Source organism: Drosophila navojoa, chromosome 3, assembly GCF_054131105.1.
Source record: "Drosophila navojoa isolate 15081-1374.11 chromosome 3, UAZ_NAV_1.0, whole genome shotgun sequence".
Classification (NCBI taxonomy): domain Eukaryota; kingdom Metazoa; phylum Arthropoda; class Insecta; order Diptera; family Drosophilidae; genus Drosophila; species Drosophila navojoa.
The window spans coordinates 17,212,500-17,284,588 of record NC_142891.1 but is presented as its reverse complement, the minus strand read 5'-3'; the positions used below and the strand labels follow the sequence as shown (position 1 = coordinate 17,284,588).

The following is a 72,089-nucleotide window of genomic DNA, read 5'->3' as shown; positions in this document are numbered from 1 at the left end:
AAAATGGAGGGAGAGATAGCAAGAGACAAGAGGCACAAATATGCGCATGAGTTGAAGGACAAACAGCAAGAGCGAGCCAACATAAGTTAGAACTTCGAAAGGCTTCAACAAACTCCAATTCTTTGTCACCTGCAGCACATGCGCCCAGCAAGTCACTGTGGCCAACTGGAAAGTAAGAGTATATAAACAGTTGCATAAACAGATTACAGATTTGGTATTTTTCTCTTTTTATTTTGGCGCCTGGGCAGCAGCAGCTACCCACGCGTTACGGGGGCCACTCAGCGGCGTTGTGAGCGGCGGCTGTGGCGTTGCGGCGTTGCCACATCGTCGCAATCGCAGCGTGGGCGACTGTTGGGTTACAAATGATTTCGCCAAAATATTCAACGTATGCATATTTTTTATAATTTTCACAAATTGATAAACCAAATTGCAAGTGATTTTTCATAGTTGTCGCACAGCGAATTGTGGCCTTTCCTTCGCCGAGGCAGTGACTCACCCAGGCGCTGCATAATTATGATGCCAGATAATGTGATATTAAATAATTTAGCTGCGCCAAAAGTCTCTTTTCAGTTTATTTGCCACTCGGTGGCAATCTCTGACAGCTGCACATAGACACTTCGCCCAGGCGACAACCACAATAATCAAAACCGAAAAAAGACACAAAAAAAAGCAAACAAAAAGCAAAAGTTGGTTTCAAACACTTGAGCAACGCCTCCCACCCCGTTTGTCTATTTGGTTGGTCTTTCAGCTTTTGTCGCACTGATTTGCAATTGCAAGCGCGAGGGGGCGCAGGTTGTCCACCATCTGCCCCAATGGGCATATGCTCATGTGGGACCGGACTCGGTAAGTGCATAATGCGGTCCATTGTCTGCTTCGGACCTACTTTTTACGAGCGGCTTTGTTTGCGCTTTGAGAATTATTATGTCATAAATTAATAGGCGCAATGTTTACTACCATTTGGGCCCTCTACCCTCTCCGCTGCGGGCGCCGACACAAAGCTCACATTTGGCCTAGTGAAAAATGCGATGCTGGCGCTGCATTAGCCTAATGGCTGCTGATTTCGCTCGCGAATGTGTGTTAGATCTGCCAGATATACCCGAAATTATGTGCCTAGGATAATGTAGCAGGCAGAGTGATATACTTGCAAATGCTACCCCAGTTGCCTAAACTGCAAAGTTTTTCAGCGATATTGCATAGACTATTGGATTGATTTGATCAGACATCACGACTGTCCTGTATTTTATTTAAATAAGTTGCGTAATTTCTATTGGATTTAATATTTATCTGGAAAGATAAATTGATTAAAGAATATTATATATATGCATATATATATTTTACATGGACTTCACATGTCAAAGGGGCATCTCAGTATGCACTTTCATAGAAGTCTGCCCTAGAAATATTTTGTGTAAATACTTAGCCACATTCATTATTGAAATTCGCTTCACCCAGTGCTTCAATTAGTTTTGAGCTAGATGTATGTATATAGCGCCGCTATTGTTGATTCTACTACAGTTGTTGTGCCTGCTGTCGCAATGTGCGGATGCAAAATGCTGTCCCAGGAATGAATTAATTTCTTGAATTCCACCCGCTAGCCTTCATTGCTCTGCGCAGGTCTGCGAATGCCGCTGCACTGCTGCGGCAAACGCTCATGCAATGTTTACAACAGCCTAAAGGAGGCCCTAAGCAAATTTTTTTTTTGATTGATCAAGATTCTTACAACAAATACTTTCTACTTGTCCACAATCTTTTGATTTTTCAACACGATTTTCAAATATTTTTAAGGTTATTATTATTATCCAATCTTATTATTATTACTTTTATTCTTGTGTTATTTATTTTTATTAATATTCATATTATTATTATTAATATATTATTATTTATTTTTTGCAATTTCCTTGTTATGCTTCTACACTTTATTAGAATATTGTTCTTCGTTCTTTGCTTTGCAGCAATCGATTCGTTCACTCACTTTGATACGCTTCATTTCATTTATTATATATTTAATTATATTTGCTTTACAGTTGCCGTCAAGTGTCAGTGCTAACTTGTTAGGTCGTCTGGCATTATGAGCATGTTCTCGACGCATCTGTTATTATTCCTCATGCCACTTTCTTTGCTACTGTGGCACACCGAGGCGATCTGCTGCAAAAGAGTACTAATCACTTTTGATATACCAAATCCGTATTCGATGAAATGCGAGGATATCTACCCGGCCTCCTCGAACGAGTACGGCAAAGACCAAGCATGCAAGGCATATATGTGTGGAGGTCTACATGTTCCGAAACCGTGCTGCAGCATGGGTAAATGCAATTATTTCTGCTGCCAGTGCGATCAACCCTGTTGGGAACCGAATAGCTTTATATACACAGATTTTATGAAACGACGATTTCCATTAGCAGCCGGGAACGATTAACAGTAGACAGTAGACATGTACACTACCACAATAGGTTGCCTAATACATATAACTACATTCAACTGTGTTCTTACTCATTGAATAAAATGCAAATAAAGTAAGTAAATGAAAGTGATCTCTTAAGAAATTCCAGCTGACTCTCTCAATCTCATTTCTCAATCTAGCTTAATATTCGCTTATTAATTTATAAGCTTCCCTTGGATAGCCCGTCGTGTTTTATTTTGTATATATATATATATATTTTAACATAGCCAACAAGTCGTATCGAATGCCTCATCTAATACCTAGCCGGAGTACACATTGCTTTGCATGTTGTGTTTCGCTGTGGCAAGTATTTGCCTCAAAGCGCGCATGTTTGTTGCACATTTTATATAACATACATATATACATTGAAATATAAATATGTATATATGTATATACTTTTTTTTGCATAGACTCTAAACACGCCCCGTAGCACCAGACAGACAGATCGCATGCACCTACTCCGCTTGCCCCTTTCCATCTGCCAAACTGGGCCGCTTAGTCTGTGCAGCTGTCTGGGCCAAGAGTGTTTGCCTGCTGCCGCATGACTCATTGGGGTCTCTGTGCTGCTTACATACATATATGATTTTATTAGTTGCATGAATATTTCGTCTTGGTTCTTAACTATGTTTGCGCTGCTTTCGACTGCAACTGCGACTGCGACTGCGACTGCGAGTGCAACTACAGCAAAACGCCGCTGGTTGTTGGCCAGCCTGTCGCCGTCAGAGTGTGTGTTTTGTCAATTAAGCAGCAAATTGCTGAACAAATTCAAAAATCGCGTTTTACACACATTTTTCGAGAAAATCAAATCAAATTGTGTTCGTTATGAATGTGTATGTGTGTGTGTGTGTGTGTACATTGCTCATGTGCATTCATAGCGACTAAAGGTGGCCCACTCTCTAATCAGAGCCACGCCATCGTCAAGCCAAATGACCATTATTAGCGGTAAATAAGCCAACCTACCCGGTGGCACCAGCCTCCAACCAAACACACACACAACAACAGTAAGTACTCGCAATAAAAGATCATGTTAACACTCTGCTAACAGCAGCAGCAACAACAATAATAATAATAATAAGAGAGTAGTACAGAAGCATGAAAAAGTAGAGTTCTTGCATTGAATTTTATATACACTTTGATATATGAATATTGAATATAAATCTAGCTAATGATTATTTCACATATTTGTCATATGAAACTCCATATAGCTTCTCTGCAGAATACTTGCCAAGCCTGTAGCATTCGCCATATCCAAGGTAATATAGCCGCTGTTAGTGTATTAACACTGAATGGCAATGGTAAAGTCAAAGCCAATACGGCCATGAAACTTACATCTGATAAATGATATAGGAGCTCGCATTGCCAGCCAGGCAAACGCAGCGCAAAATATTGTCATAGAAGTATACAGAAAGGAGGAGGGAAAGAGGGCGAGAGTCAGGGAGAGAGTGAGAGGGGATGCAGCTCGTTTGGGGGCAAAGCTGCCAAAGAGCTGGCCACTTAGAGGATCGTTCTATTGTTCTGCCGTTAGAAGGACCAGGTGAGCAGCGAGCTTATGGACTTATCTAGCTGGGCCTCCTTAAGCCCGGCAGCCAATTAGGCGACATTTCTGGCACCATCTGCCGGGGCAATTATGAAAATGGCAATTTTTATTGCAGCCAAAGCGCGCCTGGAATCTGAACTTGAACGGTAACGTTTGTTGCTGTTGTTGTTGTTGTAGTGTTGTTGCTGTCGACCGCATCGGGGGCGATCCGCAGCTCACATAGCAGAATCCTTATTATTTACGCTAATTGGCAGCCAGGTGCATAACTGAGAGATTTCGACTTACTCGTACGAAATTAATTTCGCATGCCGCTGCACGTTCCAGACCCGAGCAGAAATCTACTAATGGTCATGTATCAAACCGTGATTCACTTTGACCTCCAAGCTACCGAGTCAGCAGATGCTGCAGTCTCTTTGTCCCGTGCCCGTACCCGTGCCCGTGTGTGTCATGCTCCAAATTTACATAAATCTGTATCCGAATTTCGCCAGCCAAACGAATATGGATGCAATCCATGTCCAGGTGAGGAGTGAGCCAGGTTTCTGGTTCAACCATCCAGCGTTGTTCAAATCTTGGCCTTCTGCGCCTGCCGGCTCTGAACGAGTAATGCGGAAGAATCCATGGACTGCATTTCGAATGGGTTTTGCTATTCGATTTATTAAAATGAATTAATTTGAAAATTTCAGCTAACTTTCTTGGCCAATGTGAGGCATTTTAATGATGTCGCCCAGCTCCATAGCGTATGGGCATAAATTGCATTTGCATTCACTTAACCTTTCTGCTCTGCCCACAGAGCAAACAGAGCTAAATCAAGCAGCATAACTTTGGAATAGAATAAGCTGACAATGATTGCTGGAGTATATATAGTCTTTATATTCTATATATACCTTTGCAATTGAGGAATTACTGATGATATTGATATTGAACTGAGAAAGGATGGGATAGTTATTTGGGCAACTGGATGACTCCATCTGCGTATGATGTCTATTGAGATAAAGCAGTTGTGGCATTGTGAATATTGGACAGATTCAGCTTCAACTATATTCTTGCTGGCTACCGAAATATATCTAAAGAGATAAATCCATCCAAATGATAACTAATATTGGTAAATTTTTAATAACTGTCAGTCTTTAGCACAATGCCAAGCATTCGGTGATATTATTGAGCCAATCCCCAATGAATCTAGGACATTAACCTCATTCATATCGTCTTAAGAGCATTCGCTTAATTAGCTGCACTAACATTGAGCCAATTGGTCCATATTCAGCTAACAGCCTTCTAATCTCACTCATACACACATATAAATGTAGCCCCGATCGTCTGGCCACTCCCATGGCTAATCAACACACACACAAATCATAATCCCCCCTACTAATTTTCGGCGAACACCTGATGCAATTTGCCAATAGCAACGGTCCAGAGCGAAGAAAAACAAAACTAAAGCCCCGAAAATCACATATAAAAGGAAACAACATATTCGACAGAGCAACAATCACAATTGCTTAGCAATTTCACACTTTCAATCGATACAACAACCGATTGCAACCGGCGGGCAATCGATTTTATTTTTGTCTTATTTTCTGGTTTTTTGCTTTTATAGCTCACAGAGCTTTTAGTTTTGGTGGTGCAGCACTACCCACTGTGCAATTAACACTTCAGCGTCTAGTTGAGTGCGACTAAAATTATATACACGTCGGAACGGTGCGGAGCGTAACGATTTTTTATTTCTAATTAATAAATTCGCAAAAACTCAGTCAATCCCCATGCCGAAATAGAGAGAGAAAAAAAATCCAAAAATTTAAATATAAAATTTTATTACTCCGACACGGCAATGCACTTTGAATTTGCTGGCCCAGTCATAAATACCTATGTGGTCGATACATAACTACATACGTGCCACATATTTCTATTTCACCTGCAGTCCGAAACTGTTTATGAGTCCACTTTTTTAATACCCTGCGCTTAATTAGATTTGCTTTGAGGGTATATCATAAAGCTCTATGGCTTTGCCCAATAATTGGGAGGTTGAGCGATTTTTTGGCATTTGCATAGCTTGAAAAATTTGAATAAACATTTTTATAGTGTTTCTTTCTTAATACACAAAACTAATAAAAATGAAAACTTTTTATGTAATAAAACAAAAAAAAAAAAATTTTTTTTTTAAATATAAACGAACTAAAATCAAAAAAAAAAATATATAGATCGTGAAAAAAATACAATTAAATTAAAAGAGTAATTATTTTATTATATTTATTTATTTTATTTTTTTTTAATTTAATTCAAATTACAGGGTATCTATTTTGTATAAATAGTGCTTGACTCTTTATCGCTCAATGTTTGGGTGCATTATTAATAATCACATTTTGGCCATAAATGTCGCCATGGATTGCTGGCCAATTGCCAGCCATTTGCCAATTGGCAGTTGACAATAATTCAATGCATGCGTTTAATGGCATTTCATTGGGCCTGTCGGCAATGGCAACGGCAGCGGCAACTCGCCTCTAATTGATTTTCAATTAATTTATGCCTGCTCGAGCGGCAGCTCGTGACACCTTTGTTTAGCTCTCTGTGTATAATTAAAAGTGCAACTGGCAAATATCGCAGTAATGATTTATAAGGCGCGATAATAAATCGACACAAAATAGAGTAACTAACTATGGATAGTTTGACAAATATTTAATACGCTGGCAGGCAAACTAATTGATTAAGTCTATAAAAAATCTAGATGGACTTGGACTGGCTAAAAAATATTAAGGCTTAATACGTGATTCAGTTAGCTATTCAGTCTAAAATATATAAATATTATAATTTTGCTAAAAATTATATCTAAAATTATAATAATAATATCTCTCTCTAATACGTAAGAAAGCATATGACTTGCAGACTCGACTTTAATTAACATAACTAAGCTTGCTCTTCAGTTGATTCCATCGGTATTCATAGCTTTAATTATCTTAAGTCTCCGCAAATGCTTTTGGCAACAGGCTATCGAAATTGAATAATGTGAACATGCTCGCAGCTCCCCCACTTGCAGGCCCCCAAGCTCCCAGTGGAGCTCTGCAGCAGGCATCGATTATGGCATTGGGTAACCAGGCAATGTTTTTGACCATTGTGTATATCCTTCTACATTTTTTGTTGCTTTGGTTTTGTTTTTTTCTAGCTCGCCCCTTGGCGCTGTTTCCAGAATCATGCAGCCATTGTCAGAGGCTGTTGCTCCTCTCACTTTGGCATATTAGTTTCAATTCATTTTAGTGTCCGCTTGTCCGATTTGTGGCTTTGTTTGCGCGTTGTAGTTTTCTTTTTTTTTTTTCTCTTTTTTTCTTGGCTTCGAAGTGTTGCGCTCAATTGACAGTCCAACTGACAGAGCCGCCTGCAGGCCGCCAGTGCAGGACTTTTATGGTCGTCTGGCCGCCTGAGTGGGGCACAGTCTTATAAATTATAACTGCCTGCAACTTGGAACGCAGACTGACTGCAACTGCAGCGGCTGCCAACTGTGGCAGTGTGTGAGCTACTCGAGTGTGTGTGAGTGTGTGTGTGTGTGTCTGTGGCGCACTTGCCGTTGCCATTTGAAAATGAAAAGTGAGCTGCACTTGGACTGCGGCTGCATATATACATAAATGGCTTTCCTATATGGCCAGCTTATTACCTAATTTCATTTGGCCCCGACAATGCTTGAATCTCTGGCATTTTAAGTGCCTGCGCTTTTGACATTTCAAAGAGCGTTAGGGTTAGAGGATGTTGTTGTTGTTGCTGTTGTTGTTAAACGAGAAAGTTGCTCATCGATTGAGATGTTGTAAGCAGCTATAGCACAAGTGCAGCACTTGTACATTTGAGGCAATCAAATTTTAAATGAAGATGTATAATGAAATGACATTCTTGAAGTAATTAATGTAGGAAAACAAGTCAATTTATGAAAAAATAATAATAATGTTTATAGTTAGTATATATTCAATTTTTAGCGTTTTTTAGAGATGTTTAAAACCGTTAAAAAATGTGAAAAATCATTGATTTCTCTATCTCTTTCTCTATCAGATCTAAACATTATTTAAGAAGTAAACATTGAACGGAGACTTTATATCAAATCAAATTTGCAGTTTCAGCTGATCCAATTGAAACTTTTATTAATCCATATATAATGGGCTTAGAGCAAAGGTTATGGGGTGTTGTTGCCTTACCGTTTGATCGTGGAGAAAGTTATCTGAAAAAGAAATGAACTGAATAGAAAAGAAAAAAGTGCTTGAAGTTGTGATCCATTAATCACACAATCAGCAAAGGGTCTGGCCGCAGAAAGTGTTTTATTTGTTTATTTAGATTTTTTTTGTTTTTTTTTTTTTCGGCGCATTTGCACGAGACGGTCGAAAATGCAATGCAATAAATTTAGTTTAATTTCTCATAAATTTGAGCTTTGCATATTTTGTTGGCCAGACAAAAGACAATAGGTTTCCTGCCTGCATTGGCTTTGGCTTTGGCTTTGGCTTTGGCTTTGGCAATGCGCGACTTAGGCGACTGGGCCAACACCCGCGCACATTTCCATGCAAATGAGCTGGAGCCTGGATGGAGCCCTGTCTGGTCCATGGTGGGTGCCGCTAAGCACCATGTGACGCCAGCTACGGCTGGCCGCTCTTTGCACATGCCGCTAACTACAAATACATGTGCATAGAGGGAAAGATATACATGCGTATGTATGTATGGGTGTATGACACTTTTTGACTGGTCAACTGGCCGCAGACTCGCGACAAGATGTCCATCAACGCCTGCGTGTCTAACGAAGGCCCAAGATCTCGGCCGACATCACTTCAAAGCCTTTGGCGCCACCAGGACACACGGATGCAGCAGGCGACGAGACGAGGCAACTTTATGGCTGACACCAATCAACTTTAGCGTCGCGCCAACTGACGTCTAATGCCTTTGTTTATGCGACGGCCCATGTCAGGCCGGAGTCCACTCAGATTGCCCTTTTGCCAGCTGCGCACCCACGTGGCCGGCGTGGCGTGGCTTGGTCAGCGCTCTGCATTTCATTTATTTTAATGATTTGCTGTCTGCCTAAATGCATCAAGTGCTGACGTCATCCGATACGCCCGACTCTGGCCACCAGTCCCCCAGACGCCCACTACAATTTGCTCTAATGCGGCTCATCAACTGCCATTGACAATCAAAAAATGCCACCTTTAAGTGGCCCTCATCGTTGGCAGCCCTATTCAGCTTTTGCCTTCGCCTTTGCCTTTTTCTCTCTCAAATCTTTGACAAATCTGCACAGTGCAGTTTTATTAGTTGCCAGTTGCCATTTTTGGCGGTTGTCCTGACACGTGTCTCTAAGACGCAGCGGAAATGAGCGGCATTTGTTGAAGTCCGCCTGGCAAGGGGGTCGCCTCACGAAATTGGCAAATATTTGCTGAAAGCTATACACACAGCGAAATTACTAAGGTTTCTTGAGAAGTTGAATACATCTTGTATGGACTTGTATATGTTGTATATACGTATGCAATAAAATTAAAAATTTTTATATACACATTTTTATATATATTAACGAATTTGATTAGATTAAGTGGGAGGATATTGATAATCTTTTGTGTTATTTTAATATATATATATATTTTTTTTAAATAATAAAAACTACATAATGTATACATATTCAAATAAAAATAATATGGTAATTAGAGCCTATAGTTTTTAAGAGTTAATAATCAAATAGTAATAATAATAATCATGATATAAAGTCATGAAAGTCTAAGCGTCTTAGGGAAAGTTTCTTAAACTGAATTTAACAAATATATGACTTCGCCCTACTATTTGTACTTGTATACTCTTCGTAGCCAAACACATATTCTCACCATCTTTATCCCAAGAAAAAGCAACTTTCAGTGTATGCCGTGACATCGCTGCATCCCCGAGGGAGGCATCAAAAAGCAAAACCGAAATCTCGAACTCAACTTGAGCAATCGCATCAGCAAAATCCGAATCTGATAAACATACAAAAACCTCAAACGAGTTGGAAGGGAGGAGGCGAGCGAGCATTGTCTGCAGGGACGAAACAAATATTAATTTATATTATTTGCAATGCTGCAGCATGCCGCAAAGTGTGATTGTGACAGGTAGAGGAAGACTGCCAAAATCCTGGCGTGGCACGTGACCGACCCACAGCAAATATGCATAAAAATTGAAGATGCCAGCCGCCAGGCGAATTGATAGTGCAGCACCAGGCGGTGGTTGGGGAAGGGTGAGCTGTTTGGGTGGTTGTGGCATGGAAAAGCATATGCTCAGCTTCACAGCGAACAGTTCCCACACACACACACACACACTTGCACACACACTGAGCACTGAGCACTTACCAGTTGGGCAACCAGTAGGCCGCAGGCTATTGACGATCGACCTAAAAATTCTATTGTAAAACTCAAGTGGTCCAAGGCACGCCACTCAGATAATAATAATAAGTGCCAGGACGTGGACCAGAGCCCAGGATAATGCGTGTATTGAGAAATTAAAGATACTCACGCAGACACAGGCGGCTGGCAGCCCGCCCAACCCCTCTGTGGCTGAGTCGACGGCCACCCCTCTGTGCAGACATTACCAGCCAAATTGATGGCCAGCAGACGCTCGCTGTCTGCCACAGACTACAAATGTATCTTTTTCTCGGCCTAGTCAAACCGCCGACAGGCACTTCAGGTCTTCGGATTCACAAAAGTTTCCCACGACCCAAAACAGTGTTGCTTATGTCCCGCACTGTAACAACATAACGCCAAGGCGGTGAGGCGGCGAGGCAGCCGGAGGGTGGCAGGAAGCATATTGCGCTCCGTTTTAATTGCCGCCCCTGTTGCAGCAGCGGCTTAGCAGCCGGATCATCCCTTGTTGCCCTATGCGCTCAGCTTCTGGTTTAGCTGGTGCCACTGCCTCTACCTCTTCCTCCACCTCTGCCTCTACCTCTGCTGTCAGCTTCATTATTTGCTATTTTAGCAATTTGATGGTAAACTTTGACCACGGCTGAATGAGCCGGCGACTGCCGTTGATAGGTTCAGTATTTGCCAGCTACTCACAGGGCGCTGCCGGTGTTTTCCCTCCACTCTGCCCGCCCTTAGTGTGCAAACAATAACCCGCACCAGTTGTTACAGTCGCATTGCCACTTTGAACGCTTTTTGTGCGTGGGAAGGGTATCCTTTAATTTGGCATGCCCGGGCCATTGTTAATTTGCTATGGACCAGCTCTATCTATCATAAATGATCACCTTGACCCCCGCCCACACCGCCAGGCGAGAGTCTGGCTCTGCCAGCTGACGCGCGTGTTAGGTGATTATTCTAAAATGTTTCTTAGAGCATGCTTGAGTTATTTAATGTCTACATTGTAATCTATTAAGTATTTGAACCCAATGGTTCTTATGGCAACAACTGGTATTCCAAGGAGTTCTTCACGGAATGCAATTTATTTGTAGTGGAAAATTGGTAAAATGGGAAAGTTTAATATGTATGTATATATGTGTGCAGAGGGGATTATTTAAATCAACTTTTAATTAACATAATTCTGAAGTGATTTGTCTATCTGCTTTTATGTAATAATAAATTCCCAAAACGGCTTCAATTTTTTGTTTAATTTATAGATATAATTATTATACAATATCTAAATATTATTTACATTAAAAATCTAAAATTTATAGTTAATTCTGATGCAGTTTTAGCAAATCATTGTGCATACACAGCATACATAGCATACACAGCATACACAGCATACACAGCATGCACAGCACTTAGCGCATCCCAAAGTCTATTGACTAATTAGTACGATTCTTCAAATTAAATATAACAGAAAAGATTCCTCGACTGCTGTCGAACTCTTTGCAGAACAGTCAACATACACACACACATACTTACACACTCACACTTACATCTAAATACTAAGAAAAGAAGCTCATCGTCACAGTTTGCCAATTGCTAGAAAATAAAACGTTGGCATTGTTATGGCATTGAGTTTATAGTGTGTGCTTTGTTGTTATGAGCACCTATCGCCTTCATTCCCCAACCTCCCCGCGCACCCACCCGCAGCGTAAGTAACAAGCGTTGTAAAGCAAACATTTGTTAACAAAACATTGATCATTGTTCAACATGTAAATTCACTAATTTGGCAACGAAAAACCGCCAGCTATAAATGGTAACAGCCGCGAGACTGGGGACTGGGGACTGGAGACTCCTACCCTCACGACGGAGCCATAACAATTTTTTTCTTCGTTGTTTTTTTTTTCTTTTTGCATACAGCAACGAAATGAATACGTGTTGTTATTGTTGTTGCCTGCACATTTTCCTTAACAAATAAAATAAAAATTTGCATAAAAATCAAGTAAATAAAATACGCATTGCTCTGGCCACAGTCTCGCGTCTAGAATCAGAACAGAGCTCAGCAAAATCAGCGAGAGCTGCGAACTTATTAAAGTTGTTGGCGGCTGCTGGAGGCTGCTGTAGGCAGCACTTGACAAGGATCAAGGTTGTTGCATCGGTACTTGCAACCAGCAGCGAGCAGCGAGCAACGAGCACAGAGTAACTTGCCTGGGTAGGGCAAGTTCTTGGCCGTTGCGTAAAACTATGCTTCACATACCCTGCATGCCTTGAAAGTGCGTGCAAAGGGGGATAGCCCGATCGAATTCATTGAGTACATTTTTAAAATATATTTAAAGAAATGGCAAACGAATAATGTACATATTAAGTGTTTAGTTTTTCATGTACTAACCTATGCCCTGTATCGATTATTTAGCTTAAGGATTGGAAATCGGATATACATAGCTTTTAAGTACTTTAAAATATTCTAAAAATATTTTTTTGTTTTTAATTATACAGTAAAAAATAGTATCCATTGGCCTTTTTTTCAACTTTTAATTACCTTAAAGTATTCTAAAAATATTTTGTTTATTTTTTTAATAAAACAGTTCGTTTTTTACAAGTTAAGATACTAGGCGAGAAATTTTCCTTTAAATTTCGTCGATACTTCTTTTAACTTGAGTTCCTTTAGGTGCCCAATTTGAATTTTAATATGGTATTTGAAATATACTTACAAACATATTCTCTGCCTATATAGAGTATCTTCTAGTTCAGTTTAGCCTTGTTCTGGCATTCGTACTTGTTTTGATTTTAGTGTGGGGTGTACGTAGAGCACGTCATTCTCCTTACGGCTGTGCTCCAGCAATGGAAATTGCTTTATGGCTTGTATATGCAGATTGCCCGTCCGGCAGTCCTGAGCATTTGCAACTGAGCACTGAGAACTGAGAAGCGAGAACTGCGAACTGCTAGCAGCTAGCTGGCTGGCTGGCTGGCTGCTTGGCTGGCTGACTTGGTTGTTTGCCTGTTTGCCTGCAACCTGTCGCAGTTGCAAATGCTCTTTGTGAAATTTATGCGCAAGCGCGCTGATTCTTATTTTTTCGCCTTTAACAAGGCAAACGACAACAGCAGCAGCAACAACAACGACAACAACAACAACAACTTCTTATACAACCCCCGCCTCGCTGCCCGTTTTTGGGTTTTCTGCTGAAAATTCAATTTGCTACAAAATGTGCGCCGCTTTTGCATATCTGGCAGCAAAAATTCGTGATTTACAATTTTCGTTTCGTTTCGTTTCGTTTGGTTTCGTTTTTGCCTGCGCCTCATCCTTGCCAGGCTCCAGCTCCATCTCCAGCTCGAGCTCATTTGGCATACTCGTAGCTGAAACGTTTTGTGCTCTTCTCGTCTCTGATTTAATTTTGTTGTTGCTGGCCGACCGGCCGGCCCTGGGTCTTCGGTTAGACTTGGTTCACCTGTTTATGCCAGATTCCAGGCATGCGATTAAAATCACCTGCGCAGGCATGCGCCCACGCAGCCTCACAGTTGCCCCAACTTCTCGCTCGGCTGAGTTCAGTTTGCCCCTCAGTTTGGCTTCTTCTTCAGCTCACGGTCGTCGTCTCTGCAGCCTGCAGCTTCTCGTTTCGTTTCGCCTTGCTTTGATTTGGGGCTCGTTTCTTCTTATTATTTCTGTTTCTTGCTGCTGCTGCCTTTTAAAGGCTGCGCCCGCGTCCTCGTTCATTTATTATGTACGATTTTTTTTTTTTTTTGTTTGTGGGTTCTGGTTCTTTTTTAGTTTTTTATTTATTTATTTTTATTTTTTTCCGTTTTTTTTTTTTTTGGTTACCTCTTGCTGTTTATTCAAACTAATTTAATTTGTGCTCGGCTTTCGTGGTGCGCCCGCAGGTAGGTTGGCTTCACGGACAGCACTGGACCCACTGGAGGAACCACTGGAACCGCTGGCAGCAGGTTGTTGCTGTATTATTTTGGCGTTTCACGCACTTGGCGCATGTTGCAGTCACGCCTTTTGTTGCTCGCTGTCCACTCGGACGGCATTCCTTTTTTTTTTTTGTATTTTTGGAGTCACAGCTAAAGCCAAAGCCAAAGCCACACGCAAAAAGTTGTTAAAATGCAAATTAAATTAGAGACAAACTGGGCAGGCAGACAACACACTCACTCGCACACACACACACACACCTACTCACTCAGGGGTGTGACAGTGTGTGTGTGTGTGTGTGGTTGCTTGTTGTTCGTGGGGTGGGGTTCGCCTTTCTGCTGTTGTCCATTGGATTAGCTGTCTGCAAATGACATGAACCATGCGGACAATGATTGCCGATATGCAAATACCCAACCAGGTGCAATATGTTGCGCAGAGAGCCCCGCCAGACCCAAAAGCTGACAGCAATAAGCATTCCTAGAAAGCTTATATAATACCAAAATCTGGCGCTAGAAACTCATTTTGCAAAGTTTGCTTGAAGAACTCCTTTTCTCAATCAAGTTATCAGTCTTCATTCCACAGGATTTTAATGCTGATCTGTACATCTACACATTTATCTTTCGTACTCCATGAATTTTTCTTTATCTCTGTCCACTTGAGCTTTATTTTCTCTTTTACTCTTTTTCACCCTCACTCACTCTATCCCTCTAGCAATTGGTTCCTTTCTGTCTCACAATGTACTGCTCTCTAAATCCCTCTATCTCTCTTTTTCACTGATGGAGATTGCATCGCTCTCCCTCTCTCTTCGCCTCATTCCTCTCAATCAGTCACTATCTTTAAGTCTCTCTCCAACTGCCTCACACTTTTCTCTGTTCTCAAATTTTAATATATAAAAATAATAATTTTCAAAAATCGTAATGAATATATTCTTTTCCCTGCAATTCCTTAGCGCTTTCATATCGATACTCTGTTAGCCATTATCTCACCAAACGGCAGATTATGCAACAGCAACTGTTAAGCCCGCCTTTTGGCATTGCCACAATGAATCGGAGGCGAATCGTTAAGTCAGCCAGCAAACGCGTTATAAAACAAAGCAAAAATCGTCTTGCACAATGCAATGCGACAACGAAACAAAAAAGAAGCTACCCAAAAATGGCCATAAAGCAAATGCGGCAAATCGAAGAAAGAAGGGGAAAACAAACAACAAACCTTTGGCTTAACTTTGTTTTGTTTCTCACTTAGAGGAGCGGCAGAAGCAATCAGTGCACCCACTGCCAATGCCTGTCCCACTCTTCCCCTGCTGAATATCCCTTCTGCCCATCTTCCACAGCGGCATCTGTGGTGGCTGCCACAACTTTAACACTTGTTTGCCCAGCTAATCGCGGCTGCATCGTCGCCTCGGATTTCAGAGCCAATATGTAAGGCATTTAAAAGCGCACAAAAAGGCCAGACAGAGTTTAAGTAGAATTAAGCATCCAAATTCATGAGTCAAGTTACCGCACGAAGGCTTCTTTATACATGTATATAAATAAATATATATATATATATATATATACCTATATATTGTTTTTTTGTGCTGAATGCCTTTGGTTTTTGATTTGTGTGGCTTAATAAAATACCGAGAAGTCGCCATCGTCGGCGACGCCGTTTGGGCCCCATTGGGAAACAATGAAATCTTCCGGCGCGCTGTCAATGATTCTACCCCAAAAAGCGCTGTAGCTCTGTATCTGTAGCTGTATCTGTATGTGTGTTTTGGTGATTTATATGCCTCGTTTTTGGCCAATTTTCGTTTTTAGTTCAGTGCTGCGGTTAAATAATGCGCTTCCAAGAATATAAACACGCAGCAACAAAAAAAAAAACACACACACACAAAAACTCCAAAGCCAAAGAAACAATAAAAACTGTTGCACATTCCCATTGCGGGCTAGGAGGGCCTTGAATATGCATATAATGGTCATATCTATTCCATAATTCGTTATTTGTCATTGTTTGCCTCTTTATTTTGATTTTGATACGTCTGTTTCTCTTTATATATATACTTTTTAGTTTTTTTTTTCTTTTCGCTGACGGCTCAAATCAACATGTTGATTTCTAAGCAATTAATTTGATTAACTGGCGAGCTGTGGCTGCGGTTTGGTGCGCCTTTGATCTGGCCACAGTAGAGTTCGATGTCAGTACAAACATATATCATGAGCATTAAGCATTGGGCATTAACCATTGAGCATTAAGCATTATTAATTAAAAGTTCTTTACAGCTAATTGCAGAGTATGATATAAGCCAAGGCAGCTGTCGACGATGAGCTATTGATCGTTCAACGGAAATGCCTGACTCAGTGGCTCCTTTGAGCTGAACAGATTCACAAGATTGTGAATTTTATAAGCTTCTTATTATTTATGATATAATTCATGCCAAGACAGACAAACACAAAGGATAATCACTTTTGGGAAAACTTAAATAATTACAGGGTATCAAAAAAATCTAATAATTGCCCAGAATCATATGCTATAGGTCACGCATGCATAAGTTCCAATTCGTTCTATTTGCAAAGGGGTCAAAATAAAAAATAATAATTTGAAACTTTCGAAAAAACAGCAGCATGCGGCAAGTTCGTTGCCTAAGTCTTTTGATTGCAATGGGATAGAAAACTTAGTTCGTGGATTGCAAGTCATTTTTTTGACAACAAACACATTGCAACGATGTTATCAACAACAACAACAACGACAACAACAGCCACTCAGTATGACCACCTGCCAGGCACACCTATGTATATATTTTTTTGGGCGTATATGCGCCTGATTAGCTGTTACCAATATTTTTGTTAACGGTTTTCGCTGCACTAAAAATTAGTCGCAATTCACGAATATTTGCTCGAGTTTTATTTTTCGGTTTTTTGGTCTTTGGTTTTGTTTCTGTGTTTGTGGCACAGCACATTTGTTGCATTTGCCACACATTTGAATGTTTTTCGGAATTGAAAACTCTTTCGACTGAGAGCTGCAACTGTCGAGGCACAAGCGCAACGGCCAACGTTAATTAATTACGATTTATTGACCAAATTTGTTGATTAGACAATTGACGTTTGCCGTTGTTACGGCTGTTTCAATTGCCGTTGCGCCTGATTTTGATGTTGCCACACAATTTGGCCACTTGCCACACAATTGTCGTCCATTAATTGCGCGCTTTGATTTCGTTGATTCGATATACCGCCCTGCAGGTGGCATTCGTTATTTCGGCTCGATGTCAATACGTTCGCTGGCCAAATTTCATGGATGTCAAACAGCTTTATTTAGCTTTAAAGTTAAAGTAAAATATATATAGCAAAAAATACGATTAGAAAGCCTACAGTTTTAGTTTTTAAATAAAAAATGTATAAATGATACAGTAAAAACTCTCTATATACTCCACTCCAAACGAATGACTTAGGCAACGAACTTGATTATGCTACGCTTGTAGAAAATTGAATGTATAGAAAATGTGACTGACTGACAAGTGGCTAACAAAAAAATTTCCATAGATTACTGCTGTATTTGTGATGGTTGTGGTGGCTGTGGTGGCGGTGTTGGCGGTGGTGCTGGAGCTGTAGCTGATGCTGGTGCTGGTGCTGCTTGGTGGTGTGAAATTCCTAACTGGCACTCTCTTGTGGAACGAACGCCGCATCAATCAGCGGCGGCAGCTTAAATGCTGCATCATGACAAAACCATTACACTTGACCAGAGAGCGCGCTCCGGGTACGTTGATGGCGTCGGCAGATGCTCAGATGACTAGGCGACTCGGTTCAGCTCTCGACGTGATTGATTGATTGGCAGCGTGAGCAGCGGGCACTGGGCAAATGGGCAACACGGCAACGGCGGGCAGCGGCGGGCAGGGCGATTGCACTGATGTTTTGTCTAAAAGCCGTTTAGAATAACACCAATCGACCAAGAATAACACCAACAACAACAACAACTGCAGCAGCAACAGCATCAGCAGCTACATCCACATACTGCAACATAACGAGCCCAGCAGCGAGAAATTATGCATTGTGTTGGAAAAATGCTTAATCTGTGCAATGCCAATGCCAATGCTACATATCAAGGCACCCTCACCTGGCCATACACTCAGTCCGGCAGTCAGTCAGTCAGCCAGTCAGTCAGTCCGACAGTCAGCCGTTGGATGGCTCCAACTGCCAGCGGCCGTCAGTTGATTGCGCTTCATTATTAATGCCAAACTGTGCGCCGGCATTCGTTGAATTTGGCTTTTGCAATTTGCTCTCAATGCCGCCGCCGTCGCAGTCGCTCCAGACCCGCCTTGGCCTTCGGTTCGCTGCGGGGGCAGCGGAGACAGGCATTAAAAATGAGCTCGGCGTAACAGGTGGATGCCTCAGCCGCAGCCGCAGCCGCAGTCGCAGTCGCTGTTGTTGTTGCAGGCGCAGCCACGCCGATGATGGCGACGGCAACGTGATTTTCGCCAAATCGTTTAGATTATTTTGAGATTGCTTGCGCCAGTCGCTGCCAAAACAGTTGTCCGTCCAAGCCGTCCACACAGTCTGGCACTCCTTTCCACTCCCTTCCTCACTCACTCTCTCGGTTGGCCAGCTCCGCACCTTGCATTTGAACTTGAAACATTTCATTTTGCTGGCTAGCTGGCTGGCGGCATCCGAGAGAGCTCGTAGTCGGACCGATCGATTAGTGGCATTCTATTGCGTTCAATTTTCATGTGCAACATTGAAGCGATCGCCGTTGGCACAATAAACACGCGATTTATTTCATGCCGAGCATTCAAGTGCCGCAGTCGGTCAGCTAAAGGAGGAGCAGCACCACCACCATCACCACCATCACCACCAACACTAACAACAACAGCACCACCAGGCAGCCTTGCCTTAGCCTGGCTTGGCTTGGCTTGGCTCAGCTCGGCCCGGCTCGTCTTGTGGTATGTGATAATGGGATGATGGTATGATGATGCATGCGCGGCATACACAACATCCCAACAGAACAGCAACAAGTTGCGAAGACTGAAAAAGCAACTAATGCGAATTCCATATACTCTATTATATATTGGGGGAAAAAACGCACATTTTGTAGATCTGAAATCTGGATAGCATACATTAAATTCTATTATACAAAACCACAAATTAAAATACAATATTACATATATATAGTCAAATGCTATTTTTTTTTTTTTAATTACAGTTTAAAGTTTATTAAATATTAGATTTATTAGTAAAATAAAATGCAAATCACATTTAAATACATTTTTTTAGAAATACTTTCAGTTCGTCGCTCAAGAGTTTTTCTTTAAAGCATTTGCAGACTAAGTAAAATATATGATTTTATTATGAATATATATATGATTATAACTATTTTTTTGCTTACTTATAGATTTAGTAAGAGATAGTTTGCTAAACTAAAATATATCTAAAACATAAAAAGATTTTTGTATTGTTTTTAAACTAAATCCGTTTCAACTAAAGACCTTGTGCTACATTGGAACTTATAGAAACCCATAGAACTCTATGCTTATCGATATGCCTGGCAACTATCAAAGAGTATGAACAACAACAATAATAACAGCAACCTACTCTCTTACATATAGATATATATATTTGTATTTTATTCGCCTTTTTTTTCGTTTGTTGCTTTTTTCCTCACTAGCGGCCAAGGTTAGTCGCTTGCCTTAGTCGTTGTCGAAGCTTACTCTGCCGCATTTTAGTCGGTAATTGCTTGTGATGTATGATTTTGAGTTCTAGTTTTGTGGCCTGGTCCAGCCTGGGAATATCTCACAGACCGCCGCACGGACGGAGCTTTGTAGTCGTTTTGCTAGCTGATTGCTGACGATGCCTATATATGCGGGTGATGTATGTTATATAGCTACAGGTATAGGTAGAGGCCATAGATATTGATTTGACAGGGGGTATCGCATTGATGAGTGCGCTTTCGACCACTGTCACACTTTCTAAGCACTTTCACCCAATTAGGGCGATCACTCATATCGCATATAAATATACATATATTTCTCTATATATACTGTATGAGTGGAGACTATCAAGGAGCTGCTGATCTTATGCAAAAACGAAAGAGCAATGGAAAACAAAAAACCCGAGTCTCTGCTCTCGATGACAATCTTTTGTTTTCACTTCTGCAGAAACAAAAGCCATAAAGAATAAATTGTGAGTCGCAAGTCGAATAGTCGGCTCCAATTCGACTTGTGCCTGCGACTGCGACTGCGACTGCAACTCGGTTAGGTAGCCGCATTTAAAACAGTTGGCGGCAATCGTTGAACTTTTGGCTTCGACAAGTGCACAGCGGGGCGTCTTGGCCAGGAAACAAAAAGGAGGCGGCGCTGCTGGCAATTTTGTTTTCATTTCAGCTAAATGGAGTGGATGAGGCGGCTGCTGCTGCTCCTGCTGCTGATGCTGATGCTTATGCTGCTGCCTCTCAGCTGCTCTGGTGTGCTGCGATTATATCGAAAGACAAACGTTGGCCCATTGTTTGGCCAAGGCCCAATTGGGCCAAGTATTTAAGCTTCTATCGCATGATTGATTGACTGCATATACAACAGAACAAATACATTCATTTTACATACAATATTGAAAACAATTTCTCTCGATCTCCTCGAGTGACGTCTGTTGTTGCTGTTGTTGTTATTTGATTTGCTGTTGCTGTTGTTGTTGTTGTTGTTGTTCTTATGTGCTATGCTTTTCATGCCATTTCGATACGGGCCTCATTTTTCTCGCCACAATTAAAGAAGAAAGTTGGCGGCGCAATTAGAAAACTCGCATCGATCAAACGGCCACAGACACAAACGTCATGGCTGCGTAGTGTTTACTATCAAATACTGTGTATAATTTTCAAGTCTTGTTCTCTTCTCGTCATCTCGTCAAAATTATTTTAACTTTATTACCAAGAACTATGTCCAAACGATCCCCCCGATCTGAATTACCTCGCGATGCGCATGTGATGCAGGCGCTGCGCCGCGAGCTCCATCGCAATTCGCGCCAGATAACGCAGACATTTTGGCAGGAATTCGAGCAGATACGCAATCGGCAGCGCAATCAGCTGATACAGGAGCGCAACGATCGCGAACGGCTTTCCCTGATGATGCGCGACGCGAATCTGGAGACACAGCAGCAGGCAGAGGCACTCAGTCGCAGCATCAGCTCCCATGGCGTTAATCCGATCGCGCCGTCGCCACGCATGCACCGGGATACACCTGCCATAATGCCCACGCCTGAGGAGATAACGAAGGAGCTTAAGAACTCGCCGGTGTTTAGGCGGCCAAAGGGCGTGGCCAATGCGACCAACGATTCGCCGATACGCCAGCTACCTTCAACCTCATCGAATTTGCCGCGAGCCCCACCCTCATCTAGGATGACCGTTATCCCGGACACACCCAACATGCGTACGCCAGCCAGATCGAGCCCGACCATTTCCAAGCTGCAGCTGGCCTCGAAACCCAAGAAGTGAACGCTCATTGAAACCTAGTTTTATTTTCAATTGAATCGCTATCAATAATTATTAAAGAAGAGCTCATTATCAATTGCATATTGATTCCTATATATTGATTATATAGTGTTAATTGTTGATACACAAGCCAATCAAATTTTATGTAAAAACATGTCAAGAAATATTAATTATAAACGAGCCATGCGACATTGAATGTTAAGTTGTTTGAAATAGCAATAAATATATTTATATTTCAGGCACAGTTATTGTATAAAGTACTTTTTTACTGCAGAATAATGCATAGATATGTATTTGAGCTTACTAAGCGAAGCTTAGATTCAGTTTAATATGAAGTACTTTTTCAGGGAGCTAAACATTTGACACTTGAAAGAGCTCAAGCTCAAGAATTCTCTTTTTTCACCTTAGTCATTAATCAATTTTTAATTCATATCTGTAAACTATTCATCTCATATATGTATGTTTTTACACCAAATCATGTCTAATCACAACTTTAAGATTTCATCACTGCTAAACTCAAGTCGAACTGACCCCAAAAACCGAATGCTAGCGCATTAGCAAGCAAATTGAAAAAAAAAAAAAAAATAAATAAAGAAACAACAAAAATAATAATAACAGCTTGCAAATTAATTAACGGTACACGGCCCTCATATATAAATAAAGACAAAGCAAGTGTAAGAGAGAGACAGATAGACAGCGAGCGGGAGCGGGAGAGACGGTGCCACACGCACCTGAGTAATCAACTTGATGTGGGCATGGCCAAGCGAATGTTACATTACGTTAAATGATTCTGATGCTCGATTCCGCTGGTACAGCACAAATACGATAAATCACGCTGAATAACAACAACAACAACGGCAACAGCAACAACAAAAACAAACGAAATCAACAAAATGTAACGTTATTCATCACAGGTGGTAAATTTAACTGACAACAAACGCGCGCCGATCCCCCAGCGCAGATTCGCGTACTTTGTCTCCGATACCGATACCGATACCTAATACACACACACAGAAATCGAACAACGGCAATTTCTGGGTCAAAATAATTAATAAAACCGAACGACTTTTCTGCGCATGACTTGGCCAAAATCAAGCCTTCTTTGCCTTCTGCCTGCCGCTGGCCGCCTGCTGCCTTGGTGGCCACGGAGTCAGACACCAATTTTGACAAGCTCAGCGCGAGGAAGCGTCGTGGCAGGAGGCGCAGGCCTTCCAGCTTTCAGCTCACAACTGGACAGTCGCAGTTTTGTCGTCGCTTTGGCGCATGCGCAAACAAAGCAGCACAAAGCCAAAAAAAAGTGGAAATAATCAATCAAAATGTCTTAAGCAAATCACTCGCATTTCAACTACCCCAAAAAAAAAAGAGTAAGAAAAATTACAGAGCAGAGCACTAACTGATTAACTGAAATGGTCGACAAGTGCGTTCATACGCTGTGAAGTTTATGAAGTGAGTTACTAAAGTATAGATAATAATAACAACAATAATTTCCTGTAATCCAACCCAAAATTCTCAACCGAAAGGTAAGTATAAGAGAGAAACTAAAACGAGGTACGCTAACTTTGGCTTTTAAATACGTAATCAAGAAAGAGAGCAGTATAAATACTTAAGATAACGACAGTGAGTGCTCGATATACATAAGGAAAAGGCAAAGGGGAGAGTAAGAGAGAAAGGGAGAGAGTGAGAGAGAAAGAGATAGTGAGACAGAGAGAGAGTGAGAGCATACTATATCTTGATTACTTAGAGCTAACGCAAGGTGAATGAAAGAAGAGAATAGAGAGAATAAGATAGAGCAACATAACTATTGCATATTTCACTTGTATGACTCCCTTCTCAGAGAGAAGCAGTGCTAGAAGGAGAGAGAGCAAGAGAAAGAGTTTCATATATTCTCATATATTTCATATTTCATATTTAATATTTCCTTCATAGTTATGCAAACTATGCTCACTTGTATGAATGAGTCAACATGCATTGCTGTTATAGTTCACTCTCAAGTCAGTCTTGAATCAAATTCATCAACGTTTCAAGCCTTATCGCAATAAGTTGCACTGCATAAACGCCGTTTGGTGCTAACCGACTGCCTGTGACTGACTGGCAAAGTTTGTTTGGCAACTTGTGATGGACGTCGGTTGGGCAACAGTCACGATTTGCATGTGCGACAACTGTTGCCAGCGCACAACAAACAGCAACAACAGCAACAAATCGCGAGCACATTGAACTGTCATTGACACGGCAGCAACGGGGCACACGGACAGAACCTGGCTCAGCACAGACCATCAGCAAAACGCGAGACACCTGTAACTGAAGTTGAAAGGCAAAAGGCAAACGATGAATGCTTGGGTGGTGCAGCCGTAGCCGCAGCCGCAGCCGCAGCAGCAGCAGCAACTGTTGCTGATGGGTGCAGCAAACAGTCGTCAGACGTTGTATAGTGTTTCGTAGTCCGGGTTCCCAGTTTTGCTGGCCAATTACTGCAAACAAATTCGAATGCGAATGCGCATTGAAAATTGTGGCAAGGTTGGTAATTTAAGACTCACGCCGCGAGACCGAAAAGCTCGAGCGCCGAACCAAAAACCGAGAATCGAGAACCGTATTTTTTTGTCGCCATTCGCTCGCAGTTGCTGTTGTTGTTGGTGATTGAATTGCTGATTTAACGGTTGCTGTTGTCAAATTAATGACATTCATTCAATTCATACCATTGGCAAACGTGGCCAAAACGGTAGTTTTTATTGCTTGGCAAATTGCAATCACCAAACGGAGCGCGCGTGTTATTAAAGTTGTTGCTGCTTGCTGTTGCTGTTGCTGTTGCTATTGCTGTTGTTGTCATTGTCATTGCGGCTGTTATTAATGTAGTTATTAAATATTTACAACTGCCGCCGCATAAAGCGTGCCAATTGTGGGTGCAGTGCGGCGGCGCTGCACCACCTGGTCCTGGGGGTTACCCAACCGATGTCAAAGTGCAAAAGTTTAGCGCAAAGTTCTTGTCATTATTTGCAATCGTTTCGTTTCATGCGGTTTCATGCCGTTTCATTCCGTTTCCGCTCCTTGCTGCCAACGCGCAAAGTGAAAGGCAACTCTAGTAGAAGTAGAATCGTAGCTAGACCTCGTTCTGTGCCGCTTTAATTAATGACTGTTTTATATAATTTAATTAGTTGTTAATGATTTGCTGATTGGCTGGCACGGTAGGACCATGAATCAAATGCTAAGTGAGTGTCGCCCGCTTCTCAAGTCATTTTTTTTTTTCGGCTCTTGGCTTTTGGCTCTTTGGCTTTTGGGTGGGCTTGGCAGATGTCAGGGTTGCCGCCTGTCTCAAGATAGCGCAACTTAAAAACATGGCGCTAACTAGTTAATTAGTTCGTGGCCAAGCGATACCAGCTAATGGCCAAAAATAAATCTCTATATAATAGTTAAGAGCATAACAAAAGCAACAAGCCCCATGGGTTATGTAGTCATTATTAGGATATGGCAACTTTTGAATTGAGCTGCTGTAGAATGGCTTTAGCAAGCGCTTGGCAAAACTCCCTTCAGCTAAGCCAACTCAAAAGAACAAATCATGATTCTGCTTAGACTATCTCAAAAGCCCTTTTAGCCTATCTTATCAGCAACTGAAAACATTGCTCAATTCTGCCGGCTTCAATCATGACTCAGACTTTCTGCTTTTGCACAATCAATGCGAAATTTGGTCACTCGCTTCTAGAAGACCTCAAAGCCCCAAAAAATTTCGATTTCAAGTTAAGGCCAAATCGAACATAACAGTCTAGACAAAATGCTTGTTGTTTCAGTACGAATCTTGAGTCGCCCAAACTGAACAGGCGACAACAACGCCAACAGTCACTTGCCACAGCCTTGCAATTTGGCTATGTTGTGGCATGAGTTGCATATTTAGCATGCGTAAACTGCTAAACTGCTCGATAAAAAATAATTTTAGAAATAGAAACCACCAGAAAAACCAACATCGTTTGCATGACCAAAATGCGAATCAGTCTCCGGCTTGGCGCCATAAATTACAATTACAGTTAAGAGACGCCTTTATCGACCCTCGATTTACTCGCCAATTAGTCAAAGCTTATGGGAGTGTAGGCGGACTTAGTTAAGTCCACAAATTTCTATGACAGATGTGCCGATGATAGCGTCCATGTGCCGCCACGATAAGGTGGATCCAAATTGTCGCCAGCCGGTGGCTTAACGCTTTCATGCGAACGACCTGCCAATGTTTGATTGATAATAGAGCACTAAGCCAACTAAGTCTAGCCAGAGCAATATGCAATATTCCAATTCTCAGCTGTTCCAAAATTTACATCAAAACTAACCAATATTGCTGTGAATGTGACTGTGTCTGTATCTGTATCTGTATCTGTATCTGTATCTGTATCTGTATCTGTATCTGTATCTGTATCTGTATCTGTATCTGTATCTGTATCTGTATCTGTATCTGTATCTGTATCTGTATCTGTATCTGTATCTGTATCTGTATCTGTATCTGTATCTGTATCTGTATCTGTATCTGTATCTGTATCTGTATCTGTATCTGTATCTGTATCTGTATCTGTATCTGTATCTGTATCTGTATCTGTATCTGTATCTGTATCTGTATCTGTATCTGTATCTGTATCTGTATCTGTATCTGTATCTGTATCTGTATCTGTATCTGTATCTGTATCTGTATCTGTATCTGTATCTGTATCTGTATCTGTATCTGTATCTGTATCTGTATCTGTATCTGTATCTGTATCTGTATCTGTATCTGTATCTGTATCTGTATCTGTATCTGTATCTGTATCTGTATCTGTATCTGTATCTGTATCTGTATCTGTATCTGTATCTGTATCTGTATCTGTATCTGTATCTGTATCTGTATCTGTATCTGTATCTTATCTGTATCTGTATCTGTATATCTGTATCTGTATCTGTATCTGTATCTGTATCTTATCGTATTGTATCTGTATCTGTATCTGTATCTGTATCTGTATCTGTATCTGTATCTGTATCTGTATCTGTATCTGTATCTGTATCTGTATCTGTATCTGTATCTGTATCTGTATCTGTATCTGTATCTGTATCTGTATCTGTATCTGTATCTGTATCTGTATCTGTATCTGTATCTGTATCTGTATCTGTATCTGTATCTGTATCTGTATCTGTATCTGTATCTGTATCTGTATCTGTATCTGTATCTGTATCTGTATCTGTATCTGTATCTGTATCTGTATCTGTATCTGTATCTGTATCTGTATCTGTATCTGTATTCTCATTATACACTAATACCAAAAACATGCACGAAGCACTCATTGCCACTGGCATATGCAAAATAAGCACCATGACAAGAAGAAGCATCAGAAGGAAGTTGACTTTAGCGTCCGGTTGATGTGACGTTGGCGGTAACTCAATATTTAAGCACTTATACGTTAATTTTGGCACAAATTGAATTAATAAACCATGTTGGACATTGTGTGCGGTCTCCTGTTACAGCATTCTCTGATGTCGCTCCACAGCACTCCGCCGAGAACGAGCTCCTGCTCCTCCTTTTCATAATTCATTAATTTATGCACGGAACGCGGCTCAATGAACCACAAGCGCAGCACTGACCAAGAGATTGGCAAAACGAACCACCGAGCCGCCTCGATCGCCCCGAAAACAGAATTTGAATTTACAAGCACGTAACGTTGACCCGTCCGCCCGTTCGCCCCTCCCCATTCACTGCCCACTGTCGCTGCCACAGCCGCTGCCGCCTCTTACGTGATTGGCTTACATTTGGCGCTGCTGTTGGGCTCCTTTTGGTGCTTCGACGATATTCGTCGCTCGGTTGTAAATTAGAACATGCTAAATGTAGTACCGAAATTGCGACCCAGCGGGACCCGTGACGAGTCTGAAATAATTGTTGTTGTTGCTGCGCATGTTGCTGTTCCGCGCTATAACCCACGGCAAGTGGGCAAGCACACACACTCACACAAACACACACAAAAAGAGAGTGTGTATGAGTGTGTAAGGTGTATGTCTTTGGTAGTTTAAGGTGCGTAAATATGATTTTCATTTACACCTTTGCTGGCCTCTTGGTACGCCAAATGCTGCAAGGGATGCGTTTGAAGTAGCCGATGCGATTTTCGAATTCCACAAGAGACGAATCCCGGCATCGACTAAGTAAGCTTCGAGAGTGAGAGTTTCGATATTAAAGCTTTTATGTTCCGCCAAGCTGGGTAAGCTAGAGAGGTAGAGCGCCAGAGAAAGAATGGGACTAAGAGGGAGCTTGGATTAAGCTTATATATACATACTGAAGGAATAATAATATATACATATGTATCTAAAGCTATGAAAAATCATCAGCAATCCTATTTGTTCAATTACCTATATTTTATTTACTAAATAGTATCGAAATTTTCATATAAAATTGGCGAAAATCAAAGCCGAAAACATAGGAAATGCGCATTATGTATACGCCATGTATGGTAATTTATAAGGAAATCGGTTTAAAAAAAAAAAAGATAAAAATAAGGCAAAAGAAACTCCAGTTTTGAATTTACAATCATACACACGCGTATTTAAAAATAACTCTGAGAAATTCACTAAAAACTTTGCAAACTTTCAACTTTTGTTGCTTTCAATGGTCCCCAATTGGAACTGTTTCCCCCGGCTGCAGTGGCCGGTGCATTTGCATCGGCTGTGGACCATTTTCACATCCTTTTGGGTGCTCGTAACAACAATGTACCGACTCGACTCGTGCCATGCCAGCGACTTACATAAGGGGGTCCCAAACTCAAAATAAGCATATGATTTATTGTCATTTTGAGTTCAAGAATTTGCAAAAAGGTAAAGGTAATAAATTGTATGATTATTGTGGATTTGTGTTGTTGTTTTTCCTTTGCTTGTCTTTGTTTTTGCTGTTGTTTTTGTTTTGTGGACGGCCGCCGCCCGATCACCCCCTTTCATTGGGCTGCCAAAGAAAGCAGGTACAACAAACGTTTTTAGCATTTTGGTAAATAAGCGATGGAAACGGCGCGGCGCGGCTGTGGGGTTGAGGGGCAAACAGTTAACTTCATTCGCTCGTGGTTGGGTCAAGGGTTAAAATGTGGGAGTCACGATTCTGTGGGGCTAAGCGATTTTGCTCACTACGCGCTCGCATGAAATGAAGTTACCAAAAACAAAAATATCAAAAATACCTGGGAAGTACCGTTTGATACACACACACAGAGGCACACATACACACACGTTAGCGCACACACATTAGCGTTTCAAGTCGACCTCTGCCTACAACTTTAACTGCAGCTACGGATTCAACATCGAAGCTTTATCAATAAATTATTGAGCCATTATTGTTATTACAATTTCTTTATAATGTTGGCAGCGTGCGCTGCGAGTGGCTTGTTGTTGTTGTTGTAGTAGTTGCTGACCATTAGCGTGTAGTTGCTGGCCGCCAACGGGGCCGAGGTTTCAACCTCAGCGACAGCCCCAACCTTACCAGAGCCTCATCATCATGTGCACAATGGAGAGCAGGTCGCGGTCAATGCGAAGACTTTGCTGCTAAGCGATGCCGCTGCCGCCGCCGACGCCGTCGCCGCCGCAGATGCCACAGCTGCCACAGCCTCCACAGCTGCCGCCGCCTGGCAGGTTCATGACAAATGCATTAAAGCTTCAAACAGTTTTCCCGTTGCAAGTTCTATGGCGGCTCTTTCCACTCAGTTTTCTTTTTATTTTTTTTTTTTTTGTGCCTTTTATTGTTATTGTATGAATATTGTAAATGATTTAATGAGTTTTAATTGAGCTGAGGCAATAGAAGAAGAAGAAAAGTAAGAAAATATTTAATGAGTTTAATTGATAGGAATAGACGCAGCTGAAACGAGGTGAAAGCCGGCACTCGCTTAACGGCTGCGCCTGGAATTTCCCTTTTGGTTAGGCAAATATATACAAATAACACGTAAATATACATATGTATGTATGTCTGCATGCGTCTGTAAATATTTCTCTGTTGGCTGTCAGTTCACCGTTGTTAACCGTTGCACTGGCCACTGATAACAGGCACGCGCCCCGCAAATCAAAGAATTGGCACAGCCTCTCGGATCGTAACTCAGGCCAATGAATCATGCACAGAGGCTTATTAAGAGAGCGGGACAGACGGGTAGGAGGCACAGGTGCGGGACTGGCGGGGGCTGCCACAGAACGCAATCTCAGCTCACAGTCACATGTTGACCATTGATCTTTTGCCCAGCTGAGCAGATGCAGGGCAAAAGCAGCACGGAGCAGCCAGCTCCAGCAACGTGTGGGCCATAATCAAAATCAGAAAAAAAGAATAAAACGTGTTGCCTGCCTTTTGACATTTTTTGTTGTTGTTATTTGCAGCTCGCGCTCGAGTGTTTTGCATGTTAACATTTTATTAGTCATAACAACGGCTAACAAACGGGCGAAAACAGTCAAAAAGAAACACACACACATGAGTTAACACAGTCAGGCTGACAGACGTACAGCAATTGGCCGTAGGCTTCATCACTGGCCAAAGTTGAGAAATTACCCAGGATCATAATATCCAAATCGTGGTCTTGTTCAAATATGTTCACTTGAGCAATTTTTGTTTGCTAATGAGCGTGCTAACTGTAAATGCATTTCAAAAGAATGTCAACATGTTTATAATTTTTAATTTGTAATTTGAAGCTGGGCACAAGCTGGGATCTGTGAATTGTATTATTAAAGTATGAATTGACATAATTGAGAACCTGTTTTTAGCTGGTTTTCCTATTTAACAAAGCTGAGGCGAAATATTTTAAGAATGCCGCCTCGCCCAATCTAACATATATATAATATATGAGTAAGTATGTATATAAATGTATATATAACTACTGCTAATAATACTATCAGAAATCAAACCAAAGTTACCGCGACTGAGCTCATAGCCCCGCTCTATCGATGTAGATTTAAGTTTGAGAAGAGAGGTCATTCCAGAAAATTTCTATTTTACAGCTTTTGAAGAACAATATAAATACTTTTACTTAATGATAGACTTTCTGGACAGTTTCCTTCATACTAGTTAAATTTCAGCTTAAAAAAAAATCAATAAGTTTTTATAAGCTAAAAACTGGCAAAAATGAGAAAAATATCATAAAAAAAATCTAAATTCTTCAGAAAGCACTTCGCATCATAGATTTCTGAACCCTGATGTGTTTCATATGTGTTCATAAGGAAACAAAAAATTACAATTCTAAGCAAAACTCATAAACTTCGCTCATGCAGTTAAGATTCAATTTCAATGCTCAATTCAGTTGCTAATCTATTGCGGATATGTAAATGCAGTTATTAATTATCTTGTTGTAAGCAAACAGAAGCATAAAATAAGTTTTATTAAACAATGGTGTGTGGCAGCTAATAACTGGCTGGCTGCACGCTCGCAACGCATTGTGTCGAGAATCCGCGTAAGGCGAAAACAAAAACTTTTTCAATGGCCAATGCCAGCCATTAATTATATTTAAGCTGATTTCAGTCAAGAGTTAAATAATAAATAAAAAATATATGAAAACGGTACCGTTGACAAATGCCCAACAACAACAATAACGGCAAGAGCGACAGCAATGAAACACGTCACTCGATTTTAACCTGTTGCACATGCGGCGCAACAAACACACCTTATAAACAAATGATCCAATTGTCTTCTGCATGACTTAATAATTTCAAAGTTTTTATCATCTTGTTGCTGTCGTTGTTGTTGTTATTGTTTGAAACAAATTTTTCAAACGAAACCCTTGGATGTCGAAAAATGAGATGGAGAAGAAAAAAAAATGAGAAATAAAAATATTATGCGTGACGAAATCTTTTTGATGTGGGAAATGTCGCTTTGAGCCCCACCGACAAGTGTGTGTCCAGCAGCTACAACAACAACAACAGCAACAAATGTTGAAGAACATGAGACACAAACGTTGCGCATGTCTCTGGGATTAGCCTGAAAGCATTTTCTCAATTTTGATTTTAATCCTTTTTTGGTTTTTTTCTATATTTTTGGATTTTGTCTTTTTTTTTGTCGTTCATCTGGCAGCGAATTTCTGGCTTGGTAAATATTTTTTTAAATGTTGTTTTAGGTTTTTGTTAATTGGCGGCGACATGTGTTGTAGATAGGATAGTTTCGTCGTCAGATCTATGTTGTTGTTGCTGTTGCTGTGGCCTGCTCTTTGGTCACTCAAGTGTGCTTTCGTGCGAGGAAGTTTCTAGCTTGGGGATTTATTTATTGCGGTCCAACATCAAAAACTGAAACAACAAAGTTTTCTGTATTTTGTTGCTGTTGTTTACTTTTGATTTTGAGTAGAGCTTCGTAAGATATTTGTTTGGACACATTTTGAAAAATGGGAGTATGTCGGCTTTGGGCCGACAAATAAAACGACGCAACGTTGTAGTCCAGAGATTTGGCTCAAATGTTATTTGGTTGCCGGCCAGCCGACAAGCCGACAAGTGATGGGAAAGTGACCAGGGAGTGGGATCATTCGATGGGATTAGGGCTTCGGCGGCCTCTGCCTAATTGTGTCATACGAAAGAGACCCAGCTTTCACGGCGAACGGTTCAAAGTTGAAACAATTACAGGAAAATTGTACCTGTTGGCCATCTGCCCTAATAATCGACTCGATCGCAAAGCTCGAAAATTTAGTACAACGTGCCACAAATTAAAACATCATAAAAATCAAAGGCAGATCCAACGGAAACGGACAAAAAGCCGCCGCCGCTGCAGCCGCCGCAAACAGAAGTTGAAGTTGAGCCGCGGCCACAAATTAGACACCGCCTCCAAAAAAAGAAAACAACAACAACAGCAAAATGGCAAAGCAAACCCAACTAACTAACTAACTGAGCCAACACACAGCCTGCCAATGGCTGTGCCTGTGCCTAATGATGACCTTTTCACTGCGGCACGACAACTTAAGGTCATAAACAATCAAAGGCTGCTCCAAGTGCTTCCAGTCCAGCCTCGGCGTCGTAGTCGCAGTTGCAGTCGCAAATGGTGGCAATTGCCGCACCGGCACCGGCATCGGCCCCAAGCCTCATCTGTTTGGCTACCAGCCAACGCTAATAGTTAATAATAATTATTATTTCATTTCTGGCAAGCGCAACTCCCACCAGCTGACACCAACTGAAAGCCGGGCCAAAAACAATAAGCTGCCAAACGGCGCTGCCATCCATAGGCCGACAATGGTATCAAGACTTGGGCGAATGCAAGCAAAGTTTGAACTTGAATTGATATTATTTTAAATTTATTTAAATATTTAAAAAAAAATGTAGTATTAAATTACTTCATTAAGAAAAATGCTACTCAGATGTAACACTGGATACTTCTTAAAAAAAAAAAAAATAAATAAATAAATATGTATATACAAATGCTTTAAATTGGTTTGATATCAAAAATATAAATATTCAATAATTACTTTTGATATATACAAATATTTATATAGTAAAATAAAAACTAGAATGAATTTACATTATTTTAAAATTATTTTTACTTCAGAAATTTAATAATTTTTATGAAGTTTATCTCTTCTATAATATCATGCTTCTCTGATAAAATTCTCGAATATCATTCAAATTGAAATAAATTATACTTATATTTCTCTACTGACATACAAATTAAATTTTTAGCTCAACTTTAAGGAGATGCATTCCACAGTGCTCCCGAATATCTCGCGCTCTCTCTCGGTTGCCAGACAACGGTAACATGGCGTGTTTGTTTATTGCGCATGCGCGCCAATCGGCTTGCCAGAGATCTGCTGGAGCGGCAGCTGGAGCGTCGGCGTCAGCGTCAGCGTCGACTCATTACTTTAGCCCACTTAGCTGAGCGGAGCATCGGCAAGTCAGGATCGCTTGCCCTGGGAGCAGCACCCCACACACACCGTCTCTGGTCGCAGCTCTCACGCGATAGTTATCCTAATGGCTGGGACTTTCGTTTGAGTCTTTGGCGGGCACATCTATCAGCTCGACTCGACTGCTGGCTCAGTTCAAAGAGCTCTTTTCGCTTGGCTCTTAAGTGAGATGTTGGTAATAAAGCCGCAATTTGTTAACTTTCGGGCAGCGGCGCTCATTTAGCTACCTCATTGGCGGCTGTGTTCGCTCGTTGCCACAAGATTCGTGATTGTTGTTGCAGTTGTTGTACGTTTGGGACATGAGCAGGCAGCTTGTTTGTTTTTTTTTTTCTTTCTCTGATTTTTTTTTTTTTTCTTTTTTGTGTGCTTTAGCCAGGGCTCAACTCATGTCCTGTGCACACATCGCAGTCAGAAATCTCACACACAATAAGAGGATTGGCGGAGGTAAGTGCAAGCAAGCAGTCAAGATTACATGCAAACAAACTATCCATTGTTCTAGCCAACAACAGCTACGATGTCTGAGGCAGCAAGTGCACAGTAGCCAAACTCCATAAAGAAATAATGCCCACAAACATGGCCAACGCGAAATGTGGGAAAACTGACGCTGCTGCCTCTGCTGCCGCTGACCACATGGCGGATGCGCATTAACACCCAACAGCGAAAGAGACAAGGATTCTGTGCGATTATGACATAAGCTGCACGTTCTCAATGCCCATTTTGATATCTAGCTAAATGTATACACATACATAGATATATAAGAAAGTGTGTGTGTGTGTGTGTGGGTGAGTGTGTGCCATGCGCATCTGGGAAATTGACACTTTACAACGTACAACCCATAAACGTGACCCAGCAGCGCATTATTTGCATAAACAGCCCGCAAGAATGGCCAAAAACAAATCTACTTTTTCAACCAAGAATCTTAAATACTCTAGAGAAAGCTGATGTGCATTAGATGTATGCGAAAAGGGTCAACTCTAGTGCTGATTGAGATGAGGACGATGCTGATAAGACATCCATAGATCATAGTTGGAGTTAAGACGATCTTAAGTGAACTGTAAGAAGTATTATTAAATTTAACATATATCGAAATCTATAAATTAAGATGTGTAATTAAAATTTGATAACTTTTCGCATATATAAGCAACCTTTAGTTCATTAGATATCTACTTCACTTGAGCAACAAGCATCGATGTGCATTTTCATTATCTTCACAGAAATCGATCCGTTTCAGGCTGTCTGACAAATTCATAATACCCTCAGCTATGCATATAAAAAGATGCGTTATGCCAGCAACCAAACAAGAGTTTAAGGACGCAGGCACGATCCCAGGCATAAGAAAAGGAAAAAGGAATGATAAAAACAAACTTACATTCTTTACAATGCGCAATGCGCGCAACAACAATAAAAATATGAAGCTACCAACGCGATCGCTCCAAAGTCGTGTAAAGTCAATGTTAATGTCGATGCCTGCCAATGTGGCTATTGTTCCACGCCAAGGAGTCTGGAGACGGAGTTGGGAGTCACTGCAGTTGCTATAGTCTCTCTCTCTCTCTCTCCCTCTCTGACTACACTCTCTAGTGGCCATGGTGCTGCAGATCCACAGAGTTTTGGCTCAGAAATTATTGGCTCTGCGTGCGGAGAAAGTGCACGTTTTGCTTGTTAAAAAGCACGAATTGTAATGAAAACAACCTGTTAATCTAAATATCTCACTCGATTGTTGTTGCTGGCGGGGGCAACAACTATTATTATATATAGTCTAGTCGTGTATCGAGTGTATGGTAACTAACTCAGCCCGTCTACATATTTGCCCAGCTTAACGGCCAATAGCCCAAACAAATGGCAAGCTTCCCCCATCCACCTCCCTTCGCTTCGCCTCTTCCGCTCTGCCAGATCTTATTAAAATATCATAACAGCGCACGAATCAAGCGTGACGCCCAGCCGCACAGCGAACAGCGAACTGCCACAGTAGACCCAGCCAAAAGAGAGAAGTTATTTGTACCTGTCAACTTGACCCCTGCAAATAGCTAAGCTCCGTTGTGAATGAGTGCATTTTAATGCACAGCCATAAATGTTCATTAACTTTGGCGAATAGGACGAACATTGCTCGAGGCCTAACTCGGTTAACTTATCTTAAGAAAGTCTGTTAGGTATATTTATTTATGGTTCTTTATAAACAATCACTCAGAACAATCTTTGGCATGTTCTATACACATTTAGGAAAATAAATTTATAATAAATAAATTAAAATAAATACATATTTGATTTACATCAATAAATAATAAAGAGTCGAATATATGCTGTTAAAGATGATTAAAATATATATAAAATTAATTGATTTAGATGCATTAATTTACCTGAGAGGCCAACTAATCATACAGTGAGTACATTTACCAATAAAATCCAACCAACTTCTGCCAGAGCAACTGCAAGTCACTTATCAATTAATTAAGCACTTTAAACGCATCTTCATAAATCGCACAAATATTCCTTCTCAGCTCAAAACTTGAGTCATATCATATCTAGGGCATTGACTGCCCCAACAACGATCTCAGCATAAATCAATCAACAGGATATAAGAAAGTCATTGAATACATTTGCTCTCTTCACACATTATCCACACTTAACAGTTAACAGCACCGAAGACGCAGAATCATTCGAGAGAAGAGAAAAAAAAAACACCGTTAAAAAGCGAATGAGATGAAATTAATGAGTTTTAAAGTGATTTAAACCGAAAACGAGGCGACAAAGCTACGGCTAATTGAGACAACTGGATCAACCGCAAGGTGACTCACACAATATGCTCCACATTCTCACACCAAGACACCTTCTTTTTCCTTCATATACATATAAATACTTTTTTCGATTTTATTTTTAGTGTTTTTTTTTTATATTATTTTTCATCCCGTGATTAAAGCGCTACCGAAACTCGGCCGCTGCCCACCTTCCGGCACCCCCTTCTGGCCGACGGGCAACGCAATTATTATTGCCATGTCATAGTTGGAAAGTGAAGTGCCTGAAAGCCTGGCTACACTGACTACCAATTATATATGTACGTATCTGTGTATATCTCTGTATGCATATTACTCTTTTACGGTGGCATTCAAACAATATCGAAATCTCTCTAATGAAGTTGAAGATCGGCCCGGCTACTGTCAGCGTTTGTAATTGTACTGCTGTATGTTGCTAGAGAAATCAAAGCAATTGCAGGGCAGACCGTAAGCCACGTCTAACACCGCACTTGAGCCCGTGCGCCCCAAGCATTTCAGTTGATTTTTTTCTTCTCTCGTCTTTTTCCATCTCTTTTTTTTTTTCGTCTTGAGAGTGGAGCAGCGAGTGGAGTGCACTTCACAGCGCGAGAATCTCTCGAGTCGCAGCAGGTTGACGTTTGCTTTGAACATTTTTAAATATCAGCTAAACTCGGTCAGAATTTGGAGCACTGGAGCTCCGGCCAGGCAATTAATCATAGAAATTTCATTCGCAGCACACAAATTGCCAAATAATTGCAGAATATTTCGGCTAGGTTTTACTTTCAAAAAAATGTCGAAAAGCCTGAAAACGTAAATCGCTCATTGGTCAGGTGAGATTTATGGCTTGATTATTTGCTTATGATGGCCAGGCCAATTGGCCAGCGTTTAGGCCAGGCTAAGGCGCTCATTGTTGTTTTTGGTTATACTCTGATGTAGCATGGAGATGTCGCTTTTGTCAGTGGACTAAACTGAGCTCAGAGTATATAAATACTCTTTCTGGGACAACTAGGTCTAGTCTAATAATTCCCCAATCAACTTCTAATCGAAGCTTTTTATAGCATATGACCTCAACTTCTCGACTGCAGCAACTTGCTTAACTTTCTGCTGCTGCAAGTGTATTTGGCATTCGGTATTCTTTATAGAGCCGCCTTTTTCTTTGCCTTGCCTACAGCTGGCAGTCGAGCAATGGCAACTTTAATTGGACTTATCATAGAGTCTGGGCTGTGACTCTGTCTCCACGTTGAGCTCGAGACTCGCATCAGCGTCCGTGTACTTAGCCTGGCTGCTTTCTTTTATGGCCGCTTGGTATAATGACTATGTGGATCGGTTCGGCTTGAATTTATCACCCACTCAAATGCATTTTTCCATACTGCGAACTCGCCGAGGTCCACAAGTCGAGTGGAGCCATGTACCTGCCACGGTCAAAGCAATAATTCAATAAATCTATTGCACAAATCCATGCGTTATTGGCAATATGATGATGAGGCTGACTGCAACGATCCGACGCGACGTTCGTCTTATGACGATCGACGCTCGACGCTCGACGCTCAACGATCGACGATCAATGGTCGACGGTCGACGTTGACTTGCATTATGCAGAAACTGACGGCCAGAACTTGAACTCCAACTTGACTTTGACTAAAGTCCATCAAGTGGAAGTGGAGTTGGCCTGTGGCCAACCGCAAAGTATGCCCGGTTTGTTTTTATTATATTTAGCAGAGAGCATAATAATTCTTACAGCCTCAAGTTGATAACGTTTGCATGGCCAATGATACACGCTACGTGGCTCGAGTGCCGGCCAAAGTTGGAAGTGGCGGTGGAGGTGGAGGTGAAGGAGGAGGAGGAGGAGGGCGCTGTTTGCCTCAAGTGGAGTGGAAGTTCAACTCGGAGTCGAATGCAAATTTGTTGCAACATATTGGCGTCGCTGAGTTGCTACAGAAGTGCGCATCAAAAACTACAAAATAAAGAAAAGCATTTATCGATTTGACTACCCATTCGAATACCCTGTAAATAATGAATATACGTGCATGTGTTCGCAAGTGCCTAAATAAGGGAATATTTTCAAGTCCATTGAGAGAAGTTCTGCCACATACGAATACGTACTAGATATGCCAATCACATAATAAAAGTATATACATATATGCCAATATTTAATATGTGCTCTATGTGCTCTATAATTTATAAAGTTTTCCTCTATACTCAACCTCCAATACCTTTTCCAGGATATCTTCCAGTCCGGCACTCTTCCATGTTTATCTTGCGAAACTTTGTGAGCTCAGGCGTAGGCTAGACAGAATACCCAAATGCTCAGCAAAATGAAATATTATTCATGGCTTTGGCAACTTGTTGCAGCAGAGTTTCTGTAGCAAAATCTGCATATGAAAAATTATTATTGTAATCCATTTGGTTCTCTTTTTTTCTGTTTTTTTTTTCTTGCCTAAGAATAGCTCGTCTTGGTGCCCGGAAATTATGCAGCATTTTGTTTTTGTTCAGTGCCGTACCAAAACCGTACCGTTCCGCCCCCGAAAGAAAGGCGTCGGAAGATTTATGCCTGTTGCACAGTTTTTGAAGATTTGCGCGCTTTTTGTTCTGATTCTGCGTCGTCCGTTGGCGTTTTTGGCCCGTCCGTCCCACTGGCCCGCCGTCCGTCTATCCATCTGTCTAACTGTCTGTCTGACTGACTAGCTGGCTGGCTGTTTGGGCCTCGTTGTTATTGTTGCTTGTGGGGGCTTAGAAAATTTGTACAACATGCGCTCGGTGTTTCCCATAACTCAGCATTGCCTGTTGTTCCTGACTACTCGCTGCTCGCTCTGCACTCTTCTCTCTGCTCGCTTCTCTCCGCCTCCTCCTGATAACCGCTCTTGGCGGCCTTTTGGTGTTGAAATCATTTGTAGTGCAAATTTTGCCCCATTGGCCGCTTGATATATGAGGCAAGTGTGAAAATATATTTGATCAAATAGCAAAGCTTTACCAAATTGCCCAAGAGAGAGGTGAGATTTATGGGATTAGAGCTTAGAAAGGAACTTGAGGTTGCCCCTCTGCACTTTTGTCAAGCAGAACGATAAAAACTAGCCTCAAAAGGCTCAAATTTGTTGATTAGGTGAAAGCAGCTGAAAAGCAAAAGATATATGGATTAGGTTGAAGATGCTTCAGTTTGGAAAACAACTAATTAATAATATTCAAATACTAATACCCAAATAAAAGAGAAAACCGGAACTACACTACAAATCATATTTGAATTTCCCATATTATATTATCTACTAATATAATAAGTAGGTAGTGAATTTTCAACTCTTTCACCTCACACTCACGTTGATGTACTTACATATATTGATATCTATATTTTTAGAGACTCGAACACACGCTCTACGCAAGTCTTATGCATATTTTTCTCCGCTCATTTTTGGCACTTCCATCTGCAAAATAAACACTTTGGGCAGAGCTCTTAACCCACTGTCATAACTCAATAAATCATCAACGATCAGCGAACGGCTAACACCTACCCAACCCAAATATAAATATGTGTGTAGGTTATATAACTGGCCGAAAAAACTTCAGGTGAAATTCGCAGTTAGAAAGACGACAACAACAACAACAACAACAGCGACAGATGAAGATAGACAACAATATGGATGCCCGCATCCTCAAGCTAATCCGGCGCCACAAACCGCAAAAAACAGACGCAACAGAGACAACATCATTTCTCCAAGAGGAACTTGAAGATCGGTGCAGATGCCACAGCATTTGAGGGTCTTCCATGGCTTTTGTGGCTAATGATGCGACACATTTGCTAATTTCTATTGAAGCCCACTTGCCCATGGACGCGTGTGTGTGTGTGTGTGTGTGTGTGGGGAGGGGGGCGTGTTAATGATGCCAGGTCAATGAGTGCAGAGACCGCAAAACAGGTCTCAATCTCAAGTGTAGAGAGTTGAGTTGCAAATCGCATGGGCTAAATGCCAATACCATCCATGCCCATCTGCCACCCGAAGCTTTCTATTGTGCGTGCACGAAATTAGACCATGTTCAAATTAATTAGGGCCCACCGAGACGGAGAGAGTGGGAGAAAGAGAGAAAGATATAGGTAGACATCAGTGCGGCGGCTGCTCATTGTGTTAATTAAATCGGGATAACTGGAAAGTGTGCAAAATGTGATTCACTTCGGGGACGTGGCAGAAGGGGGCCGACAGTTCGTCAGTTTGCCTGTTTGTCTGTCCGCTCGTCTGTCAATCAGTCAAACGCGCCGTCATTCCCCAATCACTTTGCGCTCTCGGTTCACGTCTACATTTCCATTTCTATGTCTCAATGTCTATGGCTGATTTATGATTTGCATAAAAAATCATTGGCAATTCTTTTGCGGCTTTTATTTGTATATTTTCATCTTCTTCTTCCTCTTATTTTGCTTCATCTGTTGCTGCTCACACTGTTTTGGTTTTATTTTTGTATTATTTACTTTTTCTCTGTTTGCATTTGTATAACTCTTACCTTTTGTTTGAAAGCTTAGCTGACATTTGAACTTTTCACCCACAATTCCATTTGCTGGCGTTGAAAAATCTTTTAAGGAAATATCGCTAGCCGTAACCAAAATGGACATTTCTCGACATTTCCTTAAATGCGCACCAAGTGAAATTTGCAGTGAGCTGCAAGAGCAACAGCAACAACAACAACAGCAGCGACGGCAACAGGAAAAGGCTGCGCCTTTGCACGCGCCTCACGTGCAACATATCGACAGATACCCTGTAGGTAAACCAGTTCAGCTTGAGGTGTAACTGTTTCAATCGACTTCCGATCTGCTTGATATGTGTTATAATTAGGAGAGCTAATATAAGGAAATTCGTAAAATTTTCGTTGCATTCAATCATCGAATTGTAATGAATGTACTCATATCTAGCTATATCCATTCGTCTATATTCTTGTTGGCTGCATTTACATAGGGTATTCTTTAGTCGAGAAGCGGTACTTAACGTAATGACATCACTTTCTTCTTACTTTTTATAGTATTCTCGCGCTGGGCCATATCAGTAGATCCGTCGAAGGTGATCTCAAAACATTTTGATATTATACTTGGTTCGCGAGGAGCTACTGGGCAAGACACTGTACATACATACATATAAGTACAATGCTCAGTCGTGTAGAAAAGCCAATTAACTGATTTCTATATGTCTAAACTATTTTGTCTTTCGATCTAATGCCAGTGCTCAATGTAGATCAATAGAGATCTCTTAACTTGGTTGTACCAGAGACTAAAACTAAATGATTTACTATAAAATGGCTAGCATATTATCATACTCTGCTCTTGTACTGTTATACTATCATACATGTTATACATACATGTAGTTACAGTGTTATACTGCTGTGGAGGGTTTCTTGTATGGAACATATCCAGTTTTTCTGTTAAGATTGTATGCGTTTACTTTGTCAAACTGTTATATTAATAACTGTCATACTACCCACTATTATCCTGTTATATTGCTGAACTGCCATACAGTTTGAATGCTTTCTTGTTGAGCCGATCGCACTTTGTTGCCTCGTTGTTTGCGCTACTGTTATCTACAGGTAACTTGATATGAAATCGTCATCAGAAATACTTAAGGTAAGGCCCCCACCCGCTAGCCCGCAAGAGTCTTTCTCTTTATTCGAACCCACAGGGCTGTGCTGCAGGTAATCGGATAGGCCACAAAAGGCGAAAGTCTCGCGCATACCATTTTTTCCACCATTAGTTTATTATTGTTATAATTTCTTTATTGTCATTATTATATGCGAGCACTTTTTCAAAGCTGCTTCATTTGAGCCAACACATTCGTAATTACCATCATGCCAGCAGCAAACCAAACACACATATAGAGAGAGAGAGAGAGAGAGAGAGAGAGAGAGAGAGAGATAGATAGAGACAGCGAGTTGAAGTCGAAGCAACGTGTTGATTTCCAGGCAACCGCAAATCCACTTGGAGCCAGCCCAACGAGGGGCACTGAGAGCCACTTGAAATTATGCGGCTGTTAGCTACCAGATAACGCTTTTGATTATGACAACGGGCCATAACGACGAGATGAGATGCAGCCGAGGAGGCAGCTTTGGCATCAACATCGGCATCGGCTTTGGCTTTGGAAAGTGGCAGCTGGCTGGAAATAACTTGGCCAACTTGCTAGCCACGCGGGGGTGCCTGATGCGTGCCCAGCTGCGATGGCTGTTGCTGCTGCATCTGCAAAGACAATCAAATCATTTTTCGGCTGCCTGACACTGATTCACATTCATGTCATATGGCCAACGGGTGCACACAGCAAATGAAATCTGTTTTTCTGTTTTTTTGATGTGCCACCGATCCAAGTGCTGGACTGCCACTTGGTGAACTCTTTTGGGGCATTGGCGCGCGCGGCGTTTGTTATGGTCTCTATTATTGTTTATGATGATGGAGTGGCCCGGCTGTGGACCAGAATTCTATTCACCTTCTTTTGACTGCGGCCGGCTATTTGTCGTCCACTCTTGTGGCATTTATGAATTTCTCCAGCTTCTTTCGGCCACAGTTTTATGAAGTTATGTGCGCTACAAAATGCATAAACAATCGAGAAACCAATTTGAGATCTTGCAAAGCTAGAGATTGAAAAAATATATACATACAAAACGAATCGAAACAAAACGAAAAATGTCGAAATCTTTGCCCCCGGTTTCATTTCGGGAGTCTCTTTCTTATTATTGTTCTGGATTGAAATTGAAGCCAAAGTCGGTGTAAATACTGAAACTCTTTGCACAGAGCACAGTGTGATGGGAGCTAGTGTGAGCTAAAGATAATATAAATATTAATAATGAAAAAGTGAATGTGAATACGAATTCATTTTATACTGCAAATCATTTAGCAAATATCAAAGAACAGACAAAAGCTTGGAATAAGGTTAAATATTCATTTTGATGATTGAATTATGATATCTCAAGTCAACTTTTGTTTAAAATGTAGAAAACATACATATATCAGATGGTAACAGGAACTTATAATATTATATAAAATATATAAAAGTAGTTCAGAAAATATTATTGCTTAATAAAAGGCAATGAGCTCTATCCAATATCCAAGTTAGTGTAGTCCTTATTATATTATTATTATTATTATTATTATTATCATAATTATTATTATTTTTATTATTATTGTTTTAGATTAACCTAAATTCCATTACCCTATCAAAAATTCACAAGTCATTCGTGATTCTCTCTTGCAAACCCTTTGCCATTTAGAACAATCCAGTCTTGTCCCACTGTGCGCGCACTCCACATATTTTCATAGCATTTGAATATCTTTGGGCAAGTGACCGCAACTCCGCCCCACAGCTTTGCTAAATGAGTATAAAATTGAGGCAAAAAAGAAGACAATTAAGCTTAAGGAGCATTTCATTTGATCGAAGAAAGTTACCAGTTATAGAGAAACCCATAGACGTAGACAGAGACAATAAACCAACAGAGTCTGGAGCCCAGAGCACTGCTGCAGACATGTGGCTGAGCACAAGCTCAGAGCGTTTTATTTATGGTCCGCCGCACGATAATGGACCTTGAATAGTGGCAGGCCACATGCCGCATGCCGCATGCCGCTAGTCAGCGTAGAACAAGTGCCCCCCACATGAATAATATGAGTCGACGGAGAGGGCGGTCCATTTGAATTGCAAAACGACAAACATTGCGTACAATTTTGACATTTACGGATCATAACAATTTGAATTTACCGTTCGCAAATGAGTCCATTTTTGGCTATTTGGCCACTCGCAGATCCACGCACCGCAATGCCCTAGGGCATCAATTTGGACATGTGCCGTGTGTCCAAGCGATTGTTATTTTTCTTCTTCTTTTTTTTTGCTTTTTCGCTTTTTGTTTTTGACTAGCAAATATTTTAAGTGGCTACCATTTGAATGGCCCACAAACAGACAAAGAGAGAGAGAGAGAGAGAGAGAGGGAGAGAGACGGAAGATGAAATCTCTTGCTGATCTTCCCTAAACAATTGATTCTCACAGCTGTCCCCGCAGCCGTTGCCCAAGGTGCGTTGCATTAATCAAAATTCCTGTTATATTTGTCCAAATGGAAATGAAAATTAACATAAATATGGAACAGCCAGACAATGCGAACGACATCGCGCTGCATATCCTGTCCTGTGTGTCGATCTCCCCCCCAAACTGCAGCTCAGCTTCCCCGTCTGCTCCACAAAAACGGTTTCACTTCCGATGCAAACAAATTTTCCCATGACCCCAAGCCGAATGTTGTCGAATGTTGATTTGCTCTTGTCAGCGCGTTGCCCGGGATTCGGGACTCGAGACTCGGAACTCGGGATGGATGGATATGCATGTGTGTATGTATGTACACAGGCAGGCAGGCAGGCAGCTAGGTAGGTAGATCCCAATTTTCAGCTTGTTTTATGTATGCATGCGCACGTTAGGAGCCAGACAGCAGGAGAGCAACAGCCCGAAATCCATGTCGATGAACAGGTTCTTTTCCTGCTTTAGTCATATGTATATATATATATATATATATATATATATATATATATATATTTCTTCTTTATTTTTTTGGTAATTCGAGCCGTAGGAAATGGAGCAGCGGCATCTTTCTCATATGAATGCCATTTCGAATGTGTCGTTTTTTATTTTATTTTTTTTTTCTCGTATTATGAGTTCACTGCACCTAGAAGTGAGCATAAAAAGAAGCGGGCGGTTCAGTCATGAGCTGTGTGGGAGCTAAGTTTTCAGAGTCGGGGGTCAAGACTTTGCCGTGAGAGCCAACCACAGCCAGGTGGGCAAACCTCAAGATTTTAAAGGGCGCACTTTTCAGGGCAACAAACTAAACTATAAATATGCTATACCATTTGATTAAAGTTCTAATCTCTGCTGATGCTTCTCTAATAGAAAAAGAAAGCTATAGCAAGTAGCTACAGCTAACTACCCACGCACACGCACACACACACACAAACACACGTGTTTGCTTATGCCTAGAAAAATGTGAAATTATTGTCATAAGCAAATCTTATTGTTCATAGATAAGGCAAAATGTCCAACGCACGAAATACAACTAACAACAGCAGTAGCAGCAGCAGCAGCAACAACAACAACAACAACACCAGCAAACAAACACGACAACAATAACAACAGTTTTTATTTATTTCCTGCATTTTGTTTGACAATTTTCGCTAATTTGTGCGAGTCGCTGGATGGGCAAAAGCTGAACGAATATTCAAATACACTTTCTGATTATTCCACTGGTCATTAAAATGGAAGGAATCCGGTTTAGACTCAACCCAAAATTATAATCATACAATACAATTGACAATTAATTTTTAAGAATTCAAAATGATTTTTTATTATAATTAAATGCAAGTAATGTTGTAAGATACTGGTGAAAATGAATATTAAAAATAATAAAAATTAATCATAGTTAATATTTGAAATTAATTAAATATTTTATTAAAAATACTAGTGGGAAGAAATATTTAAAATTCATTAAAATTAATACTTATATGAAATTAATTTAAAATTATTTTAATAACTATATTTGATTTTATTCTATATATTCTTCTTCTTTAAGCACTCCTGCTCTCTGTTTTAAAATCTTCTGAAGCTATTAAAATCATAAAAATGCTTAAACAATTTTAAGCTATATTTTTATAATATTTAAAATAGTTAAACTCAACTTTTTACTTATTTATTTACTTATTAAAAAAGCTGACAAAATCGTATCTTCTTTAATTGTATAAATCTAAATCAACTTTTACTTATAAATTACATTTAAAATGTATTAATTAATCAGTATATTTAACAACAAACGCCTCTAAACAGCTATCAGGCCCCAACTGAGAGTACGAGCCGTAGCGCAAGTGTTTTGTGGGGGCTGCGCGCGTCGCTTTGGTTGGCTACACGGCAAAGCGCGTCAAAAAAGCTGCGAGAGAGCGATGAGATGCGAGAGTGTAAGTGTAATGGGGAGTGCGTGAGCTGAACGACAACACGATATCATCTTCGTACACACACACATACATACTAAAACACACACACACACACACTAAGGCAACCTGCTTGGCTATGGCTAGTTGGCGGCTTTTCACCCAATGCGGCTAAACCATTGTTGTTTTTGTTGTTGTTTATTTGTTTGTTTGCTGTTGCTGCTGTTGTTGTTGTTGTTGCTGTTGCTGCTGCTGCTGTTTCGCCAATTAGTTAGCCGCTGTGGCTGCGTAGCGTGCAATATTGGCATTGGCCGCGCAAAGGGAGCGGGCGATGCGGCGAGAAGGCGGACCCAAGCAGCAGACAAACAAAACTTGGCTCCCAGCCAACAATTGCGCAGGCAAACAGCAGTTAACGCGTTTTATTGTCTGCCAAGTGGCCACAGCGAATGTGTGTATGTGTGTGTGTGTGCGGGGCAACATCAGCATGGCGCAGATCATTAAGCATAGATGGAGATGGTGTTATTATTTGCACGTTTTGTGTGAAATGCACTTGGCCCAGGGTTCGAATTCGGTAATTGTTAGATTTAGATTTAGCCATGCCGGCAGCTAACTGTACTCAAGTTGATAAACATGCGTAGATTATATAAAAGAGTTCTAACTAGGTTTGAGCCAGCTTTAAATGAAATGAAAAAGGTGAATCTTTGACTAAGAGAGATTGTATAAATGTTTTTGTGTTTTCTTATAATTTATTTAGTTTTTATTAATTTTATTTATTTTTATTAAAAACTTTATGAAATGATGTTTAAGCTTAAATAAAAATCTCTTATATTAGCTGATGAAATTAAATTAAAAAAAAAATATAACAACTTACAGTTAGCTCTTTAGCTAACCATAGTTAGCTTTATTTCAAAACTTGGCAATACAATAAACGAATATCACTTTCCTGACGTTTTGCAATTGCAGCTGGCTCAATTTCAATTTCAGCTCCAACTCCGACTGCAACTTCGTCTTCGACTGCAGCTCCAGCTCGCTGCCTGATAAACCTGACGACGACGTCAATTTTCGGCCGTAATAAAGCAGAAAAAGTCACAAGCGACAACGCAAAATGGTAAACAGATCGAGCTTTATGAATATGCAAAGATAAACAACAACAATCGAAGCACCCCCACCCCCACCACCGTCGCTCTACCTTTGTCTAGTGGAAGCCCCACTTGTCCCCTTTCGCTAAATGCTCGCGCGCAGTTTGTCATTTTGTTGGGGCGCAAAAGTTGTTGTTGTTGTTGTTGTTTTTTGAATTTCAAATTTTTTAACGAGCCAAAATAAAAACTTTTCAAACAAAAGGCTGTCCATACAGAAAACACCCGCCGCCCAGCCTCTCTGGTCCTTAAACCTACTCAATCCAGAGCAGATCCAGCCCAAATGAGGGAGCCGCATCGAGCGCAGGCAACTTGCCTCAACTGAATACAACAAGAACAACAACAACAACAAAATAGCAGACCAGCCGAATGAAATTTAGCGTAAAAATTGAGATCTTTTGTCTGCGATAAACGTGAGCATTTTGTTTGTCACGACGAAGTGTGCTTTTTTGCGCGATCGCTTCGTAGTTTCCAACTGAATTTCAAGCTGGAGGTTTTTTCCTACCCCCACAACAACAAAGCTGCTCCCCCAGCCGGCTGTCAATGGCAGAAAACTTGGCCAGTTCAATGCAGTTAATGAGAATTGGCAAGAGATGCGGTGCGGCCAAACATGTTGAAAGAACTTGAAAGGATAAGCCCTAAGTATTGGGTAATATACATATATGTATATTAGAAGACAATTGTGGAGCAGTAAAGGATCTTTAATATTGTTTTCTTCCAATGCGCTGATAAAAAAACAAATTCTATCAGCTCTCGATTTCATAAATGCTGATTATGATGCTGCTAATGACAATTAAGACAGTTATAATAATGAAGGTGTTTCAATTATATAAGGCATCTCGCTCTCTCTATTTCTTTGTCTATCTATCTCCCACTCTCTCTCTCTCTCTTTCTCTCTCTCTCTCTCTCTCTTTATATCTTTCTTTATCTCTCTATCTCTCTCACTTTCTCGCTCGGTCTCGCTCTCTCTGAAACATCTAGATCAGCTAGATTTTAGGTCAACATTATTCTCATTCGTTTATATTATATTTTGCCTCAATATATGTACATATTACATATCATACTATATATCACATCATATCATATCATATTGAAATTCTGCTACATTTTCAATTTTCATTCCCATAGTTCAGTTATAAATAAAGTTCAGGCAAGCATAGATCACCTCCTAAGATCATCTGCCTAGTCCTTGCATTCCCACGTTCACACCAAAATATTGTTGGAAATCTTTATAGTCATAAAAAAAACAAACTATATATAAATTTGCTGATTAAGCGCGAAAATTGGCACATATAAAATGCCCCACATAAAAATCGTCAGTAAAAATTAAAAATAAAAGTAAAACCTAGTTTTTGGGTTCACAGGAATGGGAAGCGGGCAGCAGTTGCTGCCACCTTTTGATACCCGCCGTTGTGTTGACCAGGTTTTATTTTTTTTTTTGCGCTTTGTTATCGCCAGCAGATCGGCACAAAGGCCCTCAGTGCGCGTCTATTTCGTTACAATTTAAGACGCTTATTAGAAATCGTTTGCAAATTGTTTGTGCAAGAAAGCAGCACGATCGGGCCGCGATGCCCTCGCACCCGCAGCCCTACGCGATGGCAAGAGAAAGAAAAGCAGAGGAAGGCGGCGATAGAGAGAGAGAGAGAGAGAGAGGGGGAACGAAGCTTGTACTCTAGTGAAGTCGAGCCACGAAATGCGTGCATATTAATTTCATATATTTACGTCGAGTTGGCTCAACGATCGCAGCGCTGGGATCGCTGCACACGTGAGTCTCGGCTCTCCGCGAGACCTGACTATCCAGTCTGGTTTGCTGCCGCTGCCGCTGCCGCTGCTGCTGCTGATGATCTAATTTGGCAACAATTGTCGTAGTCGTGGCAGTTTGTTTACCATTTGGGTGCCTAGGGTTCGTATCGTCTGGGGGGACTAGGGCCAGGTACAGCCGTACAGTTGGAGGAGCGCAGATCCACACACATGTGGCCTGGCCTAACCTGGTCTACGCCTGGGCGATCAATTGATCTCGATAATGAGTTTGCTTAGCAGTCAAGAACGCACCCATATTTTGTACTCTATACGTATATTTTGGGTATTTGAATTTGGGCAGATGTTGTGGAACTTATATCAACGTATATTTCGATCAAATGTTTAAATATTATATATATGTATATATCTGGGAACCTGTTAGGATTCGACTCATGTGAAAAGTGTTATACGGATAATTGATTGATTATGATTGATATATTTCCATGTACACACATAGAACTTGTTCACATAGTCTTCAGCTTTAAACAATGGAATATCAGATTTTAATTGTAAATACAAATTTCTAACATATTTAGGTATTTACAAGTTGAGATATTTGAGTGATTACTGAAGTAACTGAGTGATTGATGGGAGACAACAAAGTAAATAAATACAAAGTGAAATCTATATTGAAATTCAAAATTCCAACTTGTAGTCCCCAGTCTCATATGATGTTAAATATTATATATAATATTGTATTAAAATAATTTCTGTTATATTACATATATTGTAGTGTATCGAAAGCAACTGCTAGCCGTATCATGAATATTCCTTACCAATTTTTAAAGTAGTTGTCGCCCGTGGAGCGTCGCCATTTGATTTCTCTTTCCGCATCGCTAGATCGGGATCGACGTGGATCGTTTGAGCTGGGCTAAAAAAAAATCACACACACACACACACATACGAAATACAAAGAAAAAGAGGTAAATAAATAAATAAATATCTGCGTATTTGTGTTGATCTTTTTCATTAAAATAGGTTTATGTTTAATAAGACGTTGATGGAGCAAGCTCTATGATCGCTGAGCGAATCTATTGAGCCGTGCTTGTGTGTGTGTGTGTGTGTGATTTTCGATTTGATTTAGTGACTGCCATTTTGTGAATAGCTCTACACACGCAAAACACCCCAATCACCCAGCACCGCACCTCCCCTCCTCACCCCACAGCCAGTCACACTCACATCGTACGCTTGAGTACGTGCACTGAAATTTAAATATAATTTATGAGCAGCGTTGCATATAAAAACTTTAATGTTTGAGCTCTCTGGCAATAAAATGTCGCGATTGGCTGATTGACTTCGGTGCGAGCGAGCGGATCGATCGATCGAACATTTGTCGCTCTATATGTGCATATACATACATGTGTCCATCTGAGACTTACGAAAGACGAGCATGACCTAAAAATAATCAAAACAGAGTAAGGTACTAAAGCGCTTTACAGTCCATGAAGCTGGCTATTCACGCTTAATTTCCAATACTGTTAAAGTGGAAACCTAACAAATGCCCAATTGGAATCCAATTGAGTTCCGCTAAGAATGAGTGAGCTGTTAATGAGAATTTTCGGGCCACTGCAGTTGGAATTGATCAAAATATTAGAGAATATATCCTATTAGCTAAAATTTCGAATATACTTTCATTTCTTTAAACCATTTTAAATATTTTATAGAAATTTTCTCCACTTTTAAAATCAAATAAAATAACTAAAATCATTTTACAAACTTTTCCCAACTTTTAATAATTCTGCAGAGCTACAAAATTTATTCAAATAAGCCAGACATATTTTGTTGTATTTTCACACCTTCTTTAAAAAGTCCAAAAGTCAACTGAAATCCTTTAAAAACTCCCAATATTCCCTTGCCTTTGCCCGCGCTTTGCAATTGAAATTGCTTTCAATTCCAAAATCAAATCAATAAAATGCTCATAAATTGTTTTTGTATGTAAATAAATGTATTTTTTTTTTTTTCATTTTGTTCATTTTTTTTTTCTTTTTTGTATTTGTTGCGGTTTTTTTGTATACCGTGTAATAAATTACTTAAAATTATAAAACGTTTTCGTATCAAAATATTTGTTCTGTTTGCTTCATTGCAAGTTTTGTTTTCATTACTAAATCTAAAAATTTGTATGTTTAGCACATTTTCAATGTATGCAAAAAGTTTCTTCATTTATATCAAAAATATATATATAGGTGTGTATAGAGAGCTATGCTAAAATACTATGATAGAGGAGATACAAATATATAAGAATTCTTTGTTGTATGTGTACAGAATTATAGTTTACAGTTTCTTGTTGATTGCTCTTAGAGGCTTTACAGTTAGACGCCGGAGCGTAATACCTATATGTACAGGATATTTGCAAATACTTTACATTAGATCGGCTTAGGATTGAGACACACTTAGGGCATGGAAACCAAATTGTCATAAATTCTTGAAATTAATAAAAATATTTTCTTTTCATTGTTTTTTTTCGATTTTTCTTTTTTTTTTTTTTTAATTTTCTCTTGCAAAGAAAATGTTGACTAGAAAATAAAAAAATAAAATAAAATAAAAATACAATTTTTACGTTTCACTGGATGTGTGTGTGTGTGTGTGTTTCTGGTTGCTGTGTGTGTCTTGGATATTTTGTTGGAGCTGCCGGGTTGCGCTTACTCTCGAGCTAGGAACTAATTTTTGGTGGAACATGGCTTGTGAACAGCGTTGTGTAATACGACGCAGTGGATGCTGCGCGGAGCCTAGGGCTCGGCATAGCCTCCATAGGATAGCTCAGAGTTGGAGCCAGCGCCGGAGCTGGATCCGCTGGATCCGGAGCCACTGCCGCCCGGACAACCGCCCTCATTGTGCTTCGTCAGCAGCGACATCCGCGAAAACGTCTTCGAGCAATTGCCGCACGAATATTTCTTGATGTCCGAGTGCGTCTGGAGATGCGCCCGCAGATTGGAGCGATCCGCAAAGGCGCGATGGCAGTGCTGGCAGCTGAACGGCTTCTCGCCCGTGTGGGTGCGAATGTGGCCCTGCAGCAGCCAGGGACGGGAGAAGGCCTTGCCGCACATGTTGCACTTGCAGGGCAGCGTGTGGGTGCGGATGTGCATCTTGAGGGCGCCCAGCGAGACGTACGTCTTGTCGCAGTCCTTGCAGCTGAAGGACTTCTTCACCTGGTTGCCCTCGGCGGCTGGGCAATGGAATTGCTGGTGCTTGGTGAGGCCCGAGAAGGTCGAGTACGATTTCTGGCAGTCGGGGCATTGATAGCGTGGCGGCGCCGACTTTTCCTTTTTGCTGGGCGAGGACGAGGCCGAGGCAGCTGAGGAGGCTGAAGACGCGGAGGAGGAGGACACTGTGGCGACCGAGGAGGCGGAACTGTTGTGCTGCTTGCCGCTGGTCACATCGCCGAGCAGCGCCGCAGCGCTCGTCTGCTTGTGCTTCAGGGAGAGATCCTCGGGCACCGAGCAGCAACTCGACTCGGGCGTCAGGCTGCGCATCGAGTAGTAGGAGCTCTCGGAGTAGGCTGGCGAAATGGGCGCATGATGCTGCGGATGCAGCGGCTGATGATGCGGATAGCCGAGAGCAGTATAGGCGGCAGCCGGATACGTGGGATAGGGCATAAATGTTTGGTGCTGGCGCACGCCCATTTGCGGCCTGTGGATCATCTCGGAGCGCATCGGCGGCGACACAGAACTGGCGCGTCCGTGCAGATAGTGATGGGGCGGCGGCGACAGGGAGCCCAACGAATCGGATGGGGAGCTGGGCGAGAGCAGCTCGGCACGCAGTGGCGCCGCAGCAGCCGCCGCGGCCGACAGATGCGGCTGATTGATGGTGCGATAGAACTCGGCTGTGTAGGACGACATGTGAAAGTTCCATGGCGGTATGCCATACTTGGGATAGGTGGGTGTGGGCACCACCACGGATGCGGCTACCGCGGCCGCCGAGGCAGCTGCCACAGCGGCTGCAGCGGCCAGGGCTGCGGCCTGTGTCTGATTGGGATCACTCTCGACATTAACACAATCGACATCGTCGTCATCCTCGTGCTCCACATCCATCTGATCGGCCTCATCGTCTGTGTGATCCACATCGACGCCCTCATCCTCACAGCAGTCGCTCACATTGATGAGCTCCTCCTCTGAGGCGCTGGAGGCTGCTGATGTCGCCGACTGCTCAATTGTTGTTGTTGCTGGTGTTGCTGTTGCAATTGGCGAGCAGACATCGCTGCTGTTGTTCTTTTTTAGGCACAAATCCTCGGGCTCGGCTTCGAACTGATAGTTGACCGGACGCTTCTTTAAAGGACACTTGCTGTAGTTCTTTTCCACTAGCATATGCTCGACGGTATGCATTTTGTAACTGTTTTTTGTTTTCTTTCTTGCTATTTATCTTTGATTATTGTCACAGTCGAAATATCTCAACTGCTTCTGTTCTGCTCGCTGTTGCTTCACATAAACATCGCGCTGCGCACAAAACTTAACGAACTGTGTGTGTGTGGACTTGCCGTCAATTTGATTTTGGCTTTGCTTTTGCTGTTGCTGTTGCAATGAACGAAAGAGGAGAACTGAAAACCAAACGGCGCTAGCAGCCTTTTTATAAGCGGCGCACTAGCGCTGCGCGCAGCCAGAGAGCACGAGAGAGCGCTGTGCCTGTGTGTTTGTTGTGCGAGAGAGCGCGTCAAAGAGCAGCAATTACCTGCTCCCTTGTGTATGCCTGCCTGGCTGGCTGGCTACCTGACTGAGACTGTGCGTATGTGTGTGTGTGTGTGTGTGCGTTGATGCGTTGTGTTGCGGCCAATCGCAGAGCTCCGCGCTGAAACCGGTTTTCACTCAGTTTATATATGCTTTATATACTTCGGAGCGCGTACACTTGCACCAATCGCTAACGCCGCCGCCGCAACAACAACAAAAAACCGACTGCAGCTAAATGCCGTTATGTTTGCTATGGTGTGCAGCGTGGCCCCCAGCTCCAGTCGTAGCAGCAAAAGAGAGCGAATCCAGCGGCGCAGTCCGATCACAGGAAGAAGCATGCAAGCCGCAGCTCTTCTCTTCCAATAATTCGCAGCACGAGTCAACACGAAGTCCCGACAGCGGCTGCAAAGAGCGCCGGAGCGTAAAAAGCATTGAAAAACAAAAAAAACTGATGAGGCAACAATAACGTGGAATACTAACATGTAATACACTCTTAGCTTTATTCTGGACTCTTTTCGGGGGTGGCAAATGGCTCTTGCGCAGTTTCTCTGATACGATTCCAGACACGTGCGAATTCAAATAGAATTTCAATAATTAAGACGCATTGAAAATGACAGCCCACGATTGACGAATAAACAGAGTTGCAAGCAACAAAACTTATCGAGCTGTGTGAATGGCACTTGACAATCGCACGAAATGACGACATTAATTATCGAAATCGAAAAAAATATATCAAAATACCCAAATTGCGAAAAATACAAATAAGCTCATAAGATGTGGATGAGGCAGAGCAGATCAGGTGCAGGGCTTGATAAGGAAAAGGACCTGCAGGTAATACAAAGCTCAGGTAAAACACAGCACGTGTGACAATCGAAAAGGGTTCAGGTAGTGCCAAAATTGATTTGATTGTGTTTGTTTTTGTCAAAGAAGCCGGGTAAAGTCAAAGATGCTGACCTGCCAAATATACATATGTATATGTATTTATATATGTATGTGTATTTTCATTCCAGGTGTACTCAGAGTTATGCGAGCAAGTGTATATTCATATACCTATGCATATACATACCTACATATGTATGTATACACATACATATGATCACAGTGGTCCACGGCTCATTTAAAAAAGAAATATGCGCATCTACATATGAAATTGGAACTAAGACATATCAACGAAATTCATGTAAGTTGCTAATCTTAACACAAACAATTGCCGTAATTATATTTTTTCTATATATTTTTTAGTTATTTTATAATAATTATTTGTTAAAACAACAAAATCCAACAGCTCCACAGCTTATTTAACTTATGTATGCAAGTAAATAAGCTCTCACATAACGCTCTCTTAAGCTGCCATAAACGCCACAGCTCTTAGCGTTTTCTTCGTTCCATTGCCACACTGTTCCGCGTGGCGCTCTTAGCGCTCTCTTAAAACGCTGCCCCATTAAACGGCGCATGGTTAACCAAGTGTCACTTGCTAATCGACTCCGACAAGGGTTTAACTCGTAAATCTAAATTTAAACGCACAAATCCTGCCACACACACACACACACACGCACATACTGAAGCGCGTGTTGAGCAATTAAAAAACAACACATGCAGCGCTCTCAAGTGGAGCCACCCGCAGCATCAGCACCAGCACCAGCGGCAGCAGCTGTCAAAGGAGCGAAACAAACAAACAAACACTTTCCATGTTGTATGTCAGATAAAAAAGGTGTTAGGCTGGGCTAGCATTGGCTTGAGTTGCTTCATAAATCATGCTCGAGTGCAGAGCTGTGCCAATTGCCATGCTCTTCTTCTTCTTCCCAGAATCGAGAATCCTGCTGCCCACACAGGCGCACGTTTAACTTAATTAGCGCGCTTATCAAATGTTTTTTTGTTGTTTTCTGTTTTTGCTCTGGTCCTCGCTTCTGGGAAGTCTCAGTTGCAGTCTAGGGCAAGCGCAATCTCTCGTCGGGCCAGGGCCAGCAGCATAAATTAGTGAGATAAAACCCGGTGCAGCATCCACATTCACAGCATCCAACTGACCACGTACTGTGAGAGATGCGATTTACATGCTCAGCGCCAGTCGGACGTCTCTCTCTCCCATTCTCTAGCTCTTATCTTATCGTCGTGGCTTGGGCAACTGTCGTCCTCTGCCTGCCTTCTCCTGCCTCTGTACTCAACTGCCTCGATAGACTGTTAACCAAGATTTAATGATCTTGTTAACTAATTTTTTCACGTTAGTTTTTCCACTCGACCAGGCAGGACCACCCAACAGGTGTGGAGTGCCTAACCGCTGCGCAAGTTAATTAGCTTACGCTGGCTACTGCCTTAAATCATCTAGGGAACAAGTTTATTGTCGCCCGTTGACAACTTCTGAGCCAATAAGTAGAGCGTATCTTTTTCTTATAGTTAACTCTCCTGGGTGGCATTGAGTCTACGAGATTTATTGACAACATTTTTAGTTGTCTTGTGCTCCTTGGAACATAATATCCTGCCTGCCCCAACAAGAGCCACAAAGCCAAAACATTTATGAAACTTTCACAGCAACCATAACAAAAAAGCGCCGCGGGTGCAGATGCTCCAGCTTCCAGGTTCAGAGATCTCCATAAGCCGCACGCACTTTCATCGAGTGCATCGATCGCACGCAGATCCGTGTCGCCGCGTCTTTTTCTTTCATTTTTTCGGGCCAGACCCGTGAGGTAGAGTCAATAAAAATGCTCGATTGTAATTTTCACTGTGCTGCAATTATTGCCTCAGCTTTCAAATGCTGCGGTAGGGCCTGCGTCTCTCCGGTGTCTCCTGATCCCCCCCGAATCCCTCCTGGTCTCTCTTGCCCTCCCTTTGAGTTACGTTACAAAAGTAATTTTCAATTTTTACTGCCTGCTCGAAGCATAAAATATAAAGCACAACTCTGTAGAGATCTGTTGAGCTGTATTTCTCCACCTTCGCCGCTCGCTTCACCCCACACACGCACACTTGTTAATGGCACACGTTGGCCGCTTTGCTTATCCTCAACCTCAACAAGTGGCTGTGGCTTTTTTTTCTGTTTCTCTTTTTTTTTTTTTTGCCTGCGTGTCCTTAAAACGCTTAAATGCAGAAAGAAACACGAGTTTTTCATGTATTTCGTAGCAGACAAATCTCATTAAAAGGCGTCGCGTCGCGTCTTCGTTCATAAGGAAGTCTCAACAGTCTCTCTCTCTCTGTCTCTCTCGCTCTTCCTCGCTGGCCTGCGCTTGACCCCTTTTGCTCTCGTGCTCAGGCGTTGTATTTAAAATGTCGTTAATAATTTGTTGCTCTGCCCCAGACACAGACGCAGAAACACACACACAAACACATATATTGAGCAGTCGCAAGTCCCTTGGCCGCATTTGCTTCTTCTTCTTCATCTTCTGCTTCTTTTTAAAGCTTGTCGTAAAAGAGTTTTATTATTTCTGTTTCAGTGCCCTTAAATAGGATTAGTACCTTAAGAGCTGCTCATATTGTGCGGCTCTTGTGCCTTGTTTCATCTTGCAACAAATAAACTAAAGTAACAAAAATATTATATTGCTAAAAAATGAAAAAAAAAAAAAAAACGTGATCTTTTAACACGCTTTCCAATATTATGAAATTTGTAAAAATATGGCATACAAAATTGTTTTTAGTATACTTTTTCGTAGTTTTCAATTTTTATAAAAACAATTTGGAATAAAAGTAAATATTTCTTCTTGTATAAGGATTTGAATGAATGGTTATTCCTATCATATACATATAATATAACATATTCATATTATGTTCATATGAATATGCCTATAATAATCATATCATATTCACATTATAATAATATTATAATTGTATTCATATTTATATTCAAGTCGTATGTAAGCCATGAACTGAATTTAATTGTTATAATTAATAGAATAATGATGTATTATTTTCAATATATTTTTTTAATTATTAATAATTTAATTTGATTCTACATCCCATGATTTCTTCTGTCTTTTCTTCCTTTGTGTCAACTCCCATGTTTATGGTCGTTTTACAACACTAAAGCGTGCCATTAAATCCCTGCCTACATGTGAATTCACGCAATCAGCTATGTTTTCGTATGTAAATTATAACAGCAAAAACTAAAAAAATGAAATACAAATGGGAGTAAGAAGGAGAGGTAAAATAAATAAATAATGTCGTGGAATTGTAAAAGTTCAGTCAGGCACTAACAACGTGATTTTTCAAACAAAAATGCCTTCAGATGCAAATTGCCTGTGGGCAGCAGAATAGAACAAGAAGAAGAAGAGTAGGTGGAGGAGTGTAAGATGAGGACGAGGTCTAAGCAGAAGTGAAGCTCTTTAAATTGGAGCTCAGAGATTCTCCCACAGCCCACTGCACTAGTTTCCCAATGCCCATTGATGCTGCGATGACAATAATGTTGTCTGCGCTTCGTTACGTGTTGCTGCCGTTGCTGCTGCTGTTGTTGTTGCTGTTGTTGTTGCTGCAGTTGCAATTGTTGGTGGTGCTGCTGCAGCTTTGGCCATAGCCAGTGCATTGTCATTGTCACCATAACAATTTTGTTTGCCTTTTTCTGCATTGGCCAGTGCCTCCCGCTGTGCTGTGCATTGTTTGTGCCGCGCACGCTGCGTCGATTTCCCAGAATTGACACCTTGCTCTGTCTGCACTCTTCTACCCTCCCTCTCTGCCTCTCTGCTCGCTCTTCGCCTGCCTCTTCAAGATTTGCTACAGTTTTGTGTGCGACGCGCCAAGTTGTCTGCCCTGTGTTAGCTGGTGTAATCAGCCCGGGTACGGCGTGTGGAATCTTTTGGCACATTCATCATTCCAGGCTTCCATTGAAACAATTGTGAGGCACACACTCACATACATATGTACAAGTATATATTTGTAGTGTGTGTGCCCGACCAGGTGTTTGCCCAGGAATTTCAATTTGCATAAATTTGGTTCAGATTTGCGTACAATAGGACCTGAAGGCAGCACCAGGCGTAGCTGCCTGAGGATAAGCAGCCTCTACCTCTGCCCCCACCTCCGCCTCTACCTCTAGTAGCGCATAATGATCGATGCACATTGGATTGTGCGTGGCTTCTAATGAAGATGTTGAGCTCTGATCTTCGCTTGTGACGAGCAGCAGATGCTCGTGGCTCAAATTGAGTGCAGTCGGAGCGTCAACTATTAATATTACCATTTATATATACAGTTGTGATCTTGAGAATGGTAGTGAGTACTCTGGAGTCTTTTAATTCAACTGTGCCTATCTGTTCTCTTCAGCGATTCGGCTTCGACTATTCTATGAATATTTCTCCGATCTGTAAGACTATCCATGCTCAAATTTCATGCTTTCATAGTTTCAGAAATCGAAAGCCATAAGAGCGTAAGAATTCCGAATAGAAGTACATACTTTATAAGCTGTTCCTTCTTTCTACTCCCTTAACAATTCAGTAGCCACACAGTTTGAAAGCCCTTCCTGCACTTCTAGTTTTATTTCTAGTGCTCAATATTGGGCATACTTGAGAAATAAGTTGCTACAGTTGATCCTCGCATTTAATCGTTGCCTTTACTAGTTTAATATAGAGTGACTTGCAAATAAAATCAGCCCAGTTATTTGACTTTGAATCGGCTCCACAGCAACACCTTTAACGCAGTGAAAGGATAATTCCTAGGCAATTCTTTCTCATTTAGAGCATACTTCCTTGTATACAATTCGCATCAGCTAGACAAGCTGGCAGCTCCGCAGGCCCAGCTGTGCCGGCCAGATGGCTGAACAACTCATTTCGGGGCAGACCACCTGATGCCACCACCGAAGGCGTGCACGGACAGCGCTAATGCACCACCTACAGCTACTGGCACAAGAAAAGACAAAACAAATGAGAAACAATGCACAGTTATATTAGGAACTGTGCAAAATCGAAACGAAATAGAGAAATAGAGAATTAGAGCATGCGGCGTGCGGGCTAGACGCCTGCTAAGCAGTTCATTTGTTCGCAGATTAGACGGCGAGGCGGCAGGACAAAGCTAAACAGAGTCGAATGGCTTTCTATAGAGAGAGAAAGAGAGAGAGAGGGAGAGAGAAGGAGAGTGAGAGAGGTAGAGCAACTGCACGGCAAAAGCCTACACGCACCGTGAGAAAGCAACAGGTGTGGTCGAGTCTCTTGACCAAATGCTAAGCCCGGCCGGGTCGCTTATCTGGCATAGTTTATCGGGCACCTGCTTGACCAGCGAATTGCCCAGGCAAATAAACCCATTCGGTGTGGTAAATATGCTCGTGTCATCAGAAATCACGATCACAACGATTTCATAGCCGCTGGCCAAAGGCAAACAAATTCAGGTGCTAAACGTGTTGTGCGTGTTCAAATGACATTTCATTTATCTCTCATGTGGTCAGCCAGTCAGCTCAGGCAGCCGACCCACGGGTCGAGCTTCTATTTGCTCATAGTTCAGGTATTTATTTACCAACAGCTTGGCAAACGCTTAACAAGTGTCTGCGGTTGCTGTTTGTTTGTATTTGCATTTAGTCAGGCTCGATGACAAGATAATGAGAGAATATATAAATGAGATAATACGAAAGAAAAAAAAATATATATATTATATATGTATACAGTTTATGTTTGATGTTTTAACTGGTTATCGCAAGAGTTATCCTGAGCTGTTGCCTGATTTATTTTTACTTTTGTGAGATAAGTCAAAGAGTAAAATATTGAAAATTTTTGGGATGTGATCTCTATTCATAATAATAGAGCTAGTTCGGGATCAAAATTTTTGCGTGTTCCTTGTTTTAGTACCTATAAGAGAACTTGTATATATTCATAAGAATTTATCAATCAAGGTTAGACTTTAAAGATATGTACCTCTAAAAACATATAATATGGATACCTAATTAATGAATCAATTAATCAGTTCCAAATTCTCTATATTATAACTCTATACTAACATATCCCATACATTAAATAGTGTTCTATCTAACATATCACTCCACACAAAAACAGCAAATACTCTTGAGCGCATCGGGTTGTAAAACTTCAAGAACTACTCGAGCTAAGAGTATTTCCATCAAATCTCGAGTCTTTCTCATGGTAGTGCCAAATGAATCATTCGCAGCGCTACGCTTCGGCATCCAATTTGCAGCGCAGGGCACATGCCAATACAAAAACTCAATTGCTGGCTGCAGGTCGACTTACCTACTGGATCAAACGCTAAATCCTCAAACAAAGGACAACATGGCGAAAAGAAAAGAATGAAAAAGTATTATAGACAAATGTGGGCATACTTTTGCCTTTGGCACAAGGACAGGTGATGAGCGTCTATCCAGATACCTCGTCTCTCATCTTTTTTTTTTTGTGTTTTCGTCGAATGCCACACAGGACTCGAAAGTCAGGTCTGGAACCTGTGCCTAGGATGTGCTGATGCCTATCGCTATTATTCGCAAAAAATAAGAAGCAGAACAAAAAGAAGTGCACACAAAAGCGGGCGGCCAGACAGCTGACAAATCTGAAGAGATGAAGATGCTATTAGAAAACCAGAGACGGAGCAAGGCAGAGACAGAGGGCGAGCGAGAGGGAGAGAGGGAGATAGGAATGCCAACCAGCTGCCTGGCCATGGCTTAGAACATGCACCGTCCTTTTTAACTTCGTTCGGTTTTTGGCAAGGTGCCGGGATTGCGTCATGTACAGTGCGCCCTCGGCAAGGTGGTCTGCTATGACTCTCAGTTTAGAGCGAACTGTCAACATAAATCTTGCTTATATATACTTTGTCATAATTCAGTGTGGAGATCTCGCTGGCAGCGCTTATTATTTCGTTTTTAATTGATTGGGAGCGGAAGTGGCTGAGCATCGCTTCATAATGCCCTAGACCTATTATTAGTTGTCATAAATCTTGATAAGGCAAAGATCGTACGAAATGAGTTCAAGCTGCAAACGAGGCTTAAACCCTTCATTAGGCAAGGCTTTGATTTGGTGAACTGTTTCTCGTTCATGTTGTTCGTCAAATTACATAATGATGGCCAGCCTACAGACACAGGCTTGAGTCCTTGCCACGCCTTGCACACACACACACACACGCACACACCTAGAGGCCGCACCTTTTGTGTGTGGGTGTGGCAGTCCAAATAAAGGCAATCCTTTTTATGGCCGCCGCGGTCCACTTGACAGTTTAACCAAAAATGCAAACCGTTGAAATTAAGTTAAATAGTTTCTTGTTAAAGCAAACCCTTTTCTCGAGTACCGTTTCTTTTCGGCTGGCTCTGTGTTGCAAGCGCGCACCTGCCAAATGATTAATCATTTTGTGGCCCCGAACTCGTCTGCCTTTAACACCTTTACCCTCTCTCTACCTCCCGCCACCTCTCTCACTCCCTCACCCAATCACGCTCTCTCTTTCTCTGTTAGTTGCACCCGTCGCCTCTTCAATCCATCGTTGAGTTTTCTTTGACTCTTTCTCTGCTTATTCTTCCTCTTCACTTTGTTTCTTTTTGTTAAATGCTAAAAGCTCATCAATTATACGGCACACATCTGTCTTTTTAGGGGCTTGTTGCACCGCCGCTGCGAGGCGCCAAAGGTCGCGCTTTTCTCTTTTCATTTTGGATGCTAAGTCTCTAATCATGTCCATCAATTTGATGGCTGCACATACTCGTCTATGGGCTCACCTCTAGTATGTGCTACGTTGAATGAAATCGCCTCGCTCGCTGGGCGATCCCATGCTATTTATTTACTTTGTGGGCGGTCGCAGCGTGAAATCTTTTAATGCTTTACTCTAATTTAATCTTAATTACGCATTTTATATTATTTTAATTACAATTTCTAGGGTATAGTTCTAGATTATGGACTGACATTATTGTAATCTACCAGGATTGGCTTGGTTCTTGAAGTGATTAACACATAGAACTGTACATTATTTGATTTATACATTTTTCTATCTATACGAATAGGTTTTTAGGGTTGAGTCAAGAATTTGTAATGCTTTGGCTGGAGTTGAGGGTGATAAGCTGGGTGGCCTCTTTAAAAGCTATAAACTGGAGCATAGAGCAATATTCTTAAATCGTCCTCTTGTTTTTTCCCGAATCGAATTGCTCTAATTCTGATACTCTTAAGTTTTTTCCTTGTGTTTAGGAAGTTTCCATCTTTGCCTTAAATGAACTGGGATCACAATTGTATATCAAATGAATAGGTTGTTATAAGTATTTAACTGTTAAGAAATGTTCATCTTGCTGTTCCTTTAATTATCTGCATTACCTTTCATTCCTATAGAATTTGATTTACTTGATTTACTTGAAAACGATTTTCTTTCTTTTCATTGATAGATATATTTAATAACACATTTAACTCTAAATATTTATGAATTTTCTTTACCTGTTTTTTAATTTTCTGAATTATAAAATTAAATAATATATCAATCAAGCTACTTTTATATTCCCATATGCAAATATAATACCAATATAACTATTCAAAAAAATCCCCGATAAGATTCTCTGGCAATTCTAATTGATTTTCATTCCAAATTTCTAGCATAATTTCTCTTCTGGCAATCTTTCAACAAGGCAAGGACCTACGCATTGTCATATGCAGACACGACTCATAAATCCAAAGGGAGAGAGACAAACGCGATGCACTTTAGGCGCACGCGCAGATGTTTTTACAGGATTTTCATTAGTGTCAGCACTCGTTGCACGCATTTGAATAAATAAAGTGTGCATGTGCGAGTGTGTGTGTGTGCGTACACCAAACAAAACATGTCAGGTCCCAAAAATAATTGAAAAGAATGAAGGAACGTGAGCGCGCGCGTCTATAAATCAACGCGGCAGGATAATGCATCCACGAGTGTTGAGCACTAATTTTGGCTCGTTGCGGCATCTGTCCAGGAGCCAAAGCAGGAGCAGGAGCAGCAGCAGCAATAACAAAGCGGCCTCCATTGAACACGTCGAGTGGCTTCGCTTGAATGCAATGCGAGAAACGAAGATCCCTTACAAAGAGAGACGGAGCGCGTAATATGAGGCAGCTTGGCTAGCGCACCTGGCCGTGATTTGGAAACAGAGCTGAGCACGGCTGAGCTATTTAGAGGCAGACGTGGAACAGGTTGACGACGCACGAAGCGAGCCAACAAACCCGCTTCATAGCGGTCAGAGCTGAGTAAAACAAAAAACTAACTGCAAAAATTATAATATTAAAATTTTATTACATTAAACAACGACAGCAACAACATCGACAACAACGACAACAGCAACTGAGTGGTTGTGCCTCCCTTTTCGGAGACGACACAAATCAGATCAACCGTTGCCTGAACCGTGATGAACCTGCCGCGCAGCGAGCGAGCTCTGGTCCCGTTGCTTGTGCTCTGCGCCGCCTGATGTTGCAACAGTGCCACAGTCCACAAGCGGTAAGTGCCCCAACCATTAAACTTCCAGCTGGTGGCACGAGCTTAATGTTGTCGTTATACATTTTACAGGTTGACGACACACGAACCAGCGCGATTCACAGTTTGCAGCTTCAGCAACGTCAGCAACGTCAGCAGCGTCAGCTCTCCGTCTGCAGGGGAGAGTTGCGGACAGTCGCGCTCCCTTGTCCATGTGGGGGGCGTGCATCCAACACACATGTATCCGTGCAACCACAGGCCATGCACGCCGCCGGCGGCGTGTTGCACTTTTGGTTTTTTTCTTTTTTTGCTTTAAAAATTAAGCTCATTGAAAATGGCGGACAGGGTATATTAGTTCTTTGGAATGTGCCACATACCGATGTAGGTCAAATCCATAAGCAATAAAAGCATAAACAGGGGAGAAGTTCTATCTATGGCATTTCCTTAAGATTCTTATTAATTGAGATAAGTCTAAATACTTCAGCAGAATAGAAAATCTTTGCGTCCTCATATCACATTGATCTAGGAAGCCATAAGAGGTAGAATATAGACATATTTAGCAATGTTTTTCAAGATCTTCTTACTTTAAGATCAGTACCAAGTCTTTCAAGCAATTTATAAAATCTTGAAAATTAGTATACGATATTCGCTACATGAAATATCAACATCAACAACAGAGAAGATCTATGTATGCCTCGCTTATCGTTTATAGGGACGTCGGAAGACATCTCTGGCATGATTTTAGATCTTGAAATCGAGTTCTCGAAGAGTATACATAGCTTACAAATGAAAATCTCTTTTGTATAGCCGCTGAATTAAATTTACTTCACTCTTTTAAAGATGTTAGGACTCTAGTTTAAAGTCTCTAGTTTAAACTCTCACCCGCTGCAGGGTATCTGCTAGTCAATCAGTCCCTACTGCAAATACCTTTACTTGTTACTTATGTATATTCAGTCGCCCGTCTGGCTTCAGTCATCGGTTGGGGGCACAGTGCCCGACTGCAGCCTAACAGCTATTAAGTTTGCCCGCTTTGCCCACTTTGCATATGATTTCTGTTGTTGTTGTTGTTTCATGTGTTTTTTTTTTCTGGGGCCCTGGGGGTCAGCGTGGGGCGCAGGCACACGCGGGTTATCGTCCGGTTTATGGTGCCATCGAGGAACGCGCGTCATGTTTATAAAGAAATTCTCTGCTGTTCACATAATACGAGTAATTTTCTTTTGGCAACGTGTCGTCAATGGGCATCCATCGATGCCTGGCGGCGACTCCGAATGGGAGCTGCTTTGGCCAAGTACCAAGCACTACGTCATGAGGTTCGTTCGCTTTGTCTTTAATGTTTTTATAAAGTGTTTGCTACTTGTTGTGAGGCGAAGTTTTTGGCGATTTTTTCACTGTTATTATATGCGATTATAATAATTATATAATATATGTATATTATTATTTAAATATGGAAGATTTTTCCGATTAATAAGTTCATAGATTCGTTCAGAAATGAAGATTAGGAAATCCGTATAAATAAATCTACTATATTTTAAATATTATTGAAAGACATTTAAATTTATATATTTGCGACTCTATAATTATATATAATTCGATTAGAATTAATTCATTTAGTCTTTTATTAAACGTTTCCTGGCTATGCCGATATTTTTTAATATGTTTAATAATAATAAATAGTACAATTATATACAGCTAAAACTAAATACTTGATATCAATGCATATTAATAGACATTTAAAAATAGCAAGTGTTAAGAGATTTATCTAAAATAAATATAAATTTGTCATTCTAAGATTCTCGTAATTCATTCAGCTAGGAATGCTCTATTGTCATCGTATTCCTGTTACCAATTTGCTGGAAACAATGCTCGATTTCAATTCTTCCCAGAAGCAAACGGAAATGCGATGCTGTAAAAATAAATTAGAAGTGGAAGTAGCAACAATAATATTGTAGGTGTTTTGTCGATTGTCTCCGTTTGGCAAGGCGTGTCATTTTCACTTCCTGCTGCTCAAAAAGAAAAACGAGACACACGTCAAGTTGTCTCAGTCTCTCTCTGTGTGTGTATTGCAGGTGCACATCAGGTGCATTTTTGTTTCAGTTTTTTGCTCGTCTCACATCGAACTTAATAGGCAAGCAATGCAAACTGTAATTGAAACATTACGATCGCCTGTCAGCCGTTTCCATAAGCAAAATGAATCGTTTCCTTTCATATTTAAATCGGAGCAGGCCTGCCAGCAGCATATCAAGCTAACTTTTTCAAATGCCACCACGCCCACTTAAGTGGCGGCTGAAAACCAGTAGCCGCAGCCGCATGCAACTGCCACCGAGGGCAAACGTTGCCTGCAATCAAAATCTTCAGCCACCGCCGCCACTTTCACACGTCCACATCATCCACATGCACAACGTCATCATCATCGTCATAATAATAATCAACATTTAAGCTAACAACGTCAGCCTGCATTCGCAATAAACGCTTCACGTCAAAGATTGATCATTGCGGCCAGCCCAGGCTGTGGCTCAGACTCATCCATTTCGCCCAATCAGCCACGCCCACAAGATGCAACACTGCAGTTAAAAGCGCTCCAGCCCCACTCGCCCCGCCTTCCCTGTATTAAAATGGCTTAAAACTTGGGCAGAGGTGGCAAGAACAATAACCAGTAGGAGCGCACCGATTGGAGACTTCTTGAACCTGAGATATCCTGTAGAAGAGTATTTTATTTAATGTTCAAGTAAAGCACAATTAAATTAAAATAAAAGAATAATAATTTTATAGTGAATTCTTTTCTGAACTTTATTTACATTGACATAGATGTATATAAAATATATGTATGTATATTTTGCATTGTATATCACGCCCCTAACGTAATATAATATAACTCAGCTGAATATGAATATATAAATATTTTTATTAAGTTCTAGTTTATTTTTTTTAATAGCTGCAAAGTAAAAGCTTTCATCTACCTAGGTATATCTGCCGACATTAAATATATTAAAAAATATATATATATATATTTGATATTTAAATTAATATTTTTCATCTACATTTTCTTAGAATATTTCTGAGCTACTAGCAAAGCAGAGTTTTATCACCAGCTCCTTTGTGTACGTCTACATTATATTTATAATAATTACTAGATATTATATTCTTAATAATACATATTTATCAACCTATTTGTTCCATGCAGTGAAAGCTGCCTCAGCACCCTCAGTCACAGCAAGCCCAGCTCTGCTTGGCAGGGCGCATAGGGTATATTCCTATCTATATATAGCAAAACGGTGGCTTTTGGCCTGCTGCTTCCGCTGCTCGACTGTGCTGCAAGGTGTGTGGCAGCAACAGTAGCTGCCACCGCTACTAAAAGCGCAACAATTGCCAATTTCGCTTGCTGCGCCCAAAAGTACAAAAAAAAAGCACAACACTGCGAGCCCAACAGGTACGCAAAAGCCTGGCTGAATGGAGGCGCTGCCAATTGTTGTCTGTCTATCTGTCTCTCTCTGTGTGTGTGTGCGACCTGTGCCCGGCTGTCGCTGCACTCCATGCTGCCTTCAACTTTCTACAACTGCTGCCACATGCTGCGGATGTCTATGAATGGGACGCAGCGTCCCATTCTCAACTCGCATCGACTTGCAGGCGGTGCTACATCATCGTCGACGTTTGGGACGTCAACTTGTTGCGATTTCGATTTCCTGTGCGCAAAACTTTGACGTTTGCTGGGTCACCTTGCCAAGAAGGGGGCCAGGGGGGCAATATTCGTAATTGCTCTGAAAAGAAATTTCCATATGATAATATTTATTCGCTGGAATATGCCCACAACTCATCGGTCTAAACGTCTAAAAAAAAAGAAAAAAAAAAATACGTCCAGCTACGCCCGCGCTCCACGCAACACTCACTCTTCTTCTCGTTGTTGTTGTTGTTGTCTATTTGACACTGCGCAGGCGGCGAGGATGCACTGCAAACAGTGTGTGGGTGGTCGCTGCAACCGCAGCTCCAACTGCAACTCTGACTCGTCGTCGTCTGGCAGCAGCAGTCACTTTTCGGGTTACCTTCGACTGGCTGCGGCATTCGTGTTCGCATTTTTTATTTGTATTTTTGCATTTCCATTTGGCCAACTGGCTCTGTCTGTCGTTCGTTTATCGTTCAGCTCTACTCCTGCTTCTTTGCTTTTATTTTGCCTCTTTCTTTATTATCTAGTTGGCATTTTAGTTGAATTGTTAGCTTGGTTTATGTGCTGATCCCAACTGTGGCTCCCTCCTCCTCTGCTCCTGCTGAATTATGCAAGCTGGCCTCGCATTGGCAGTTGGCATTGCCAATCTGCATTTCTAAATACATTGGATTGAATATGGACCGTTAGCATTACGATTGATGCACTGACTATTTGCTAACTTATCGTTATTCAAATTTTTAGTGCTTTGCCGCAGTGCTGTAAAAGGCCATGCGCAATCGATAGGCGATAAAGACAATGGTTGCTTTTGTAAGCCAGTAAAAGATTCGCTGCAATTCCAATTAATCAATTGCAATATTGAAGAGATAATTGATAGACAGAGAGGGCGAGAGAGAGAGAGATAGAGAGTGGGGGAATGAAAAGAATTCGTGTACAATTTAGTGCTGTAAAAGGCTGGGAGTAATCGATTAGCGATTAAGAGAGCGGTTTCTTTTGCAGGCCTGTACACTTCACTTCTAATTAATCAATTGCAATATTAAATAGATAATGGAATGAGAAAGAATTTTTGTAGAATTCAATCATAATTTTCGTTTATATCTAGTGTTTATATCTAGTGTTTCAGGCTTAGAGTAATCGATAAGCGATAATACCAATAGAGTTAGTACTGGAATTAGTTTGACTTTCAAACAATCCCACTCGAAGTAGGCTTCGACTTTCTTCACTCGTCTGTCTGCCTGTATATGTATTAAAACAGCCTTTCTATTCTTAATCAACTCGCATCGAGCTCATCTTGAAACAACTTGAATAATTATAAGAAAAGTCAAGCCAACCGCGCACCTTGCATCAGCCAACAACTCAAGTAAGTAAGCCCGCATCTACCCCTATGGTTATCAGCCCAAGTTTTCAACTTGTAAAAACAATGATAATTAAAGAAAGGAAAATACATAATTAGGTCGACGCCTTGTGGCTGCGACGGCGCTGCACTGCACTGCACTGCACTGACGGCACACGTAATGAACCTGTTCGGGAGCAAGGCAACAACACAGGCAACGGGCGACAGACGACAGACGACAGACGGTGTCGGCACACGCAGCCAACAAAGCGACTACTGACGCACGCACACACACACACATACACAGACACCTTGACCAGAATTTCTAATAAATTTCTAGCTAGGGGTAACAACATGTCACAACACCAGCCCAGAGCTCAGGTAATGCCTAGTTTAAGTATGCGCCCAAGCACCCTCATGACTGACTGAGTGGACGAGACGAGACGGGCCCGAACCGAACTGGACCTTCCACTTTGGGCTGTGGGAGTCAGTGGTGCGGGACGGGCTAGCCGAAGTCGACGGGCGACAGTCGCGCGTCGCTCTTGCTTAATATCCGCTTAGAGCATTTCGGGCTGGGCTCTGTCCTAGTTCTAGCATTCCATCATGCTCAGCTCTTTTGAATAATTAGTCGCTCGTGCCAGTCACCACGCTGCCAGTCACCACGCTGCCTTTTTGGTCTTTCGCATTCCACTGCACTTTGCATAACATGTCCTCGCTCGCTCCTGTTGCTGCAGATGTGAGCTTGTGTGGGCAGGTTGAGTGCACTGTGCACTGGAGAGGAACAAGTGCCGTCCGAGAGCTGGGCTGTTGCGGTCACTGATCGTGCACTCGACCGGTAAGGATCATGCTGGCATATGTTAGCTTCTATTAAAGCGCCTGCCATGCGCATGCCAGAGGTGCAGAAGCGTGCCATAGCTTTGCTAGCCAGCAGCTGCCAGAATCAACTTGAACTGACTTTCCATGTGTTTGCTTATTAGAATATGTCCAGCAAACCGATTGAGGTGCCCATGCAGCCCTATGCCGGCCGGCTGCTCATCATCGAGAATCTGATTGTGCCCGATCCCAGTGACGACGACAAGCTGTCGGCGGGCAAGAAATCCTTTCCGGGATCGAAGTTTTCGGACATGCCGCGCCCGTCGTTCTTCGAGCCGAAAGTCATTGAGAAGACGCTGTTCAAGTATTGCGCCGTGGAGGGCGTCACCAAGGACTTCAAGGACGATATTGTGAATGCCCTGCTCGCCGCCGTGGAGACCTATGTGAAGCACGTGATAATCTCGGCCATTGAGTTATGTGAGCATCGCTCCGGCAACAGTCTGTTCACCGATCCACGCTGTGTGGTGAAGCACGATATGCGCACCACAATGATGTTTCTCAACGAACGCGAGGTGGCCGACTACGGCTGTTCGGATGATGACTCCGCCTACGGCCATCGCAGGTAACACTCACTAAATTAAATCTACTATAAATGTATTCAATTCACATTCCAGGCGCTGGATAAAATTGCAACGCAATCGCACCAACAACTCGGGCGAAAACGAAATGCGTCTGCAGTCAACGAATTATACGGCCATGATGGCACTGGGCGCTCGCAAGCCACTTAGACCGACTGGCCCTAGCGCACCCGGCGCACAGGCAGCAGCTGGCACTGTGCAGCCGCCGCCACGTCCGTTCACCATACGCGTCAAGCACATGAATGTAAAGGATATAATACAGTTCCTGGAGGAGGAGAGGCGCTATTACAAATCTAAGTTGCTCTACGATGCGTACATAAACTATAAGTGGTAGAAGCGAGAGAGAGAGGGAGATGGAGAAGAGAGGACGCTAGAGTGGCTTAGACATGTCGCTGCACGCGCATTGCGATTTCATTTATAATCCTGTTCACTCTGTAGTTCACTCTAGTTCAATGAACTTCCTTTTGAAATAAATCAGAACAAAAGCCCAAGGAAACAGGTGGTGCGTCCTTTGTTCCATCAGCTGCTGCACTTGGCATTTCAATGGAGCTCCATGAAAATTCATGTATTCCGTCCATGCACTTTGAACTTTTGTGCACTGATTGCAGACGCTGACGTAGACTCCAACACCGTTGCCGACTGCGACTCAGACTCAGACACAGACACTGAGCCGAGACATTCGACGACAATGCCTTCGAGTACTTAAAGGAATATCCGGCCGGCCGGCACTAAGGCAGACAGAAAGCATATGCGCATGCGCTAGTCGCCAACTGTCGGTGTCGTCTCTTTGGAGGAAACGTGATCTTATCGTGCCGCTCATTATGTTAAGTGTACTGGCAATAAAATCAAATCACAATCTACGCGTCTCCAATTGAACTTCAATTGAAGCCGTGCGCCAACTCCCTAGCCACTCACGTAGCCGATCCCCATCCACACGGGTTACAGTTGGGCATGCGTGCGGATCGTGCCGTGGCCAGCGATTGTAGTAGCATTACTTTTCATGTAATTGATAGCATTTCGGAATGGGTTAAAAGAATGACCATTCCATACATACGTAATTAGAAGTGCAATAGACACTTCTGTGGGCAGGTATGAAGTAGAACTGAACTTTTCAGCCGAAGCCGACATTAGCATATGTGAAGTTATTGTTATCGGAAGACATTTCGTAAATTTTTGTTTTGGTTTAAAATGCCTTTTAAGTGCTCTGATATTATATTGGGTAATATATTTAGGTACAGTGAACTCAGACTTGCATACCACACAGCTCTTGTGCTACATTTAAACTCGCATTATTTTAATGACTTTAAGGGATATCTGAAGATAGCTCAATTCATCAGGAAGAATTTGAATATATCAAAAAACAATATATGTTTATATTTCTAGATATATACGTATGTATTTCCGTATCTTCACATTAGATAGCAAGCTCGTTTGTGTTATTAAAAATTCCAAAACTTTGATAATAGTCATATAGAAGTTTTTTGGCAATGATCGGCTCGTGACAAAAGTGTGATTATTCTAGCAATCTTCTAATATTTCAATGCTGTAAATTAAAATTGATATATTATTCAACTTAAGCTAACTTAATTCCAAATTCTCCCCCAAAGACTAACCATTGCTCGTCTCCTATCTGAAATTTATACCATTACCTATTT

The 72,089-nt window shown here is 41.5% G+C and overlaps 3 protein-coding genes and 1 long non-coding RNA gene across 4 annotated transcripts; 3 read left to right on the top strand and 1 right to left on the bottom strand.

The window, feature by feature from the left end:
• The first annotated feature begins 20,944 nt into the window (after positions 1-20,944).
• LOC108657735 (uncharacterized) lies at positions 20,945-21,719 on the top strand. The gene has a single exon (XM_018110391.3). The coding sequence runs from the start codon at positions 21,087-21,089 to the stop codon at positions 21,639-21,641; it is 555 nt and encodes a 184-aa protein (XP_017965880.2). The 5' UTR covers positions 20,945-21,086; the 3' UTR covers positions 21,642-21,719.
• Positions 21,720-42,043: 20,324 nt separating this feature from the next.
• On the top strand, positions 42,044-70,930 carry LOC149091789 (uncharacterized). The gene is made up of 2 exons (XR_016196527.1): positions 42,044-42,089; positions 70,801-70,930. It is a non-coding gene; the product is annotated as an uncharacterized LOC149091789 (long non-coding RNA).
• On the bottom strand, positions 51,487-54,109 carry esg (escargot). Its single transcript, XM_030382795.2, has one exon. It carries the CDS (start codon positions 53,349-53,351, stop codon positions 51,759-51,761), a length of 1,593 nt encoding a protein of 530 aa, XP_030238655.2. The 5' UTR covers positions 53,352-54,109; the 3' UTR covers positions 51,487-51,758.
• On the top strand, positions 68,886-70,930 carry nht (no hitter). Its single transcript, XM_018099071.3, has 3 exons — positions 68,886-69,010; positions 69,961-70,418; positions 70,471-70,930. The coding sequence occupies exons 2-3, from the start codon at positions 69,964-69,966 to the stop codon at positions 70,766-70,768; spliced, it is 753 nt and encodes a 250-aa protein (XP_017954560.1). The 5' UTR covers positions 68,886-69,010; positions 69,961-69,963; the 3' UTR covers positions 70,769-70,930.
• Positions 70,931-72,089: the final 1,159 nt, after the last annotated feature.

Coding starts and splice junctions, on each gene's coding strand:
- esg (XM_030382795.2), bottom strand. CDS start 53,351: ATGCATACCGTCGAGCATATGCTAGTGGAAAAGAACTACAGCAAGTGT.
- LOC108657735 (XM_018110391.3), top strand. CDS start 21,087: ATGTCCAAACGATCCCCCCGATCTGAATTACCTCGCGATGCGCATGTG.
- nht (XM_018099071.3), top strand. CDS start 69,964: ATGTCCAGCAAACCGATTGAGGTGCCCATGCAGCCCTATGCCGGCCGG. Junction 70,419..70,470: donor TCCGCCTACGGCCATCGCAG/GTAACACTCACT, acceptor TTCACATTCCAG/GCGCTGGATAAAATTGCAAC.